General features: G+C 43.0%; 1 protein-coding gene across 2 annotated transcripts; it reads right to left on the reverse strand.

The window, feature by feature from the left end:
* Window positions 1–14,045: 14,045 nt before the first annotated feature.
* DCT (dopachrome tautomerase) lies at window positions 14,046–59,660 on the reverse strand. 2 transcript variants are annotated; one of them, XM_047756040.1, is made up of 8 exons: window positions 58,128–59,660; window positions 48,125–48,424; window positions 44,911–45,011; window positions 44,612–44,778; window positions 41,335–41,514; window positions 38,980–39,115; window positions 27,190–27,391; window positions 14,046–16,718 (listed from the first exon to the last, which is right to left on the reverse strand). In XM_047756040.1, exons 1-8 carry the CDS (start codon window positions 58,420–58,422, stop codon window positions 16,543–16,545), a joined length of 1,557 nt encoding a protein of 518 aa, XP_047611996.1. In that variant the 5' UTR covers window positions 58,423–59,660; the 3' UTR covers window positions 14,046–16,542. The 2 variants fall into 2 exon arrangements, with proteins under 2 accessions (XP_047611996.1, XP_047611997.1); XM_047756041.1 differs by lacking the exon at window positions 48,125–48,424 and having other exon boundaries at window positions 58,128–59,658.
* Between the last annotated feature and the right edge of the window lie 12,429 nt (window positions 59,661–72,089).

Genomic DNA, 72,089 nt, shown 5'->3' on the forward strand with positions numbered 1-72,089 from the left:
TGTTAGATGAGACCCCCAGTCCTGGCTGAAACCTTGATTGCGGTCCTGTGAGCACCTGAGCAGGGGATCCAGCTGTCCTGGGCCTCGACTCGGGACCCACAGAAACTATGGGATAATAAGTGCGTGTTGTTTCAAGCCTCCTAGTTTTATGTGTGTTCATTACGCAGCAACAGACAAGTCATACATGTACCCGCAACTTTAAAGCTTACACTGACTTTACAGATCATTTACTGTGGCTCCCAATTTTATCTTTTCTTCAAACTCTATTTTGCTTTCCCTGCAGAGATTAAAAAATTCTTAAATCAGGAGTTCCCATTGTGGAAACGCATCCAACTAGGAACTATGAGGTTGCTGGTTCAATCCCTGGCCTCGCTCAGTGGGTTAAGGATGCAGCACTGCCATGAGTTGTGGTGGAGGTCGCAGATGTAGCTCGGATCTGGCATTGCTGTGGCTGTGGCGTAGGCTGCCAGTTGTAGCTCTAACTAGACCTTTAGCCTGGAAACCTGTGCCAAAGGTGTGGCCCTAAAAAATAAATAAATAAAAGGCAAAAAAAAAAATTCCTAAATCAGGAGTCCAGGAAGAACTCATCCTTTCATCTTTCTTTAGTGCTTGAAACATAATCATAGTATCTTTGGAGTTTTTGAAATTATATCATTGCATTGGAGGGGAAAGGACAGCTTGTGTTAAGTCTTTTCAGGCACAAAAATAGAGGAGACAACTCACCTCTGGGTCAAAAACTTTCAAGTTTTATAGAGTCATTAGACCTTAAGTAAATGGCTTCTGTTTTCACGCGAGGACTAATGAAGTTCTCATCATTTAAAATGGATTGGGGAAATCTGGTTGGTTCGTTTAAAAATATAAACTGTGTACTAAATAAAACTGTTCTTTGTCCAAAAGTAATACAAGGAGTGGAGTTCCCTGGTGGCGTAGAAGTTAAGGACTCAGCTTCATCACTGCTGTGAGGCTGGTTCTATCCCTGGCCTGGGGAACTGGCTCCTGCCACAGGTGCAGTCAAAACAAAAAGATAATTCAAGGAGTAACCAAAGGCTAAGGAGGGCTGGGAAGTTTTTTGGTTTTTGTTTTTGTCTTGTGAGAGCCACACCTGAGGCATATAGAGGTTCCCAGGCTAGAGGTTAAATCAGAGCTGTAGCCTCTGGCCTACACCACAGCCACGGCCATAGCCATGCAGGATACAAGCCGCATCTGTGACCCACACCACAGCTGATGGCAATGCCGGATCCTTTAACCCATTTAGCGAGGCCAGGGATTGAGCCTGCGTCCTCAGAGATGCTAGTCGGACTCACTTCTGCTGAGCCACGCCGACGGGAGCTGTGAGTATTTTTGATTCCATGCTGTTTTCTCTGTATTTCCAGGCCAATGCCAGTGTATTAGCATTCTGTTTGGAAACCAATCTTATCTTTCTGAATTCCCGAAACAAAACAAACAAACAAAAAGCTTTACTCCATCTTGGAGTTTTTTAGTTACAATTGCCAAATCATAGATGAAGATACTGGCCAGGGTTGTCGCCGTTCCCTCGGTAACGATAGAAGGACCCGCGTGGTCAACTGTGTATCACAAAGTTACTTGAAGGTTCAGCAGCAAAGCTAACTGTAAAAGCTGATGGATTCCTAGAGTTCATTCAGCTGCTGAGAAACTCCGAGACAGAGGCTGGTGGCCCACTCTGTAATTAAATTCTGTCCAGAAAAAGATATTATCGATTCCTCTCTCCTTTGCGTCATTTTATCATTTTGATATTTTTTATTACCCAGTTTTACATTTAATTTGCTTTCGTCAGCCAAAGTTTCTGAGCAGAAGTGAGGCAAAAAGCCCACAGGGTGGCTTTGTTTGTTTGTTTGTTTGTTTCCTTTGCTGTGCAAAAGCTTGGACGTTTGATTAGGTCCCACTGGTTTATTTTTGTTTTGATTTCTATTGCCTTGGGAGACTGAGCTCAAAAAACATTTGTAACAGTTGAGTCAGAGAATGTTTTGCCTATGTTCTCTTCTAGGAGTTTTATGGGGTCTTGTGCTGAAGTTTTTAAGCCACTGTGAGTTTATTTTTGTGCACAGTGTGAGAGTGTATTCTATTTTCACGGATTTACATGTAGCGCTCCAATTTTCCCAGGACCATTTGCTGAAGAGACCTTTTCCCATTTTATGTTCTCGCCCCCTTTATAGAAGGTTAATTGGCCATAGGTGTCTGGGTTTATTTCTGGGCTCTCTATTCTGTTCCATTGGTCCGTATGTCTGTTTTGGTACCAGTACCACACTGTCGTGATGACTGTAGCTTTGCAATCTTGTCTGAAGTCTGGGAGAGTGATGCCTCCTGCTTGGTTTCTGTTCCTCGGGTTACCAAGATCACTTTGCCAGCAAATGGAAGACTTGGGGCTGGATCTCAGGGTCCTGTCTCAGGCCCACAGCTGTGGCTCGCTCTTTACCTCTCTCATGGTTTAATCCTCCCCAGCTTCCCGAACTCTAGGGCCAGGTTGCAGAGTTCAAAAGTTTGCAAAGGAGAAGCTGCCAGGCCTGGAGGGGAGATACGCCCGTGTCATTACCCCCTACCACCACCACCTTGGCAAAGAAAGGCGACCATGGGTTCAGAAACAAGACTGGCCAGACGCCAAACCCTACATTCCTGAGGCAACTGGTACCCTGAGAGAGGCCTGCCTGTGGCACCGAAAGAGCTGTGTCCACCGAGTAAGACTGAGAGATGGCTCAGGCCAAGGGAAAGGGACAGCAGGGGACAGTTGTGCACAGATCCTTCAGCAAAAAGAGGTGATCTGTTGGACTGCTGACAGACAGTTTTCAAAATCCACACTGGGGGATCACGAGCAATAACAGCAAGATGAATGAATGAATGAGCAGTGCCTTTTTCCTTCAGAATGAGGTCAGACTGAAGACCCCATAAGCCCTGGCAGTGCTGGGTCATTCAAGAAGGGGAGTCCAAAGTTCATGTCGTGGCTCTCAGTGGAAATGAATCTGACTAGCATCCATGAGGACTCTGGTTCGATCCCAGGCCTCACTCAGTGGGTTAAGGATCTGGCTTTGCCGTGAGCTGTGGTGTAGGTTGCAGACGTGGCTCTCATTTGGCTTTGCTGTGGCTGTGGCATTGGCCAGCGGTTACAGCTCCTATTCGGTCCCTAGCCTGGGAACCTCCATATGCCTCAGGTGCAGCCCTAAAAAAACAAAAACAAAAAACAAAAACAAAACAGAAGGGGAGCCCTCTGGTGGAAATCCCATGTTTCTTACAAGTCAGATGTCATTTAACCAGGAACAAAAGGGATAGGGTTATATCTGGACCCCGAGGGCACAATCTCAGTTGTGCCTATTACTTTTGGAAAAGGACTTTTTTTTTTTTCCTTTTTAGAGCCACACCCACTGCATATGGAAGTCCCTGAAGCTAGGGGTGAAATCAGAGCTGCAGCTGCTGGCCAACACCAATACCAGATCTGAGTAGCATCCTAACCCACTGAATGAGGACAAGTATCAAACCCACATCCTCATGGATACTAGTGGGGTCCTTAACCTGCTGAACCACAGCAGGAACTCTGGAAAAGGACTTTTTAATTAGAGCTAAGAATACAAATTTCCGGAGTTCCCGTCGTGGCGCAGTGGTTAACGAATACGATTAAGAACCATGAGTTTTCGGGTTCGATCCCTGGCCTTGCTGAGTGGGTTAACGATCCGGCGTTGCCGTGAGCTGTGGTGTAGGTTGCAGATGCGGCTCGGATCTGGCGTTGCTGTGGCTCTGGCGTAGGCCGGTGGCTACAGCTCCGGTTCGACCCCTAGCCTGGGAACCTCCATGTGCCGCAGGAGCAGCCCAAGAAATGGCAAAAAGACAAAAAGAATACAAATTTCCATCTATAGTGGAATTAGGAGCCATGATGAGTAATAAAAGGGCCAATTTGTTTCTTTAAATTTTGTTCAGTCAATATACAATCTTGGGGTGAGTGGGGTGGTGCAGCATTTGTCATGCTTAGGGGTTGGTCTCTTAAGGAAATAGCTATTATTTTGATCTATATAGTAGCCTAGTGAGAAAGAAAAGTCCAATCGGGATTGCAAATTAAAATTAGCCCCGCCCAAGTGCCAGTCACCAGACGGCAGCTGATTCTAGTTATAATGATAGCACCCAAAGATGCTGAGGTTGAAAGTCCAGTGACAGACTCCCAGAGAGTGAAAAACAGTCTCGAACTTTTAATTACACCTCACTGTTTCCCCATAATGTCTGATGACACGTTTTTCAGAATTTTTGTTATTCTTTCTGATCTTTTCCTTCACAGTTAAACCTGTCAATGCCCAGTTTACAATCCAATTGACGCTAACTCAACCCTTGCTAGCTCTCTTTTTTTTAATTTTTTTAATTAAAGTCCAGTTGATTTACAATGTTCTGTCAGTTTTGGCTGTACGACAAAGTGGCCCAGTCATACATATATACGCATTCTTTTTCTCATATTATCTTCTATCACAAGAGATTGGATATGGCTTCCTGTGCTATACAATAGGACCTCATTGCTTTTCCATTCTAAATGAACCCTCACTAGCTTTCCATCTTTGTCACCCATGTACTAAATTTGTGAAACTTATTATCAGTGTTAATCTTTTTTTTTTAACTTCATTTTCCTAAACATTTTATTTATTTATTTATTTATGCTACTCCCAAGGCATGTGAAAGTTCCTGGCCAGGGATCAAACCTGAGCCACCGCAGTGACCACATCAGATCCTTAACTGGCTTAGTCGCCAGGGAACTCCCTTTGCTTCTCTCTTTCTTTTTTTTAACTCACTTTTCTAAAATATTAAGGAGTAAGCATGAAATTAAATACGCAACAAAATGCACCAATACTGCAGGGAGAAAAATGTAACAACTCCTGAACTGGGCTGTTGTGTGCTTGGCAGCCCCCTGGATGGAGTAGCTCACAATTGTTACTGGTTTGCTGATAGATGCAAACCCACGGTGCTGTTGGTAAGGCAGTGGAAGAGTTGCAATGCATAATTTTTGGAAAAACGTGTCCTGCCATGGCCAAATATGTGAGAGATGGACAAAATATGCGAAGAGGAAAAAAAAAAAGACCTCTGGAAGGTTAACATGACAAATGCAAACCTTCGAGAACCACGCATGCGCTCAGCAAGAGGGTGGGAGGCACGCGGCTGAGCAGGTGGGGAACCTCTTCCTCCCTCCTGCCTGGTCTGTGAGGCAGGGAATAGAAAGAGCTCGAGCCCCAGCCTGAGGGAGGCTGTGAGCCAGCGCTTTCCCTCCGATCCCTTCTCCCTTCAAAGCCAAACCAAGGGATGAAAACTAAGAAAAGGGCAGGAACGGAGGCATACCTGTGGTCCATCCAACTTGAGTCCACCCCTAACGTTCTTCGTCTCTTAGCAAGAACTGGAAACCAGAAACATTTTCTCTGACTTGGCGAGCAGGAAAAATGAAATTGGTAATGAAGCAGAAACACCATGTCAGTTGCTTAAAGTTCGCTCACATTTAGCATTTCACACCCCATTTACAGTCCAGTTCTCTCGCCACCAAGTGAAAAAGGCAGTGGTGTCCTCTGGGACTTAGCAGGATGGCTGGCTCTCCTTGAGGTGCTCCTTGGACTGGGACCCTCCCTCCTTCCCTGTCTTTCTCTCCAGGGCTGAGGGGTCTTCCTGCCCGAGGAAACCTTCTGCGGCTCCGTGGCACGCCCGCCCCCACCCGAGCACGGAGAAATCACATGGGTCCTTCTGTCATGAATAAAAGAGCAGCCATCCTTCTTCAGAGCCCTGCTTAGGTTTTCAGCTTTGCCTCCTCTGCAGAACCTGCTTTTGAGTTTGGAGCCATAATTTCCTGCCCTCCTCAAGGAGATTGAAATCTGCAGCTTTGTGTTCACACACCAGGCCTCCCAGGAGATTTGACCTACAATGCTGGAGTTTGGAACCGGCCACCTGCCTCTACCTGGATTGAATCCTGAGCCACTGTAGCTGCCCACCCACAGTGCCCCCTGAGCAGGAGCTCTGTGCTCTGGGAAAACTGGCAGAGCAGGTCTTCAGACAGATGTTTTCAGGAGAAGATTTTATGGGCTCAATTCTTGCATCTCCTCGTCTCTAGAAAAGCACGAAAATCCTTCATGGTGATGTCTGCTCCTTGTGGCTGATAGCAAGCTTCTCAGTGCCAGCAGCTACCTTGTGTAAATGTGTACTCGCTTGCATGTACCTTCACCAAAATCACACATGTACTGACCTTCCTCCCTGCCTCTTTGGAGTAGTATTTTAGAGCTGAAATGCTGCCTCCTGGGCTATAGTCCTCATTTTGCCCCCAAAGAAAATTTAGCTCTCGACTTGTAAGTTGTGCATATTTTTTTAAGTCAACAGTATCAACATTTATGGAGCAACGTCTGTGTTCCAGATGATTCATTTGAATTATATCCCCCCCACCCCACCAAAATTCATATGTTGAAATTTCAGCCCCTAGAACCTCAGGAGGTGACCGTATTTAGAGATACGGTCTTTCAAGGGGTAAGCTAAAATGGGGCCAGTAAGGTGGGCCCCCAACCCAATCAGATTGGTGTTTGTATGAGAAATGGAAATTTGGACACACACACAGATACCAGGGGTACATGTACACAAAAGAAAGACAGACCACGTAAAGAAGCAGACAGAGGGTTGTCATCTGCAAGTCAAGGAGAGAGCCCTCAGAGGAAACCAAGCCTGCCAGCGTCTTGGACTTCCAGCCTCCAGAACTCTGGAAAAAAAAATAAATCTCTGTTGTTTGAGCTACTCAGTCAAATACACAGGTAGTCTTCTGAAGATGTTCCATGTATAAACTCAGTTCATTCTTACAACAGTCTATATGTATAAAGAGCAGGAGGAACACTAATTAACATTCTTCTGCAGACAAGGAAACTTAAGCCCAGAGCAATTAAAAAATAAAAATTAAAAAAAAAAATAAGGTGGGGGAGTTCCCTTGTGGCTCACTGGGTTAAGGATCTGGTATTGTCATTGCAGCATCCCAGATAGCTACTGTGGCTTAGGTTGGACCCCTGGCCCAGGAACTGCCACATGCTGCAAGTGAGGGAAAAAATGAGCTGACAAATAAGTGATTGAGCTGGAATTTAAATGCCGCGTACTGAATGATTACACTCTTGTCCCTTTATGCTCTGAGGAACCCTTCCTCATGCATTCATATGTTTCTCCTGGAATCTTAAACAAAAATCTCAAAAGGAGAATTTTGTTTTACCCAGTTGAAGGCATGGATTGTGATGTCTGGGCATAAACCCATAAATGAACATTTCCTCACTTTATTTTTAAATTCTCTCAAGAAGAGTTTAATCAGTCAGGATTTTACATTTGGTAAGAGCAACCCAACTCAAAGTGGTCTAAATTAAGAGAAAGGGGTTTTCTAACTGGCTGCTTCAAACTCTTCCTCGAGGAGGCAGAATAGCTGCCGTGATTCCAGGCCTCACATCTACACACCATATCACTCAGGGACCAGAATCCTCGGTAAAGATGCCTTTCTGATGTTTCACTTTTCAGTTTTGCATTCTTGGCTGAATCGCCGCAGCCAGGGGTGTGGAACAGAGCAACTGGCTTACTACGATTAGGGTTCCCCCCAAATCATAAAGCTGAGGGACTCAGAATACAGTGAAGACACCGCAAAGTCTCGGTAGGTGTTTCCAGGGGCAGGGAAAGAGAGGACTGGGGAATGATTGTATAGTGGGTACCGAGTTTCTGTTAAGGATGATGACAAAGTTCTGGAACTAGATGGAGGTGAGGGTTGCACAACATTGTGAATGATGCTTAACGCCGCGGTATTACACACTTAAAAGTGGTGACATGGCGATTTTTATGTTACCTACATTTTCCCACAAAAACAATTTTTAAAGATAATTTTCTTGGAGTTCCCGTCATAGCGCAGAGGAAACGAATCCAACTAGGAACCATGAGGTTGCAGGTTCCATCCCTGACCTTGCTCAGTGGGTTATGGATCTGGCATTGCCGTGAGCTGTGGTGTAGGTCACAGACCAGGCTCGGATCTGGCGTTGCTGTGGCTGTGGTGCAGGCTGATGGCTATAGCTCCGATTCGACCCCTAGCCTGGGAACCTCCATGTGCCATTGGTGCGGCCCTGAAAAGACAAAAAACAAAATCAAAAACAGAATTAACGTTTCGGTTGCGTTGAACATGGAGATGGAGCTGCGCCCAAGCTCAGGAAACACAGTGCTACTCATGGGAACTGCAAACCCTTATCTTCAACTGCCGGAGATTCACACGGAGAGATAATGAAAGTCAAAGCACTTGCTGGTGGTTTGAATGGGGGAGAAAAATAGGTTTTTAAAAGTGCCATCTTTGGCTGCCCTTTTAGTGTACAGAGGAAGGGAACAAGTTCAAGTGGGGAGAAGCTGATAGATATACACAGAAATGAGCTGCAGAGGCTTTCTCTTCTCTGGTGACTCTGTGTTAAGTACAGACCCAGATCTCAGTGAAATTTCCAGAACGCACAGAGTACTTGCCTTGCGACGGCTACAACAAAGGTGAGCAGTGCCGAGACCAGCTCAGCAGGATGGGGCTGAAGAACGGGTGCTATGGAATGTAAGGGAAAAAAAAGTTAAAACAAGACACAGAGACATTTATCTTAAGTAAAGGTGGGAACCAGGGGACTCAAGGTCTCAGGGACCAAGAGCCCTGCCTCAAGAAACCACACTGCTTTTATTGTGCTCTTGAGGATTTAGTCAAACGAAAAGGGGGTTGTAGGTGCAGGACATAGGGGTTTTTAATTATTATTTTAAAAGTCACTTAGCTGGAAGATGGTTAAACTTTTTACTCTAAACTTTAGGCATTTAAGAATCATTAGCATTTGAGTTCGCTATCTATGCACAGCATTTCAGAGAATCCTCACTGTGCTTCCGCAAACAGCATGCCTGTTTGCAGCAACCCTGTGTGCCTAGGTTTGCACCTTGGTTCTCTTTGCTAATGCATATTCTGTTAACGACCACTCATAAACCACTTGGTCATGAGGTTCTTCTTTCTCTTATTCTTTAGAGGACATATCATGCTTGTGCAAACGGCGTGCCAATCTGCACAGGTCCGGCGCGCCTAGACCCATGTATTATGTCCTCATTCAGCTGACCCTGCGAATATCCCATGCCCTTAGGTCTTTGTTCTTAAGCTTCAGTCATTTACCATCACCGTGACTGTTTCTCAAGCAGGAAGACGGGACAAAGTAAGGAAGGAGAAGATGGAGTTTTCAGCAAAGAGGCTAAGAAAATATTACAAAAACATGTCTCGCAACAAGCAGAGTGCCCTGGGATGAAAGCTCCTGGGTGGCACCCTCTCGCCAGCAAGCAGAAAAGCAGGTAGCGCTCTGCCATCTAGCTGCAAGGTGAGCTCACAGCCATCAGATATGCTGAGTAGCTCTTGCGGAGAAACAATGGCTTTACATCCATCACACCCAGCGTCAACTTCAGAACGATTTTACCCTGCCCCGAAATGTGGGCTGTGACAGACTGTGGCAGAAAAGGAACAGATTTGCATGTCACTAGGTCGGAAGAGCTCTTTGACTGTCAGAGGCCCGATGATGCTGTCAGGCGCCGGCAGACGCACCACATCTCTTCGCTCTGGGAGGCTGACAGCCACCGATTTGGAGTCAGCGCAGGATCAAAGAGTTGGGACTATCTGGAGGAAAAGTGTTAGAAACACAAAGATGCCTGCCTCTTGATAAGAGGACGTTGCCGAGGAGAGAGAGGCAAGAAAGAAAGAAAAACGACCTTGAGTCTATAAAATGTTAACAAGCCTCAGAAGTGTAAAATGCCTGAGAAGAAAAGAAAACGTGCGGCTCACACGTCAGAATTTCAGAGCTGCAAAGGTTGGACGTTGGGTGTCGGCCCCAACGGAAGAAGAGAAAGCAAAGATCGCTGTTTGGATTATGATTGAGACTGCATTTCAGCTTTCAAGGCTCCTGATTCGCTTGCATAAGTAGGTCTGGGGACTTAACCCATCAATACGTGTGTGGCATAGCTGGGCATCACTCCGTGGTGTAAAATGCAAGACTTCTGCAATGCACAAAAGAAATACTGAAAAGAGGAGGAAAAAAAACTGATTAGTAGCAGTAGTCAAGACAAAACTGACTTTTCATTTTTTTTGGCCACATCTAGGCATGTGGAAGTTCCCAGGCTAAGGATCGAACCTGTACATCAGCAGTGACCCAAGCCACTACAGTAATAATACCAGAGCTTTAACCAGCTGCTCTACAAGGAAACTCTGAAAACTTGCTTTTCTAAAGCAAATAAAAATATTGGAAATGAGTCTCTAAGTAGAAACATAAATAATAAATTTGCTGCTTTGGAAATTAAGCTTTCAGCCAAGTGTGTCACATAACATATTTATCAGTAGGGAGGAAATTAATGATTCATCTCTGGGGAAGACTATTTTCTGGCAGAATTCTAAGTGTCTTCTTGAGTCTGATTTCTCAATTTCTACTTTGAAGATTTTTTTTTTCCCCCTTTAACCCTCTCCATAAAAACAGCTACCATCGTCAAGTCTGGAATTCCTATTCAGAGAGAACCACCAGAGAAGGAGAATAACAGAAACAGCTGGAAAATTTGAACCCCGATTTTTCATTTAAAACATCTCAGAAGCAGCAAACGAATGGCTCACCCATTTCCTTCCCCTCTAATTGCTACCTGCATGTACCTGCTAGAAAAAAAACTTCACAAGAACTAGGCAGAGACCATGTTTTCTTTATTATCTAAGTCTCCTTTCAATCACCTCCTGTAAGAGCAGCCACTGTGGGCGCCCAGGTAAATATTTGCTTTGGGCACCATTATGCCCATCATCCCATCTTGAAAAGTGAAGTTTCCGCAGTGAAGGGTGTTTTCTGACAGTTTGTACCCACACCTGAATTCTGATAACATATATGGTTTCAATTCACGATCCAATCCAGTAGTTTTTCTAAAATTTTCATAAAAGTTACCCATTTTGGTATTTTATTTATGTACATATTTATGTATGTATTTGATTTATTTTTGTCTTTTTAGGGCCTCACCCATGGCACATGGAGGTTCCCAGGCTAGGGGTCAAGTCGGAGCTACAGCTGCCGGCCTACACCACAGCCACAGCAATGTGGGGTCCAAGCCGCGTCTGTGACCAACACCACAGCTCATGGCAACGCCAGATCCTTAACCCACTAAGCGAGGCCAGGGATGGTACCCGAGTTCTTATGGATACTAGTGGGGTTCGCCACAAGAGGAACCCCTGTAAATAAACTTTTAATTGAAAAAGAAATCTCCCCAATCTCCAGCTGCAGTATGATCATATAAATATTTAAATTATATCCTCTGTATTTGCCAGGCATGAAAGTGTTTTGCCCAGTGGCCTGAAATGTGCCCCCACATATTTAAGGCTTGCTGGGGAACACTGAACATGTCAAAATACATTAAAAAGGAAATTCTAAGAGCTTTAATTATATGGTTACCTTGCCTGCACGGGAAATCATTTCCTCCTAAATATTGTGCTTTATCTATTCTCATTTCTGAATTCATGACACATCTTCCAGCATTTGATTTTTTCCTCTGACCCCTGGTAGAAAAAAAAAACATCTCCAAAGACTTTACCACATTCTGCAATTTTCTAATAAAGCACAAGAGGGCAGGTTTTGCTTTCTCGTGAGCCTCATTCCCCTCGGCTGTTAATCAGGATGGTCAGTGTGCTGATTAGAAATTCAGAAACGCTGAATAACATACAAAGTGAACAGGTCATCAGCCTGTCTATGGTGGCAGTGACATTTCTTAGTATTTCCATGAAGGAGGAGAAGCTTAAGCCTCTCTATGCGACATTCTTTACAGTCTGAAGAACAGTTATATATGGGAGACACGTTCATACAGCCCCAAAGGAGCAAAGAATGGCCAGAAGTCTGGCTTGAATCAATACCGTGAGTGAATGGTTTCTAGGACAGTGTGGGTGAGAATACACAGAACATTCAGACCCTGAAGAGGAAGCTTGTCTTGGCATTTGTTGTGTTTAGTTTTCAAAAATTTCAGCGTATCCTATTGCTCACAATTTTCTTGTGTATTGTTTTCAAGATTTCGTTAAACAACCTGCTGAAGCATAGTTAAATTCACAGGGGTTATTTTCATCCTGAATTGCTATTATAAGTAAAAGTATCATGTCATCTTTAAGAGTTTCTTTAGGAGTTCCCGGCGTGGCTTAGTGGTTAACAAACCCGACTAGCATCCATGAGGACACGGGTTCGATCCCTGGCCTCACTCAGAGGGTTAAGGATCCAACTTGCTGTGGGCTGTGGTGTAGGGTGCAGACATGGCTCGGATCCTGCATTGCTGGTGGCTCTGGCGTAGGCCAGTGGCTACAGCTCCCATTCAACCCCTGGCCTGGGAACCTCCATATGTCTCCAGTGCAGCCCTAAAAGACAAAAAAAGTTTCTTTAATCTTACCTTACCAATGGCTCCACTGATGTAATAAAGGCACAGATTGGCCTAGCTAAATAATTTGCCTTCTCCTTCCACAGAAACAAGGCCTTAAAACATCAGATGGTAGAAGGCCCTATTATGATACAGTGAAGTCTGAACTTTCCTTGTCCGTATAAATGGTAGAATTAAGGCCTACCAATGGCAAGGGAACAATTTGCCCAAGAAGTAAATACAGCTGAAAGGAGTCCCCTCGTCTTAGGTTGTATGGAGTAAAATTCTATCTAGCATACGTACAAATCAGAATCTGAAAGATAGGTTCCTGTTCATTTCACAGCAGGGACAAAAGCCCCCAGTGTCTTATGTTTTACCCAGTACATGATAAAATAGATGCCAGAGGAGTTCGCTGGTGGCCTAGTGGTTAAGAATCTGGCATTGTCCCAAATGTGGTGAGGATTCAGTCCCTGGCTGGGCACTTCTGCATGCCTCGGATGTGGCCAAAACAAAGAAACAAACAAAAAAACAGAAACAAACAAAACAGCTGCCAGAGGCCCTGAATGAAAAGTTCTACTTTGAGATTAGTTTACTCATTGAAAAAATATTTAGAGAGAATTCAGGATGAGGGGGGCCTTGGAGAAAGAGGAAGAGTTCCACATGGGCTTTGCCACTGCATTGAATACAGCCATTGTCTCTCACTGGGAGGGTTGAATTAGCTTCTTTCATGTGCCTGTATCAACCACCAACATTTTCTAGTGCTGTGATGGAACAGGGCGTTGGAGCTGTAGAGAGCTGTACAAACTGATCTCTAGAAGCTTCAAGTCTAGAAGCGGAAGCAAACACCACACACCATTACCTCATTGGCTCTAATTTCCTTCTGGGCATCGCTGACAAGTCTTTCTGGGAAGAACCCTCCTTCCTGGACAGTGACTTCAAGTAGCTGCCATACTCACCACTCCCCTCCCCCCTCTAAGATCAGCCTCTAGACTGTGGGGACATCGAAGTAACTCTTTACCTGAGGAAAAGGGGTGGTAGCGTCTTTTCCTGCCTGTATAATAGAGAGCTAGGAAATAGCAGGTGCTCAGCAACTCAAAAGAAAGCATCAGTTTGTGTAAGGACTTATTTTCAAAAGTGAAGTAGCTATTGTGTATTTTATATATATATAAATTATATTGATATAATTCCATGTATATTTTGAGTCCCAAAAAGATGGGAGTTGATGTTCACAAATGAAAAAAACAATAGCCCCCAACAGAGGAAGTCATCCGTAAAACATTTGATTTCATTTTCCTCTTTAATAAGTTTTCTACTTCTTGAACTGCCATTATAAGTAAGATACAATGTTATTGTGAGATCAGAATGTAAGTTAATGTGTGATTAAAATTATTCATTAGGATTATTATAATTAACAATGTTAAACCCTAAGACAGACACAAACTCATGTCAAAGAATTTTAGAATTAGAAGAGAATGTAATCCACAAAGGAAAGAAGTTACTGGATTTCACTTCTAAATGTCTGAATGTTTGTTTTATACAAGCACTTCTTTTAAAATCATAATTCATATACAAATTTTCTAAAACTGCGGGTAGAAGCTCATAAAACAATCTATCATCTTCAAGGTGGAATTTTCCTCCCATCATTGAGATATATAGCCATACAATGCTCAGTGATATTTTCTGAGTTTATTTGCATAATGTTCACAGTAAGTAAATACCAACTTTTTTACTCTACAGGTTTATTCCACCTTTAGATCTGCTGAAAGCCATTCATCGTTGATTTATTGCAATGTTAGAAAATGCTAGAAAACTTTATTCTTCTAATATGAACTACAAAATCAGGAAATTATTTCTTTCAGGAAGACATCATAAAACATAATATTTATAAAAAGTTGCACGCACCACAGATAAAGGAGCTAAGTATAAATGTTTAGTCTTTATTTCTGCTGCAGATAGATCTTGCTTTTAAACAAATCTTAAGAGAATATGATGTATGAAAATTCTGATATACCTGAAAGATAAGCCAGAGGTGGTTATGTGCTTTATAGAATTATTCATAATAGTTCATCTATAAAAAGTAATTTCCCTGGTGCTTTTAATGTATAACTGATTTATACACAACTTTTTAGGAACATACCTACCATGCACAGTTATATCTTCATTTTAGCATATTTCTCTTTTGGTTTCAAAACAAGATGTAAAAATATGTTCCCCAACAACCCTGAGCTCAGAGCATAAAACTTCCAGAATGGACTATGTTAATGACGCAATGCTGAAATTTTCCATTGGGATCTATGCATACGGCCGTGGCTAAAAAGGTCTAAGCAGAGCTTCACCCCATCCAGGACTCTAGGCTGTCTTGATTCTCATCTGATGATCCTACTCTCAGATATATTTTATGAGACTCACCCAGACTCAAATTCAGTCCACACTAAGCTTTGTCCATTTCCCTAGCTTCCGCAGTCTTATTCTAGGGGATAACACGGGGGCCTGATAAATCTTGCATCCTGGGGGTAGTACCCCCACCACCCCACATACAAAAGGCAGCTCTCAGGGTTCCAATTCGTTACACACATGCAATCCAGTAGAGAGGGGCTGAAACGAATGCAGGGAAGGGCCACCTTCTTGAACTTTGGCCTCACTCTTATCTGATAATGTAGAGGTACCAGATATGAACAGAGGAAACCGCCTTGAAATCTCAAAAACAGTTAACTTCTCAGAAGTAGGGATCGTGTTGATAAGTCTAAGCATCTTTTGAAGACTGCCTCATTCTTCTCTCTCATGATCTGAAGATTACTTAGCGGCTCACAACCATTTAATTCTGAATTGTTATGTTGTGTATGAATGGCTTTCTTTTAAACAACAAGACTGAATTGATTAGCATTCACGAGTAACTGTTAGCACTGCACAGCCTTAATGAATCCAAAATCGACTCTTAAAAAGAAGCCAGTGCATTACATGTGGATAATTTTTCATCGGAGGCTGCCTGGTAAAGGAATGGGTTCGGGATCAACCAAATGAGGCTTCAGAGCACAAATCAGCTTGTGTTCAGGATTATAGGCTCAACACCCTTCTTCAGGCAGCCTTACCTGGAGAGAGGGACACTATAATTGTTAATAGGTTTAAAGCAAGTATATTAACGAAACAGAAAGCTCTATAATTTAATCCCTCATCTATTCATTTACTGCTATAGAATTGATGTTTATCTAACTATTGAACCTCATGATAGGTCTGTTAAGAACTGCAGACTTTTGATAAAATCTGTAAAGTCTAGTTTACAAAAGAGAACAAAACTGATCATTCATTCCTTCTCCATCTTATATGGAAAATAAGGCCTATTTTCATCTTCCAGGCCATTTTAAAGGCTGGAAAGGAAAAAACTGAGAAAAGAAGCAGCAGCAGCCTCAGGAAGATGATCAGGAAGGCATCTAAAAGCAGAGCTGTTGGAGTTCCCGCCATGGCTCAGCGGTTAATGAATCTGACTAGCATCCATGAGGACGCAGGTTCTATCCCTGGCCTTGTTCAGCAGGTTAAGGTTCTGGCGTAGCTGTGAACTGTGGTGTAGGTCACAGACAAGGCTTAGGTCCTGTGTTGCTGTGGCTGCCGTGTAGGCCAGCAGATACAGCTCCAGCTCCAATTCAACCCGTAGCCTGGGAAACTCCATGCCGCAGGTGCGGCCCCAAAAGAGCTAAAATAAAATAAAAACAGGGCTGTTCATATCGAAAAGAGACCCTGGAGACCCATGTAGCACCTGCCCTCCTTCTTCCCCATGCCTTCACAAATGAAGACTTGTGGGCTAAGACAGACTGAACCATGATCTTGTCCAAGTCTCAAATGACACTGACCTGCAAATTTCACTGAATCTACTCTATTGACTTTTGGGGTGGCCTGGAAACATGAGGAGGCTTAATCAACATGGAGCATTGTTTTCAGATATCATCAGCTCTCCCTTGCTTTGATGGCAGAGATACCCTCCAGCCCTTTAGCTTGTTGGTTAAACATGCAAACTACAGCTAGGCATCCTCTGTACTTGGGAGCGTCACCGCAACAGGAGGAACAATGCAAAGCTTTCCAACTAAAGGAGCAAAGGTGAGGATCTGTCTGCGCATGGTCAGGGTCACAACTACAGCTTGGGAGCCTCTTCTCCAGCTAAAGCGTGAGCATCTAGGCTTCTTCGGTGTATCTCTTGTTGCTTAATTGTGTCTCCATTAAGGGTGTGTATCCTTTTCGAAGTCTTCTATATTGAAGAAAAAGCAGCAGTGCAGAAAGACCAACCAAAACCACCAGCATCCCCACAACCGAGAGGGTTGTGGTCCAATCGGGAGTTCCTTCAACTGAAACTAAAGCAGAAGAGAAAGGTCAATGATTGGGGTTTTTATCGGCTGAAAACTTAGAAAAGGGGAGAATAAATCCATTTGCCTTTCACAGGCCTGTTTGTTGATAAAGCAAAACTACACTGGCTAGAATAAAATTTTTCTTTTCCCTCCTTACCAACTATTCATCATATCCACAGTTGTTTTTCTTGAGAAAGCGGGAAATAGCATTCCATTATTTGACTACAGCGTATTGCATTTTTAAAATTTCTTATGATAAATACTTATACATAATAAACCTCCAAGGAAGTATATAATTTTTTAAATTTCTTATGATAAATACTTATACATAATAAACCTCCAAGGAAGTATATATAACTCACTACTTTTGTGAGTTAGAAACTCATTTGTAAACGTGCATGCTGAAATGGTATCTGGGGAATTGCAAAATACGTATCATTCAGGTCTAGAAATTCTGCTCTTGTCTCTACCTTTTTTATAGGGTGATAAATGAATAAGAGATTAAATTGGTTATTATAACAGGAGCCATTCAATAGCAAGAGCAGATGGAATTTGCACCCATTTAAACAGTTGTGAATAAAAGCTGAATCTTCAAATATATTTCATAAGCTCTTTTCCACAAAAATTCATGGCTTTTATTTTTAGTTTATTTATGCCTATTTGTCATTTCCTTAAAAATAATCTTATCCTTGGCCAGCTGTTCTTAAATTCAGTTTCTCTAAACTGGGTTCTTGTTCTATACGCTATACGTCTCTTAAGGTAATAATGTCCTTCTAGCATTTCCGGCCAATCCCCAGAGGATGCTGACTCATCCCGATAGGGTTTCTCCAAGAGGATTTAAATTTATATTTCCTGCAACAACCCAACAGCATCTATTCACCCTCATCTCCTTAAAACACAGATTTTTATTCTGCCATGTCTTTGTTCAGGAGCCAAAAATGATTGCCTTTTGGTAGTTCAAACTCTGCTGCCTAGCTTTTTTTCAATTACCTATTTTTTTTAAATTGCAGTAAAATACACATTACATATATTGTATCATCCTAAACGATTTTAAGTTACATCCCGTGACATGAAGTACATTCACATTGTTGCTCAATCATCACCATCATCCTTCCACAGAACTTTTTCCTCTTGCAAAACTGAAATAGTAACTCCCCAATCCTCCGACCCCTCCCAACCCCTGGCAACAACCATTCTACTTTCTCTCAATGAATCTGACTTCTCTAGGTGCCTCCTATAACTGGAATCACACAGTTTTGTCCTTTTGAAACTGGTTTATTAAACTTGGCACAATGTCTTCAAGATGCACTCATACTACAGCATGTGAGGGGATTTCCTTGCTTTTTTGGCCATTTTAAATTTTAATAAAATAATACTACATAGAGAGCAAGTCCATTCACTCATTGATAAAATTTTAGAAATATTTTCTATACAGAGTTTAGTAGTTGATTGGGAATGAATCCATTAGAACATTTTTATTGGTACAGGGTTCCTATCTGCACTTCCAGTCTTAATAAATTTGAAAATAATTTAAAATACAGAAAAAGACAAAAAATAAGACAGGATATCCACAGGCCACAATCCAGAATTAACCAGTCCTTCAATATATTTACTTGAAGTCTCTTTTTTTTCTTTAAAAAGAAATGGATGTTTACATATAAAACTGAAGTCTCAGCTAACCAAACCCTCCCTTCCCCTCCCAAGGATTTCCTTCCTTTTTAAGGCTGAATAATATGCCATTGTAGGTATGGACCGTATTTTTTTTATCCGTTCATCTGTCAATGGGCACTCGGGTCTCTTCTACCTTTTGTCTGTTATGAATAAGGCTGCTATGAACGGTTGTGTAGAAACATCTAAGTACTTGCCTTCAATTCTTTGGGGTATATTCCCAAGCAGATATGCTGGAACATATGGTGATTCCATGTTTAATTTTTTGAGGAGCCGCCATATTGTTTTCCACAGAGCACGTGCTAACATTCCCACCAGCATCTTCCCCACATCCTCATCAACACTTGTTATTTTCTCCTTTCTTGGTGGTAGCCATCTTAATGGGTATAAAGTGATATCTCATTGTGGTTTCTGCCTTTTAAAGTCCTTGGTAACCAGGTTCTTCTCACAGATCCAACCTAATTCACCATTATCTACCCAAGCCTTCTGTTACAAACAGGCTTTCTTCTCATAGTCCTCTGTATAGACTGCCTGTGGCTTTCGCAGTCCTGTTGCATGCCCCCCTTCAATCTAAAATGCTCCCTTCAGTTCCTGCCGTGGTGCAGTGGTTAATGAATCCGACTAGGAACCATGAAGTTGTGGGTTCGATCCCTGGCCTTGCTCAGTGGGTTAAGGATCCAGCATTGCCATGAGCTATGGTGTAGGTTGCAGATGTGGCTCGGATCCCGAATTGCTGTGGCTCTGGCATAGGCCGGCAGCTACAGCTCTGACTAGACCCCTAGCCTGGGAACCTTCATATGCCGTGGGAGTGGCCCTAGAAAATACAAAATTAATTAATTAATTAATTAAAAATGCTCCCTTCTTTTCCCCTCACCTAAGACCTACTATCTCTTTAATCTAGTTCAAGAGCCAGCTCCTGGGATTAAGATGGTGGAATAGAAGGACTGGAGCTCAACTTCTCTCCTAAAAACAACAATATTCACAACTAAAGACTGAATACTCTTCACCCAAATGGACTGGAAACCTTAAAAAAGATATCCTACTCCAGAAGAAAAAGAGGAGGACACATCAAGAGGTAGGAGGGGCAATTTTGTGATATAAACAACCCCATACCTCCTGGGTGGGAAGCCCCACAGACTGGAAACTAACTGGTTCACAGAGACTCACGTACAGGAGTGAGAGTTCTGAGCCCCACATCAAACCCTCATGTGCAGGGTCTGGCACTGGGAGAAAGAGCCCCGGGGCATCTGGCATTGAAGGCCAGTGGGGCTTGTGTGCAGGAACTCCACATGGACTTTCACGTGCACTAAGTCCCAGGGCAAAGCAACATCTCCGTAGGAATTGGGTCAAATCTGACTGCAGTTCTTGGAGGACATCCTGGGAAAACAGGGGTGAACACGGCTTGTTGTGAGGGAAGGACATTGAAAGCAAAGCTCTCGGGAATATTCAGCAGCTTGCCTTTCTCTGGAGGTGGCCATTTTGGGAAAATCTGGCCCCACCCATCAGTCAGTGCTGAGAAGCCCCAGGGCAAACAACAATCCAGGTGGGATCACAGCCCCACCCCTCAGTAAACAGGCTACCTAAAGACCCCTCAGGCACACAGCTGCCTCTAATCCCATCCAAAGACTAAGCCCCACCCACCAGAGGGATAAGAATCAGCTCCATCTACCAGTGGGCAGGCATCAGCCCCTCCCATCAGGAAGCCTACAGCAAGCCCCCCATACTGGCTTCAACCACAGGGGGGCAGACATCAGAAGTAAGAGAGGCTACAACTCTAGTATCTGTAAAAAGGTCACCACACCAAAAACCTATAAAAATGAAGACAGAGAACTATAACTCAGATGAGGGATAAAGGAAAAACACCAGAAAAACAGCCAAACAAGGAGGAGATTCTTAGCCTTCAGGAAAAAGACTTTAGACTGTTGATGCTGAAGATGATGCAAGACATTGGAAATGAACTGGAGGCAAAGATGAATAACTTACAGGAAACACTGACCAAAGAGATACAAGATATAAAACTTAAACAAGAAGAGATGCAAAATACAATAACTGAAATAAAAAATTCGCTAGAAGCAGCCAACAGCAGAATACAGGAGGCAGAAGAACGAATAAGCAAGGTGGAGGACAGATTAGTGGAAATTATGGATGCAGAACAGAAAAGAGAAAAAAGACTGAAAAGAAACAAAGAGAGTCTCAGAGAACTCTGAGACAATGTTAAACGCACCAACATCTGTATCATAGGGGTGCCAGAAGGAGGAGAGAGAGAGAAGGAGACAGAAAAAATATAAATATTCCAAGAGATAATAGCCGAAAACTTCCCTAACATGGGGAAGGAATCACTCACTCAAATCCAGGAAGCACAACAAGTACCATATAAAATAAACCCAAGGAGAAATACACTGAGACACATATTAATCAAACTGACCAAAATTAAAGACAAAGAGAAAATCTTGAAAGCAGCTAGGGAAAAGAAACAAATAACATACAAGGGAACCCTGATAAGGCTATTGGCAGATTTTTCAACAGAAACTCTGCAGGCTGGAAGGGAGTGGCACGATATAGTTAAAGCAATGAAAGGAAAAAACCTCCAACCAAGATTACCCATCAAGGCTCTCATTCAGATTTGAAGGAGAAATCAAAACCTTCACAGATAAGCAAAAGCTGAGAGAATTCAGCAACACTAAACCAGCCTTAAAACAAATACTAAAGGACCTTCTTTAGGCAGAAAAGAACAAGAGAAGAAGGAAAGAAAAAAGAGCAGCAAAAACCAATCCAAAGCAATTTATAAAATGGCAATAAGAACATACATATCAATAATTACCTTAAATGTTAATGGACTAAATGCCCCAACCAAAAGACAGAGACTGGCTGAATGGATACAAAAACAAGACCCATATATATGCTGTCTTCAAGAGACCCACTTCACTTCTAGGGACACATACAAATTGAAAGTGAGAGGATGGAAGAAAATATTTCATGCAAACGGGAATCAAAAGAAAGCTGGACTAGCAATACTCATATCAGACAAAATAGACTTTAAAATGAAGAATATTTTAAGGGACCAGAGAAGGACATTACATAATGATCAAAGGATCAATCCAAGAAGATGATATAACAATTTTAAATATCTACGCACCCAACACAGGTTCACCACAACATATAAGGCAACTGCTAACAACCTTAAAAGGAGAAATCGACAATAACACAATCATAGTGGGGACTTTAACACCCCACCTACAGCAATGGACAGGTCAACCAGACAGAAAATCAATAAGGAAACACAGGCCCTGAATGAAGCATTAAACCACATGGACTTAATAGATATTTATAGGAATTTTCATCCAAAAGCAACAGAATACACATTCTTCTCAAGTGCACATGGAACACTCTCTAAGATTGATCACATCCTGGGCTACAAATCCAACCTCGGTAACTTTAAGAAAATTGAAATCATATCAAGCATCTTTTCCAACCACAACACTATACAACTGGAAATCAACAACAAGAAAAAAACTGCAAAAAACACAAACACATGGAGACTCAACAACATGCTACTAAGCAACCAATGGATCACTGAAGAAATCAAAGAGGAAATTAAAAAATACCTAGCAGCAAATGACAACGAAGATACGATACTCCAAAACCTATGGGATGCAGCAAAAGCCATTCTAAGAGGAAAGTTTATAACAATACAAGCCCACCCCAGGAAACAAGAAAAAGCTCAAAGAAACAAGCTAACTTTACATCTAAAGCAGCTCGAGAGAGAAGAACAGACAAGACCTAAAGTTAGTAGAAGGAAAGAAGTCATAAAGATCAGAGCAGAAATCAATGAAATAGAAACAAAGAAAACCATAGAAAAGATCAATGAAACGAAAAGCTGGTTCTTTGGAAAGATCAACAAAATTGATAATCCCCTAGCTAGACTTATCAAGCAAAAAAGAGACAGAACTCAATAAAATTAGAAATGAAAAAGGAGAAGTAACAACAGACATCACAGAAATACAAAGGATCATAAGAGACTACTATATGCAACTATATGCCAATAAAACGGAAAACCTAGAAGAAATGGACAAATTCTTAGAAAAGTAAAATCTTCCAAGACTAAACCAAGATGAAATAGAAAAGATGAATGGACCCATCACAAGAACTGAAATTGAACCTGTGATTAAAAAACTTCCAACAAACAAAAGTCCAGGACCAGATGGCTTCACAGGCGAATTCTATCAAACATTTAGAGAATAGCTAACACCGCTCCTTCTGAAACTATTTCAAAAAATTGCAGAGGAAGGGATACACCCAAACTCATTCTATGAGGCCACCATCACCCTGGTACCAAAACCAGACAAAAACTCCACAAAAAAAGAAAACTATAGGCCAATTTCACTGATGAACATCGATGCAAAAATCCTCAACAAAATACTAGCAAACCACATCCTACAATACATTAAAAGGATGGTACATCATGATCAAGTGGGATTTGTCCCAGGGATGCAAGCTTCTTCAATATCCACAAATCCATCAGTGTGATACACCACATTAACAAACTGAAGAATAAAAACCATATGATCCTCTCAATAGACATGGAAAAAGCCTTTAACAAAATCCAACACCCATTTCTGATTAAAAAATCCTTCAGAAAGTGGGCATAACGGGAGCCTACTTCAACATGATAAAGGCCATACCAGACAAACCCACAGTGAACATCATTCTCAGTGGTGAAAAACTGAAAGAATTCCCACTTGAGATCACGAACAAGCCAAGGATGTCCACTCTCGCCACTACTCTTCAACATAGTTCTGGAAGTCCTAGCCACAGCTATCAGAGAAGTAAAAGAAATAAAAGGAATCCAAATTGGAAAGGAAGAAGTAAAACTATCACTATTTGCAGATGACATGATACTATACCTAGAGAATCCTAAAGACTACCAGAAAACACTTAGAGCTCATCCACAAATTTGGCAAAGCCGCAGGATACAAAATTGATACACAGAAATAGATGGCATTTCTATAAACTAACAATGAAAGAGCAGAAAAAGAAATTAGGGAAGCAATCTCGTTTACCATCACATCCAAAAGAATAAAATACCTAGGAGTAAACCTACCTAAAGAGACAAAAGACCTGTACTCTGAAAACTATAAGCCACTGATGAAAGAAATCAAAGATGACACAAACAGATGGAAAGATATACCATGATCGTGGATTGGAAGAGTTAATATTATCAAAATGGATATACTACCTGAGGCAATCTACAGATTCAATGCAATCCCTATCAAATTACCAAGGACATTTTTCACGGAACTTGAACAAAATATTTTAAAGTTTGTTTGGAAGCACAAAAGACCCAGAATAGCCAAAGACATCCTGAAAAAGAAAAATGGAGGTGGAAGGATCAGGCTCCCGGACTTCAGACTATACTGCAAAGCAACAATCATCAAAACTGCATGGTACTGGCACAAAGACAGAAATACAGATCAGTGGAACAGGATAGAAAGCCCAGAATTAAACCCACGCACCTACAGCCAACTCATCTATGACAAAGGAGGCAAGGATATATACAATGGAGAAAGGACAGCTTGTTCAATAAGTGGTGCTGGGAAAACTGGACAGCCACATGGAAAAGAATGAAATGAGAACACTCCCTAACACCATACACAAAAATAAACTCTAAATGGATTAAAGACCTAGATATGAGACCAGACACTATCAAACCCTTAGAGGAAAACATAGGCCAAACACTCTCCAACATAAACGACAACAACATCTTCTCAGATCCACCTCTCAGAGTATCGACAGTAAAAAGAAATATAAACAAATGGGACCTAATCAAATTCCAAAGTTTCTGCACAGCAAAGGAAACCCTAAACACCACAAAAAGACAACCCACAGAATGGGAGAAAATCTTTGCAAGTAAATCGACGGGCAAGGGATTAATCTCCAAAATTTATAAACACCTTCTGCAGCTCCATACCAAAAAAACAAACAACCCCATCAAAAAATGGGCAGAAGATCTAAACAGACAGTTCTCCAAAGAAGACATACAGATGGCCAAAAAACACATGAAAAGATGGTCAACATCACTCATTCTTAGAGAGATGCAAATCAAAACCACTCTGAGGTACCACCTTACACCAGCCAGAATGGCCATCATCCAAAAGTCTACAAACAATAAGTGCTGCAGAGGGTGTGGAGAAAATGGAACCCTCGCACACTGTTGGTGGGATTGTAAATTGGTGCAACCACTGTGGAAAGCAGTATAGAGATTTCTGAGAAAACTAAACATAGAACTACCATTTGATCCAGCAATCCCACTCCTGGGCATCTATCCAGAGAAAACCACGACTCGCAAAGACACATGTACTCCGATGTTCACTGCAGCACTATTTACAATAGCCACGACATGGAAACAACCTAAATGTCCATTGACAGAGGAGTGGATCCAGAAGATGTGGTACATATACACAGTGGAATATTACTCCGCCATGAAAAAGAACGAAATACCAGCATTTTTTGCAACATGGATGGACCTAGAAACTATCCTGCTAAGTGAAGTCAGCCATACAATGAGACACCAACATCCAATGCTTTCACTGACATGTGGAATCTGAAAAAAGGGCAGACGGAACTTCTCTGCAGAACAGATGCTGACTCACAGACATTGAAAAACTTATGGTCTCTGGAGGAGATAGTTTGGGGTTGGGGGATGTGCTTGGGCTGTGGGATGGAAATCCTGTGAAATCAGATTATGATCATTATACAACTACCGATACGATAAATTCATTTGAGTAATTTAAAATAAATAAATAAATTTGAAAAAAAAAAAAAAGCCAGCTCCTTTCCCAAATCCCTCTCTCCCTTTTCCAGCCTTTGGTTATAGCTATGTCTCCCCAGACACAATTGTAAATTTCCTTGTCAAACCAATAAATGGATGTGAATTTGTATCTTCTAATGAGATAATGCATTCTGGGCATATTAAGACTCTCAGTCTATACCTTTTAGTTGGCTAATCCCAGAGGACCCAGAGGTGAAGGCAAAATACATATTCTAAGTTTTCTGATTATTATTATGTTCGACCCCAGAGAAAAGAGAAATGTTTCAAAGAGATATTTTCAGCTTTCCAAAGAAGGAAAACTTTGAGGGGAACAAGCTGCAGTAGCTGTAGCAGTAGAAGGAAAAACACAAGACAGATTCCAGGGTTTGAAAGGTTTTGAAAGTCAGAGAGAAAAAGACAGAGATAGATGTGTGACCTCAGAAATCATCTTGATTACCCTGCAGGCTGAGACATAGGGAAGACAAAACAGACCCTAATGGGGATAAGCCATCGGCAGGTAGGCTGTGTGTTCTTCGGCTTCTTGACAAATTTAGAGATTTTTTTATTCTTTTACCTTTCCTTTCTCAGTCTGTCCTAAGTTTTTTTTTTTTTTTTTTGCCTTTTGTTGGGCCACTCCTGCAGCATTTGGAGGTTCCCAGGCTAGGGGTCTAATTGGAGCTGTAGCCACCAGCCTATACCACAGCCACAGCAACGCAGGATCCGAGCCACATCTGTGACCTACACCACAGTTCACAGCAACGCTGGATCCTTAGCGCACTAAATAAGGCCATGGATTGAACCTGCAACCTCATGGTTCCTAGTCGGATTCGTTAACCACTGCGCCACAAAGGGAACTCCTGTCCTAAGATTCTTTAAATGGCACATGAGCTATACTGGGCCATATAAATGCACCATAAAAACTATACCGGCCCATAAAACATCTCTGCCCATGTATATACTTTTCGAAATATCCTCCCATATTTTGAACCAAGTGGAAAAAGCTAATAAAAAGTCTACAATTTGAAAACATAACTTTAAAAAAAACATTAAAAAACACGAAGCCCCAGGCAGCCCAGTCTATTGGCAGGCCATTGTCTTCTTCACAAACGCACCCAGCTGGGCAGGTACGAGCTAACTGGAAAAAAAATTTGTCTGCTTACATACTAATGCAGCAGTGTAAAACAGATAATAGCAGCCTGTCTTAAAAATTTTTTTGTTTGGTTTTTAGGGCTGCACCTGTGGCATATGGATGCTCCTGGGCTAGGAGTCAAATCGGAGCTGCAGCTGCCAGCCTACACCACAGCCACGGCAAAGCCAGCTCTGAGCCACATCTGTGACCTACACCACAGCTCACCACAATGCTGGATCTGCAACCCACAGAGTGAGACTAGGGATCAAGCCCATATCCTCAAGGATACAGAGGGGTTCTAAACCCACTGAGCCGCAAATGGGAACGCCTTCAAAATTTTTATAGTGTATTCATCATGGATTTTTTTTTTTCTTTAATTTGGGTTTTGGAAAATATTGCATTATCACTTCCCTCAGTGACGGAATTTTTGGTCCTCCCCTTGAACTCTGTGCCTGAGGCAAGTGCTGCATTTGCCTCATGCTACACCCAGGAGTGTCCTCAAGAGATCACACCCAAGGCCTGTCAGTCCCTGTCCACATGTGGCTAATGCACTGTGGCTTCATTGGTCAGTTTTCCATTAACTCAAATAGAATTATCAAATTGGGTGTAGGTGTAGAAACTTCCTCTGTGAAATAAGTTCTCTGAACAACTTCCAGCTTTCTAAAACTGTCATCCACCTGGTCCCTCTTCTGATGTTTAAGTGGTAGTTTAAAGGCTCGTTTTGTTAAAGATATGTTCTATAAAATTGCCAATCAACTGAACTAGCCTGGAGTACTTCAATACACGGTCTTGGTTTACACGAACAAGAAAAAAAGAAAGCAAGCTCCTTTAGAAGATGAATGAATCACCCGTTTCGAAGTCGCATTACTTACCCGGCAGGTCAATGGCATAGCTGTAGCCAAGTTGGTCTGCGGTTAGAAAGAGTTCCTCGTTCGTCACCGGAGGGAAGAAAGGAACCATGTTATACATTCGATTGTGACCGATGGGTGCCAGCTCCTGAGGCCAGGCATCCACAGGGGGACTGAATCTTTTCATCCACTCGTCGAAAATGGCATCAGTAAAGGAATGAAGGACCTGCAAGACAGTTGAATACGGGACGTGGCGTCAGCGTTGCTCAGTTGCTTCCAATCAGACCAATCTGATTGGAACTCTCTCTAAAATGAAACGGGGTTGGGTCTTCTTGACAGCAGGAACTTCTGTATACCCAATCTTAGGGACATACCCACCAGGGTTTTTAGCGATGTTTCCAAGGCTGTATGGCATACCTACTCCAAACAGGATTATAAACCCCCTTGTTAAAAGTGAGCAAATGAAAGCTAACATTGCTTTAGGAATATTTGAGGCCTCCAACAAATGCATGTTAGGTTCAGGATAAAAGGCAAGGATGGGAGTTCCTGTTGTGGCTCAGTGGAAACAAACCTGACTAGTATTCATGAAGAGGCGGGTTCGATCCCTGGCCTCGATCAGTGGGTTAAGGATCCACCATTGCCGTGAGCTGTGGTGTAGGTCGCAGATGTGGCTCGGGTCCCATGTGGCTGTGGCTGTGGTGTAGGACCGCAGCTGTAGCTCGGGTTGGATCCCTAGCCTGGGAACTTCCATATGTCGCATGTGTGGCCCTAAAAAGCAAAACAAACAAACAAAGGCAAGTATGATGAAATACACAGTCCGGTCATTATTCAGATGCTTTGGTTTTAGCAAGAGAGAAAGGAAACTCTGTGTTTACCAATATTAATACAAATGGACAGTAAAGAAAGAAAGAAAATATTCAAAGTGGTTTTCCTAACTTTCTCACCAGGAACCCCCTTCTATGTGCTCATTTTATAATTCTTTCATTTGAATTCTGTTACACCAGCAAAAGTCAGTCTAAAATGCTATAATGTGCATAGATTCAGTTTTATTTTCTCAAGGAAGCTGTTAATGATCATTTCAAATCCGGCAATTTAAAATATCAACAGCAAAATTTCACATTTATAATCCTGATTTTGCAATCGGATATAAATGTGAGAGTTCAGCCCAGGCCAACTGAGGTCCTCTTTCATTCCTAGAGTGCAGATCAGGGAGCTTCGGGGCCCTGTCTGCTTTTCATTCCTTGCTGTGTCCCCAGTGCCTGTCATCCCAGGCCTTGTCACCTGGGGGAAGGGAGATGCTTATTTCAATAAATATTCCTTACATGAATTCGTTTATTCATTCACCAAGTATATCACTGGTCAACTTACACTAGAACTTGTTATTTGATGTCTGTTTTCCTAACAAGACTCCTAAGTTCAAAGGTGAGATCTTTTTGCCTTTGCAGTCTCAGGTTTAGCGTACAACGCGGACAGAGCTGATGTTTAATACGTTCCTGTTGGCTGGTGACAGTGCCATAAAAACAACTTTTAGTCATTTTATTTTTTGTACAATTCATCCAAACAGGGCCCTTTCTAACAGGGGCCGTTTCTTCTGTCTGCAATTTCACTCCTTCCGCTTTCTGGCATCAGTGACAAGACAAGCTCAATGGCTCCTGCCCTCAGGACGAAGTTCTTAGTGCTCTGCCCTTCTTAACCTCTTTAACTGCATTGTCCTTCTGGCTTGTACTACTGTTGTTTATTCAGTAGGTAATATTTTCAAATCTTACGCACGGTTCCTTAGAGTTAGTTGACTCATTCAGCAACAGTGAGAGCTTTCTACACTCAGGATAGTACAAAGAATCAAGTGATTTACTGAAAGGATTTTTGTTTTTTTTTTCCCCTGAATGGATTTTTAAAGTTCACGGCAGAGACAATCACGTTAAAAACCAAAACATCCAATTGGAAGGCCTGGGCTTTCATGGAGAGAAAAGATGTTCTGAGTTCTGAAATCTTGGCTTTGAGTAACAAAAACTGAAGCCCCGAAGGAATAAAGGCAGAGCGTTTATAGCATGAGCAAAAACTTTGGAAGAACACATGGTAAGGCGAGTGATCAATGTTTCCCACGGGTGAGTTCAGGAAAAGTTCATGTTTGAGAAGGGGCATCAGCCCGGGGAAAAGGAGCCAAGTGTTAGTTGTTGATGTAGGTCCCTGAAGACGGGATCACGTGCCCTGAACCCTGGGAACACCAGATAAGGTGAGACAGTCCCTAGAAAGGATGGTTGGGCTTCATCCTCCAGGTGTGACCTCGGAGCCTGCCAGCTTCAAACAGAAGTTTGGCCTCAAGCCTGGAGTCCAAGCTATAGAGGTGGCATGTCCACGGTAGCAAGTGCTGTTGGCTCCTTACCCAAGAGCCTTTCTCCTCTCCTTCCTCAGTCACTTCCTTTGTGTTGGGGGTGATGCAACATGCCAAGTTAGCCGTGAGAACTAGAAGTTGCTAGATAAGACTTCAAAGAAATCTTGTTAAGGGTGTAGTCTCAGCTTGAACGTGTCCCCTGCCTCCTTTCCATGTCTCCTTGCTGCTTTCTGGAATGTGGATGTGATGGCTGAGGCTGCAGCAGCCATCTTACAGCCAGTGAGCAAAGATAAGGAAAGAAACCACTCACTAAGGATGGTAAAGCAGAAAGGCAGGTGTCCATGATGACTCTGGAGGTGCTGTAACAGCCCTGGACTGCCTGCCACCAGAGTGCTTCTACACAGAAAAACAAACCTCTGTTTTGGTTTAGACTTCTATAATGTGGCTTTCTATTTTAAGCAGCTGAACCAAATGTTAAGCGACACACAGAAAAAGGAATGGATCAGAATGTATTTTCCAAGGAAGGCCACCCCACACCTCTTGAACTTGCAGATACTGCATTCAAGTCAGAGAGCAAATTGTGCTTTAAGAAAAAAGATAAGAGATTCTCAGAGAAAGAGAATCTGCAGAGAAAGATGCAGATTCCGTATTGTAAGAGGCGAATAACTGGGTGAAAGCAGGAGAATCTACCCAGAGCAAAGTGTAAATAACGAAGGAGGGGACACAACTCTAAAGCAATTCATAATTAGGAGAGAAAAAAGAACAGGGGGAGAATAATAAGGTGAGATTATAGGGCTCACAAGCGCTGTTAAACATTATACAATAAATAAATAAACATACAATAAATAAGGAACCATATACAGAGCACGCAATTTATAGAATGCATTAAAAAAAAAAAAAAAAGCCAGTACGTGCCAAGAAGATACAAAGAAGGCAACGGACAAAATGCTGTGAGCAACAATGTACACACAGGCTAGAAAGAGAAGGCGTGCAACCTGAGACTAGGTATTTTTGCTAAAGTTGTAAACACTGTTCCTACATGAAACACCCTGAATTGCTGTTGAGAAACGAATGGTATGTTTGTCTGACCCAAGCTGAAAATAAGCTAAGTTACTACCTCTGCAAAGGCCAAAGGTAAGTTGAGGATAAGAAATAAAAAGAAAAGCAAAGTCCAAGTATGCTGTGGTTGCCTTATATCTGCTGTTGAGATGCATAGTTACATTTTGGCATTAACAATTGAGTGCTTTAGAAATGAGGTTACAAGTTTTCATACACAAATTTACTCTGACAAAGATAGGTAAGGGAAGGAAAAAAACCACTAAATTTCAACTTGGAAGGCAATATTGAAAAAAAATGTGATTACATGGGACTTCGATGTAAAATTTTTTAAATGTAAGCCATGCAGAAGAAAGCAATTGATCAACAAATATTGTGCTTAGGACATAAAGAAACTTAATAAAGTACCGGAAAAGCCCACATATCTTTCTCAAGATCATAGGAGGATAAAGTTACCATCAAACTTAACCTTAACTTAGAAGGCTGCAAATTCAGATTCCTGCCACACTGGTGACATGAGAAGAGTACCTGTGTCTGGAGGAAGATGCTATGGAAACCTGAGGCCGAGTGCAAGACATGTGTATGTTACCAAAGAGCAGCTCACTGTGCTTTTCATCACATGGGTTCAGGTGTTACTATCCAGGAGCCGTTATTCATAATTGGAGAGGATTGTACTGCAGTAACATAATGATGCTCTGCTCCTCTGAGACTCTGTATGTGAGCATTTAAAAGTCACAAGACAGGAGTTCCTGTTGTGGCTCAGCAGGTTATGAAACTGACTAGTATCCAGGAGGATGCATGTTTGATCCCTGGCCACCCTCAGTGGGTTAAGGATCCGGTGTTGCCATGAGTTGTGGTGTAGGTCGCAGACAAGGCTTGGATCCTGTGGTGTAGGCCAGCAGCTGCAGCTCCTATTCGACCCCTAGCCTGGGGACTTCCATATGCTACAGGTGTGTAGCCCTAAAAAGCAAAAATAAAATAAAAATAAAAATAAATAAAAGTCACAAGACAAACACCGTTCCATATAAGGAGCTCAAAGAAAAACTTAAGGTAGAAGGCATAAGTAAAAAGTGGGTTAGAATGTCTAAATGAGAGAATTCCTAATGGTAATTCCTAAAAAAAAAAAAAAGTTAATCATGCTTGTTATTGTACGGTAATATTTCTTTATTCTTGTCTTATTCTATCAAGGTTTTGAAGCAATGCAGAGTCAAGATACTGGAGTTCCCACTGTGGCACTGTGGGTTAAGGATCTGGCCTTGCTGCAGCTGCAATGTAGGTCACAGCTGCAGCTTGGATTCAGTCCCTGGCCCAGGAACTTCCATATGTCATGGGTGAAGCTGAAATTAATTATTTAATTAATTAATTATAAAATTTTTCTTAAGGATTTGGTTTTACATCTCCTTAAATAAGCCATGTGTAACAGGCATGTAATAGTTAAACAACACCCACTCTCTACTGAGCTGGCTAGGCTCTCTCACTGGGATTTGAGTCCTCCGCAGACAGCACATTTAGTGAGCGATGAGACACAACAGAGAAAATGGACATCTGAACAGTAAGAGAGTCTCCTGGGCAATGCTCAGCTTGAATGCTGTATGTTTCTCATTTTACTATAATTTCTCGCTACCCCCTCCTACCCACTCTCACTGCATCCTGAGCAGACAGAATAGAAGGTCTTTTCAGGCACGGTGAAGGAGTTACATAGGGAAAGCACACTTTCTGCATAGCTCGGTACAACAGCATTATATACAAAATATACATATGTATACACAGATCTATACAATATGCATTGTATACAGGGTACGATAGCATGAATGTAAAAAGAAATGGCAAGTGCATTAGGAATTCAATTGCTATATCCTTGAGGAAGAAAGCATGTACTCTAAGGATTAAATTTTGAACAGATGCAAACAGAGGACTACGGGAGAGTTCTTTTATTAGTATGTCATCTTTAAAAGATGTGACTGGCTCAGCATACCTCAAGGTAGACAAGACAGGTTGAAAAGAGAGAACAAGGATGATGTTGGAAGAGATTTTAGATAAGAACTGAGATACTCCCAGGCCATTCAAGGCTAAGCAAGCACCAAAGCTCTAGAAGAGTGGAATTCAAATCAATGCTAGAACCATATTAGATTTGTATATAAATTATGGCTTGCCATCATACTACTTAATTCATCAAAAATGAGTGTATATAGTTCATCTCTTAGTAGAGGTTTAGTTCTTCTCAGTAGAGTATGTGTTTCTCCTTATAAAGTCTACAGTTGAAAAGAACCTTCTAGCAACATTTACTCACTTAGGAGGTGCAAGCAGAAAAATCAAACCATTCCCACAAACTAGTACATATCAAATAAGCTACAAGGACATACTGTACAACACAGGGAATAGAGCCAATATTTTAAAATAACTGTAGATGGAGTAGAACCTTTAAAAATTGTGAGCACTACATTGTGCATCAAATCAACTATACTTCAAATTTTTTTTTTTTTTCTTGGTAGGGCTGCACCCACGGCATATGGAGGTTCCCAGGCTAGGGGTCCAAGCGGAGCTGTAGCTGCCACAGCCATAGCAACAGAGGATCCTTTCACCCACTGAGCAAGGCAAGGGATTGAACCCATGTCCTCATGGATGCCAGTCGGGTTTGTTAACCACTGAGCCACGACGGGAACTCCAACTATACTTCAATTTTAAAAAGAGTAAATACAAGTATATGGCAATAGGAGTGCCAGCTGTGGTGCAAAAGGATTGGCAGCATCTCTGCAGCACCAGGATGCAGGTTCAAATTCCTGGCCTGGCACATTGGGTTAAAGGATCTGGCATTGCTGCAGCTGTGGCATAAGTCAAAACCACAGCTTGTATCTGATCCCTGCCTGGGAACTCCATATGCCATGGGGTGGCCAAAAAAAAAAAAAAAGAGTGTATCATAATAGAATATGTGATATACACTTCAGTAAAGAGTATTTCTTATAAATAATTGAATATTATTAGAAATTTTCAATTATTAAAAATAAATAAATAAAGCCACCCAAAGCCCTCCCCCAGAAACTTTGACAGCTGAGGCCCTGCCCAAGCAAGTGGCCAGCCACTCTCTCTCTGGCATCTCAGCTCCTGTCAAGTTCACCAAGATGTTATGCTACTTAGGAATTCGTGGCTATCTATCTATCTCAGTTTTTTAAAAATACATATATTAAATAAGTGTGGCATTTTAAAAACACGAACACATACTCATGATAAAAACCAATGCCCTACCTTTTCAAAAGTCAAGCAAAATTATTCAGACCTGCCTCTTCACCAATTAGAGATAATTCCTATCGACACGATCCAACAGCAAAAATTTTCTCAGCTATAATGAAAGCAACTGTGAAAGGATCACATTGATAATTGTATAAACCGACAAAAAGCAAAATTATAGCTGTAAGACTCAACATGGGCAAATTTTTTAGTAGAAAATTTTTCTTACAATCTCTGCTCAGCCACTTACCAGTTCATATGACCTTAAACTCACTTCTTAGCATCTCTGAACTTTATTTTTCCCACATTTACAATCTGTAACAATGTAACAACATAAAAATGTGTGCATTATATTTGTAATTGTATAAATATACAAGAATATGAAAGGAAATAAGCAGAAATATTGAAATGGAATTACAGACATTCCAAAATTTTTTGCCAATATTTCTGCAATTACAGATCTTTAAAAAATCATTAAACCATTAACAAATTTAAATTTGACGTAAAACATTGTTATTTTAATTACTCAAGGAATTAGTCTAATTATTATTTTTTAAGAAACATAAATAGAATAGGTCCATTTTTACTCTTGGGGGGAGAAAAGCAATGTCCTGCATACTCCTTTTTTAAAATTTAAACTAAACTTATACTAACTCAGAAGTATTTTATATTTGCTATTGTGACCTACAATTTTAGTAATTTTATTTCAGCCTAGAACAGTAGAGTCAGAAGAGGTCCTACAGGATTAACTTAATATAGTCCATTAGGTCTTTGTTTTTTTGGCTTTTTTTTTTTTTTTTTTTTTGGTCTTCTTGCCATTTCTTGGGCTGCTCCCGCGGCATATGGAGGTTCCCAGGCCAGGGGTCGAATCGGAGCTGTAGCTACCGGCCTACACCAGAGCCACAGCAACACAGGATCTGAGCTGTGTCTGTGACCCACATCACAGCTCACGGCAACGCCGGATCCTTAACCCACTGAGCAAAGCCAGGGATCGAACCCGCAACCTCATGGTTCCTGGTCGGATTCGTTAACCACTGAGCCACGACGTGAACTCCTAGGTCTTTGTTTTTAAAAACTAATTTTCCCTTTTCTTGCTTTATAGCCTTATATTTCTTCCCTATCCAAAGGATTGTCATTTTCAAGAAATACAAATAAATAACAAGAATTTACTGCATAGCACAGGGAACTATATTCAACATCTTATAGTAATCTAATAACCTATAACAACTTACAATAGAAAACAATCTGAAAAGGAATACACACACATACACAATACTCTGTTAGTTTTAGGTATAAGTCAAAGTGATTCAGTTATATAGCTATAATATACATAATACTATAAATCAACTATTGTTCACTTAAAAAAATAAAGAAATACAAATGGTAATATGGCTCTCGTATGTCTTAACTCCAATTAGAATTTCAATGTATAAGGTGAAGAACAGACACATAGCTACTTAGTATCAACCAGGCAACCCATGACTCTCCCAGACACTGAGGAATTGAAGGAATTAGAACTTGCCAGAGGTATCTTTCTAAAAGGATAACATATGTACACTACTACATATAAAACAGATAACCAACCAGGACCTACTGTATAGCACGGGGAACTACACTCAATATTTTGTAATAACCTATAAAGAAAAAGAATCTGAAAAAGAATAAATGTGTGTGTGTGTACACATATATATCTGAATCACTTTGCTATACACCTGAAACTAACACAGCACTGTAACTATACTTCAACTGCACTTCAATTTAAAAAAAAAAAAAAAGATACTCAAGTTTAAAAAAAAAAAAAAAGGAGTTAAAACAAAGGATAACCTCGAAATACACTATTAAGAATAGTACTTTTAGCAACTGAGAAGAAAGTTACCGGTTTCCAACGTAGTTTCTTTCCTGGACGTTAATTCAACTATCTAACCCTACAGTCTGCGGTTTCCCTCCTTTATTTTCCAGGTTATACCTAAATTTAATATGGAATACAGAATCGCTTAGCATTCTTGTGATCTAATCTTATTTTCTGTGATCAATGTGTCCATTTCCTTCAATTACTTTAGGAATTATGAGCATTTCCGAGATTGGTTGAGTTTGGCCTGCATGTGAATGTTACACCTTCTTTTACTCATTATTATGTCCACATACAACTTTGTACCTCTCTTGCTTAAAGAGGTTTCCTGAAAATAAATGTAATAAAAGTTGTATGCAATATTTGCATAAACTGCCTCGTGGATGTGACATTTCAGAAGTTATAACGGTGTTAAGTGCTTTAACTTGGCTTTCCACATGGGTTAAGCTGAATTGGCTTCAACATGAAACTCTTTGTAAATAGCCTCAAGTAATTGTGAGTTCTGGAACTGGTGCCAAAACATTACTCCTTCCGTGCCTTCAAAAAGAGAGGCTGTGGCTTTTTGTCTATTTATATGTACATAAGTTATACCAAAGAAGATAAAATTTTAAATACTAAAGGTATTAAAAGTAATGAAGACAAGGATGATTAAACATCTAGTGTCTTTGAACTACAGGTAAGTCATGGAATTCCGCATCCATAAAGTCATCACGAGGGCTTCCGGCCAGAACAGGAAGAGATATAACACTGAAGAGCTAGCTGGACTGCAGAGAAGACACTGCTCCCCTAGAGCTGGGGTTGGCAACCTAAAGCCTGCTGGGTAAACAGGGCTCACCGCCTGCTCTTGTAAATAAAGTTTTATTGGAACACCACACTTGTAGACAGAGAAGGTGGGGGGCGGCCCCTGGAGGAAAAGAACCTGATAAGGCTTTTTGACATAAGAGAGGCCATTCTGTGAGCTAAGCCTGGTCACAGTGTTTGCCCTTGAGTAGGCCTCAGTAATATCGATCTCCAGGGAATGAAAGAAAAAGAATTGTTATCAGGCAAGAGTCGTAACATCAGCAAAAACAAGTTAGTTGGCAAGACGCTCGGTTCTGCCCGAAGCACCTTCTTGAGCTGTTCTGAAGAATCTAACCACCCGGCCACCCCCACCCCACCCGACCCCATCCCTGTGCACAACTCCCAGATCAGTGGAACCTAAGGGTTGATGATATTGACTTTTCCTGACCCTGGTGACTTTAACTAAAGCTCGAACTCTGTCAACCTTTGCCCCAATTCTATGCTGAATTCTCCTCTGCCCAAGCCCCTTCATGAATATTCATAAACTCTTAGCTTTATTAAAACTTCCCCAATTTTGCCACTGGGGGAGAGACAGCTTTGGGAAGGATCCCTAGTGTTTTCCTCACTTGCTGCAGGTAATGAATCCTTCCTTCTCCCAGTTGATCTTTGGCTTGGTTGTGTTTTTTGGCTCAACATCCACCAAGAGATGAACCCAGTTTGGGGGTAAGGTACTCACTTGATCGTGTACCGTCCAGGGCTGCTTTCATGCTACAGTGGCAGGGTTGTGTATCTCCAGCAGAGATCATCTGACCATTGACAGAAAAATGCTGTCAAGCCCTGCACACTGAGTAGGTTTCCTCAAAATAAGGAGATAAGATTTGGGAATTCTCTCATGGCTCAAAGGGTTAAGGATCCAGCAGTGTCACTGCTGTGGCTGAGGTTACAGCTCTGGTGCATGTTCGATCCCTGGCCTGGGAACCTCTGCATGCCACAGGAGAGGGAGATAAGATTTACCAATCCGGAGTTCCCGTCGTGGCGCAGTGGTTAACGAATCCGACTAGGAACCATGAGGTTGAAGGTTCGATCCCTGGCCCTGGCCTTGCTCAGTGGGTTAACGATCCGGCGTTGCTGTGAGCTGTGGTGTAGGTTGCAGACGCGGCTCGGATCCCGCGTTGCTGTGGCTCTGGCGTAGGCCGGTGGCTACAGGTCCGATTCGACCCCTAGCCTGGGAACCTCCATATGCCGCGGGAGTGGCCCAAGAAATAGCAAAAAATAAATAAATAAATAAATAAATAAATAAAAAGATTTACCAATCCTTGGGATTTAGGAGTGAAAATCACATTATTTGCATCACTACTGTTCCTTTGGTAGGAGTGAAAGGCTTGGGCTTAATTCTCAATTTATCAAAGGATTCTGCCAGCCCACTCAAACTATTATTTTGGAGTCCTGGACAAGGAGTACTGTGACAGTTATAAATATTGGTTGTGTGTACAAAAAATACAGTTTAAAACGTGTATTTTAATATAAATATATTTAGAGGCGTATGATACAGATAAATAGATGTATAGATAGACAGCAGAGAAGGCAGATATCAAAACACTTGGCATAAGCAAGCATCTTGCTTTTTTGACAGCTGAAATGATAGCTTGAAGAGGGACAGGAGATATCAAATTAGAACCAGTGAGCAAAGCAGGCATCCTACAGAAGAGCAAAGACGGTGATGGAGGAGTCACAGATAAGCTTCCATCTTTTTAGAAGTTAAGGCCAGAGTCCATGTTTCTGACCTTCTGATGGCAGAAGCAGCTCATTTTTATTAAGAATCCTTTGTCAGGTGAAGGGGGTCAGGACCAAATAGCAAATAGAGCTTGGGACCTCAGGTAGCTGGGCATGTGGCAACGGTCATGGTGCCTGCCCAGCTGACCACATACTTTCTTTTTTTTTTTTTTGTCTTTATGCTATTTCTTGGGCCGCCCCTGCGGCATATGGAGGTTCCCAGGCTAGGGGTCGAATCGGAGCTGTAGCCGCCAGCCTACGCCAGAGCCACAGCAACGCAGGATCCGAGCCGCGTCTGCAACCTACACCACAGCTCATGGCAACGCCGGATCGTTAACCCACTGAGCAAGGCCAGGGATCGAACCTTCAACCTCATGGTTCCTAGTCGGATTTGTTAACCACTGCGCCACGACGGGAACTCCCCTGACCGCATACTTTCAACGCCACTCACTCCACCAAAATCATTCATCATTAGGCTAATGTATGATATAAGTTATGCTAAATTATGATGTTGTTTATAACATTATTATGCTAACTCATGAATCCACTTCTGGACAGTAGATTCCTATCTTGGGTCATTCCAGAGCTAACCCTCTCTAAAGCACAGGTTTCTGATAAGGGGACTTCAAAGGCCATCTAACCACCCCTATGGGGCAAGATTGAAATTAATTTATATATGCATACCTCCCAGTGTTCATACAGAGAATAAAACACACACCAAACCCCACTTATTGAAAAGCAAATAAATCCAACACATTATCTAGAAAAGTTTTCATTTTTTCTGAGTCTTTGAACATACCACGAAAACAGGATCATTGGCAGCAGAATGCGGCAAAGCGCTTGTCCCGTTTAGGAAGGAATGAACCAAATTATGAAGGCTCATCACTTGAGAGTCGAGGGTCCCGTCTGCTTTATCAAACCCTTCCAAGGCATTCCTGAAAGAAATCAGTATGTCAGCATCAAGAGTCATGAATTGGGAGTTCCCATTGTGGCTCAGAGGTAATGACCCTGATTAATATCCATGAGGATGCGGGTTCAATCCCTGGCCTCACTCAGTGGATTAACGATCCAACCTTGCCGTGAACTTTGATGTAAGTCACAGACACAGCTTGGATCTGGCATTGCTGTGGCTGTGGCTGTGGCATTGGCTGGCAGCTGCAGCTCCGACTCAACCTCTAGCCTGGGAACTTCCATATGCCAAAGGTGCAGCCCTAAAAAAGAAAAGAAAAAAAAAAAGAGTCATGAATTGATAAGGGTCTCTTTCTATTATTTCCAGCCTAGATAATAGTCTTTTGAGACTGTGTAGGGAAATGGAAACTTTCAATCTTTGAAAGGGGAGGGAACCCTTAATCAATGCTACTTCTGCACATGCTCAGTTGGAGAACATCTCTTCTGTGTATTGTGACAATTATTTATTGTCCTATCTGTCCTCCATTCCAGACTCTGAGCTCCTTGAGGACACAGACCCTGTTTTCTTCAGATTTATACTGCCAGGGCTCAGTACCATACACAGCACGTGGTCTGAGATCAAGAAATACTTTTTCAATGAACATGTAACCTTATATTCCTGTTTCTCAACTAAATGGATCTGCTACTGTAACATAGTCAGTGTTTTAAACACATCCCCCAACTCTCCTTATCCTCCCTTTTTTCCCCCTCCCCATTTTCAGGAAATTCTAATTGTCCAACCTAACTCAGTGATCCTCAAATTTACGCATACATCAGGACTACAGGGGGGGAAAAAACACACATTTCATGCCCACTTTCAGAGCTTCTGATTCAGTGAGTGCAGTTCTACCCAACACCCAGGTGATGCCAACTATGACGGTCTGGGTACCACGCTCGGAGAAGCACTTGCTTAACTCAAACCTATACGGAATGCAATCTGTGTCAACTGCATTTTTATCACAATGAAAACTAACACAGGCTTCTTTTCAAGGTGAATGTCACCCTTCACCTCACCTTTGACATGACTCTGCAGCCTGCCCTGGCACAGACTCTGCCACACTTAAGCCAACCTCTGCATTAAGTTCAGCCCACCCTGCCCCCAGCCCCACATAACCCATCAGGTGTATAATTTACACACGGTTGAGAAAAAGAATTCAGTTTGGAAGAAGATCATAAGTCTACCCGCCATTCCATTTTGGAGCTTTCAAAGACATTTGTGGAAAATCTTACTTATATCCATGCATAGTTCTCATGATTCTTACTGTCTTTTTGGAGGGAGAAAATTTTTAGGTGGCCTTAATTTCCAGTATTGTAATGCCATTCCTGGGCTGTAATCTGAGTTGAGTTTGGTCTGCAACACTCCTCTGAGATCTCAGCCTCCAGCACTAAGGTCTATGGCTGCTGACAAATTTTTTTTTAAGAGAGAAAAGACAAAGAGAGAGCCTGAGAAATACTTTTTAAACACTTTACTTAATGTGGTACCTTGGGGAGTTCTCTTGTGGCTCAGTGGGTTCAGGATCTGGTGTTATCACTGCAGCTTGGATTGCTGATGTGGCATGGGTTCGATCCCTGGCCCGAGGACTTGTGTATACTGTGAGCACAGCCAAAAAAAAAAAGAAAGAAAGAAAGAAAGAAAAGAATGAAATGAGGTAACTTGGTTCTGAAGATTGTACCTATCTGTATGTGTACAGAAATTAGAAATACAAGAAGTGGTTTTGAATAGCTGGGTTAGAAGATCTTAAAACAGTGCTATTTTGTTTGTTTTGTCTTTTCAGGGCAGCACCCACCACAGATGGAAGTTCCCAGGCTAGGGGTCCAATCGGAGCTACAGCTGCTGGCCTACGCCAGAGCCACAGCAACGCAGGATCTGAGCTGTGTCTGCGACCTACACCACAGCTCACGGCAACACCAGATCCTTAACCCACTGAGCGAGGCCAGGGACTGAACCCACGTCCTCATGGATACTGAGTGGGGATGTGTTACTGCTGAGCCACGGTGGGAACTCCCCAAAACTATTCATGATAGTAGGTGGATGGTGCCTTTCCTGCCACTAATGCCTTTTATTGTCTCTTACCAAGGGCTTCTCTATTACTGAGCTTTGATGCCTCCCAACACCCGGATTTCCTTGCAGCTCATCACGACCACTGGCACAAAAATCTAACCATCCTGTAACATGCTGCTCTGTCACAGAGCTCAGAACACCAACCTGAAGCTGAAGGTAGAGTTCTGGAAGAAAGGAGGATTGTCAAACTGCTTGAGAGACAGACAATCTTCTATGTCTTTCAAACTTGGCAGTTTCTCGCTGTTTCTTCCCACCTGATTCCTTCGCAACAAACCTTCGTAGGTTCCGTTACACAGGGTGACCCGGCGGTTGTAGTCATCCAAGCTGAGATGCGTAAGGAGATTAGACATAAGTCTTAATTCATGGATGATCTCATGACCTTGGGCCCGGCGAACCAACCCAAGGTCACAGTCACGGTAGCATTTTATCAGAGTTCCTTTACAAGGGTCAAAAATGTGTGGTACAAGTAGGGCTTCCTTCCAAAAGCAATTACGGATGAAGGAGTTTTGAAACCATAGATGCATAAAAGGCGAATCTACAGGTAAAGAATGAAGGAAAATCCCCATTCCGTTGGAAAGACAGTAGGAGTTTACAAGGCGAGATGGTGCCGCCTACTATGTGCATTTGAATCTCGCAGAGAGAGACTTCTGCCAGTGTGGGCAGAAGTGTCTGTGTAAAGCTAGGCCAGCTCTTAAGCAAAGTGAAGGCAGATGGAGGCGGTCAGAATAAAAACAGATGAAACTATACGGAAAAGAGGTCTCAGGAGAAACGCTGTATTAGAAAATGTTCTGGAGTTCCCGCCGTGGCACAGCGGAAACAAATCTGACTAGGAACCATGAGGTTGCACGTTCGATCCCTGGCCTTGCTCAGTGGGTTAAGGATCCAGCGTTGCCATGAGCTGTAGTGTGGGTCGAAGACACGGCTCAGATCCCGTGTAGCTACGGCTGTGGAGTAGGCTGGTAGCTGTAGCTCTGATTCAACCCCCAGCCTGGGAACCTCCATGTGCCTCCAAAAAAAAAAAAAAAAAGATTATATCCTACACGTCTAGACTCCCACCATCAGAGCAGTATTTCATTTGGTAGAGATAAAATTTTAAAGACATTTCTGTGTGGATTTTAATGGACAAAGGGATGCCCCGAGTACGTAAGAACAGAATCAGCACACATACGAGGATGAAAGAGGCCAGTGGCTAAAAGGTAGGCAAGAATGGCCTTAAAGCAGCACTTCCCAGGTGCGTTCCAGTGACATGGTCCGTGAAATAAGGGTGTCAAGGTCAGATAAGTTTAAGCCCCTCTTGAAAACTAAGAATATGGTTACTGAAGAAAGGCTCTGAGACAGTCTAAGAATTTAAACCCCTTTTTAACTCAGCATTCTCTATATTGATTTGGCCAGAGAAATCTCTTTTCACACACCACCAATCAATAGCCCTAGGCACCATGAGAAAGGGTGCCTTCTGGAATTAGACTCAGTCACGCACAAAGCACTCACTACATCACTGCGTGTCATGGAGCCCCATCTGGAGGTCTGCAGGAAAAGCTTAGGGTGGAGACGATGGGGTCCCTGCAAGCTAGACCTAAAGCCCTGCAAACACGTACATCCCAGCCCCGGGTGTGGACCATGACGCTCTGTGCACGGACCATCCGAAGACATAGGACAAGGGCTTCCTAAAAACAGGGAGATCGCAGTTCCCGTCATGGAGCAGTGGTTGACAAATCCAACTAGGAACCATGAGGTTGCGGGTTTGATCCCTGGCCTCACTCAGTGGGTTAAGGATCTGGTGTTGCCGTGAGCTGTGGAAGGTTGCAGATGTGGCTCGGATCTGGCGTTGCTGTGGCTGTGGTGTAGGCCGGCGGCTACAGCTCCTATTAGACCCCTAGCCTGGGAACCTGCATATGCTGCGGGAGCAGCCCAAGAAATGGCAAAAAAAAAAAAAAAAAAAAAACCAAGAAGATCTTGGAGGAAACAAATGAATACAGGAGGACAGAAGTGCTTCTTGGGGAATCTTCCTGAGATGTGTGCCAGCAAAGAGAAACACATTCAAGGAATCAGGGAGGACAGAATTCTGCACGGGCTACAGGCTGCTTATGTGTTCTTTAATACTTTTTTTTGGGGTGGGGTCTTTTTAGGGCTGCACCTGTAGCATATGGAGGTTCCCAGGCTAGGGGGTTGAACGGGAGCTGCAGCCGCCCGCCTACACCACAGCCACAGCAACACAGGATCTGAGCCTCATCTGTGAGCTACACCACAGCTCACGGAGACGCCAGATCCTTAACCCACTGAGCGAGGCCAGGGATCGAACTCGAGTCCTCATGGATATTAGGTTGGTTAACTGCTAAGCCATGACAGGGAACTCCCAATACTTTTTTGTTTGTTTGTTTAACAACAAACATGTATTGGTGTCACTTCTGGTAGAAACACGTTCCTACACCAAATGCACAGGACCCAGCGTTTAGTGCTTGAGAGACCAGTCTCCCACCCCGTTCCCTGTCCCCTCATCTCCCAGCGCCCTACGGTCCAGCCACACCAGTCTGCCTCTGGAGACTCTTCCAGCCTCACACTCGATGCTCTCTCCGCCTGGGACACATCATCCTCCCCTAGCTCTGCTTCTGAGGTCTGCGCCTCCTCGAGGCCTCAAAATAATCCTCTCTGCTTCTTTAAGACTCTCCCTGCTTCTCTTCTCGGCTTTGCACCTACACCCCTTGCGATACTTCTCACGTTACACGGTAATTTGTTTACCAGCGGCCTGCCTTTGTAAATAAAAAACGATCTTTCAAAGGGAAGCTATATTTTATTTATCCTTGTATTCCCAGCACTACTAAACTGCTAGAATATGATCAGTGCTTAAGACACGTTGGCTGAATACAGGAACAACTCATTTGAAGACAGTGGATAGCAAGGTGAAGGCTAGGCATACTCAATTCACAAGTGTGATTACCATACTTCTATTTTATTTTTTTTATTTTTTTTTGTCTTTTTGCCTTTTCTAGGGCCGCTTTGCCTTTTCTAGGGCCGCATATGGAGGTTCCCAGGCTAGGGGTCGAATCGGACCTGTAGCCACCAGCCTACATCAGAGCCACCGCAACACGGGATCCGAGCCACGTCTGCAACCTACACCACAGCTCACGGCAACGCCGGATCCTTAACCCACTGAGCAAGGCCAGGGATCGAACCCGCAACCTCATGGTTCCCAGTCAGATTTGTTAACCACTGAGCCACAACAGGAACTCCTAGTATTATTATTATTATTATTATTATTTTATTAAAGGGATCGGGGTCTTTTAAAATCCTACCTCCCCCAGGAAAATAATTTTCAGAAAGAGGACCAAGATGCATTAGAAAGAGAAACATAGAGTGATGCTCCATCCCTCCGAGAGCAGAAAGTGCAATCTCTGCATTTCCACTGCAGGAGGACGCGCATTACCTGTCACAGACGATTTCCCAGCTGGAGAATCTGGAGTTCCGACTGATCAGGGTCGGGTCGTCTGGTCTTGCCGCCCCAAGCAGCTGGTCTGTACACACGTCACACGCGTTCTTCCCGGTGGCAAAGTTCCAGTAGGGCACAGCAAAGGACTCATTGCCAGTAAGCCGCTGAAAGCCAAGCATGTGCCCAGGCATTTAATTCATGCCCTCAGATACAACATGAAACATATAAGGCAAAGACGGAGATGAGTCTTGACCTCATACAGAGCAAACGTAAAAGAAACCAAGGTTTTGACCCACCTGGAGAGCTCTTTCCAGCCACAGCAAATGGTAGCGGTGCCAGGTAACGAAGGCAGGTCCTTGGTGTGAGAAATCTATGGCCTTATAGGGGCGCCCTGGTCCTAAATCAATTGAGAAACATATGAGAGGTCACAGAATAGATGTTTTGAGATGTTAAACCTTTCCTGGGATGGGCTGCAGAGCCAATAAGTCCACGACGTTTTCCAACTAAATGTCAAACCGTTGTTTTCCACCTAAAAGACATAATCGTCTTCATTACAGGTAGTGTTCCCTGGGCTTTACAGTCGGCTCTTGATGTTTACCTCTTTTATATACAGCGGTGTGTATCTGTTAATCCCAAATTCCTAATTTATTCCTCCCCCTCCTCCTTTCCTCTTTGGTAATCACAAGGGAAAACAATGATTTTTGTCATTGATTTCTCTGAGAGCAACAAAAATGGCAAAAACCATCTCAGAGGCAGCTAGCACTGAGAGGATTAAAGTCTTCTTCCACTCTTGAAAGTTTGCCAGCAGAGATCCCAGAGAAATTCAGGCCATCTTAAGAGCCCCTGTTACGAATTTAATTTTGAAGCAACATTTCATTAAGATAAAATAGGGGTATCCAAACGAATAGATCATTAAAACTTAAGTGGAATAAGTTTTCTTTTTGCCTTTTCTATGGCCGCACCTGTGGCATATGGAAGTCCCCAGGCTAGGGGTCTAATCGGAGCTGTAGTCACTGGCCTGCGCCAAAGCCACAGCAACGCAGGATCGGAGCCGAGTCTGTGACCTACACCACAGCTCACAGCAACGCCGGATCCTTAACCCACTGAGCAAGGGCAGGGATCGAACCCGCAACCTCATGGTTCCTAGTCGGATTTGTTAACCGCTGCGCCACGACGGGAACTCCCTGGAATATATTTTTAAAGACATTTTTTCTAAACCCTTTCCTTACAAATGCACACATTTATAGGGAGGAATTCATTAATAACAGAGCAACTTCAACTGCACTTAGTCTGAATTTAGCATTGATGTAACCCAAAAGGAACGTCCACGGATTTTGCTCAGCCATCAATCAGTTATAACTACTCACTGACAGGCATGGTCGCCGAGACCAGAAGAGAGAAACACACATTCAAAGCAATTTGGCTGGCCTCTGGAACTGCCAATTTTAGTGGGAAGCTTTGGGCAATTTAAGGACCTTCTTAGTACCAGTCCATCCTTCTTCTCCCTCCCATACCAGCTTTTGATGGTTATGTAGAAACTAGCTAACTTTAGTTCTTTTTCAAAGTACCTATAATAACTTCAGAGAGATGAACAGACATGACTATAAATTTAATTCCCAGATGCAACCAGAAACCATAGTTTTCTTTTCCTCCTGAGACACTACCTGCTCATAAAGCAAAAATCCCTCAGAGTGATGACAGGAAAACTATAAAGGTTTACAAGCCAGAAGAGCCTCCGTCTCCACCGATAAAGAAAGACAGATGCTTACCTGTGAGGCAAGTTTTTAAAGGACTCACACTGAGGGAAAAACCCACTGTCACTGCTGTGGGCTCCACAGTCCTTGGTAAGGGTTTTAATGCAGAACAGAGTTTAAAGTACTCAAAACCAAATGATGAGGGGGAATCAAGTGAGGGGAGATGAGTGATAAACACAAGGACGGATGATTCCAAAGGAGAACCTTATTATTCAAAGTGAGCTCTGGGGAGTTCCCGCTGTGGCTCAGTGGTAATGAACTGGACTAGCATCCATGAGGATGTGGGCTCCATCCCTGGCCTCACTCAGTGGCTTAAGGATCCGGCATTGCTGTGAGCTGTGGTGTAGGCTGCAGATGTGGCTCGGATCTGGCAATGCTGTGAGCTGTGGTGTGGGCTGCAGATGTGGCTCGGATCTGGTGTTGCTGTGGCTGTGGTGTGGGCCGGCGGCTGCAGCTCCAACTCGACCCCTAGTCTGGGAACATCCATATTTGGTGGGTGTGACTCTAAAAAGCAAAAGCAAACAAACAAACAAAAAACCAAAGTGAGCTCTGTGTCTTTATTCACACTGACCTCAAGGAGAAGCCCCAAAGTGGGGATAACAGCAAATAGAGCAAGAGTCCAGAAGAGCCTTGAGAGGAAATGGACTGGACTTAGGGCCTCGGGGCTAACTGGTTTCTATAGCTCTCCCCAACTGAGAATATTGGAGGTTACAGTTGGACACACTAGATCAATGATATTCCTAAAAGACAACTCCCAACCCCAAGTCCTATGTGGGCCCCAGTTTTTAGGATCTGGAAGAACAAGGTGCCATTTTCTCAAGCATCCAACCTAACTGTGATTCAAAGGGCGAAGCTACGCTCCATTGCTGTGGCTCAGCTCGTGCTTTTCCTTGACAAGTCAACTCCAAAACCCCTGGGAATCGCAGGGGGACCAGGAGTGATGACCTGAAAGCCTCAAAACGAATGCACATGAGTTTAGACAAACACACTCCCAATGCAAACACTCTAATTCCTCACAAAGAAGCTTCCCGTGCTTTTGGCACGTGTTCGTGTAATTCCCCTGACCTGAAGAAGAGGTCAGAGAGGGCTCCCATGGGCAGATTTAGAACTGTTTTCTTCTGGAATCAAAAGGAATTTGCCTCCACTTCACCAGCTCTGGCCTTTGAGGATTAACAGCTTCATAGAGAAGAGTTTAGACCTTGAACCAAAAACACAAATGACAGGAGAGAACGTTTTCAAATATCCACAGCCAATGGCCAGGGAGCAATCACTCCATTCTAACACCAGGTACCCCAAGCAGCACTTGATAATTAGATGACTTTCAGAAACGTAATCCTTTCTTGATTCCTCGAGGTTTTCTCTTGTCATCTAACTTGCCTGAAAGAACTTCCCACCCCAATCCCAAATCCACACTGAGGAGTTCCCGTCGTGGTGCAGCAGAAACGAATCTGACTAGGAATCATGAGGTTGTGGGTTCGATCCCTGGCCTTGCTCAGTGGGTTAAGGATCTGGCGTTGCCATGAGCTGTGGTGTAGGTTGCAAATGCAGCTCAGATCTGGCGTGGCTGTGGCTGTGGCTGTGGTGTAGACTGGCAGCTGTGGCTCCTATTAGACCCATAGCCTGGGAACCTCCATATGCCACGATGAGTGAGGCCCTATAAAGCAAACAAAAAACAATTACAACAAAAAAAAACAAAAAACAAATCCATAGTAAAATACCTTAAGGTAAGGGAAAAAAAAAAAAACCAACAACTCACCTAATAATGTATCTCTAACTGAATAATAATGGAGCCACACAAAGAAATCATAAATGCTACAGTTGGCGATCTGTGGCTGGGTGCCGTTGGGCCCGAGCAGGCCCAGCCAGTGTTGCGTGGTGATCACGTAGTCAGGGTGTGGGGTGTTCTTCGCAAGGTCCAAGGCGCCCAAGAACTGCTCCCTCTCCTGAGCGGTCAAAGAATGGATATTCTGCCGGACAACCAGTGGTTTCTTCTGATCACAGTTGGGGCCGGTCCAGCCAAACCTGCAGTCTCCACAGTTATAGCCGGCAAAGTTTCCTAGAGTATTTTAAAAATGCAAGGAAAGATGGAAGAAGAAACTTCTGAATTCAAACTCTGGGCTAAACAGAAGATGAAGCTGTTGACAAGAGGACAAGGAGGAGTTCCCATCCTGGCGCAGAGGAAACGAATCCGACCAGGAACCATGAGGTTGCGGGTTTGATCCCTGGCCTCACTCAGTGGGTTAAGGATCTGGTGTTGCCGTGAGCTGAGGTGTAGGTCACAGATGTGGCTCGGATCGCCCATTGCTGTGGCTGTGGTGTAGGCTGGCAGCTGCAGCTCCGTTTAGACCCCTAGCCGGGAACCTCTATAAGCTATAGGTACAGCCCTAAAAAGACAAAAAAAAAAAAAAAAAGAGGACAAGGAAAGCCAACTGCCTTTCCTCACTCTCCTCCTGAAATGTTTGTCTCTCCAAGTGGACTGAACACCAGAGGGTTTCCAGAAATATTTCCAGCAAAGAGGAAGGACAGGAAACAAACTCCATGCTGTTAGGAGCCGAGCTGAATCCCCATGGTATCTCCGTAGGTGATTCTTTTTGGAGATGGGGTGGGGGTGGGGTCTTTAAAGAAATAAGTTAAAATGGGGTCTTTAGGGGGGGCCCCCATCCAACGAGACTGGGGTCCGTAGAGGAAGAAATGTGGACACAAGTTGCATAGGAAAGACACGGAGAAGAGAGCAGCTACTAGCCAGCAAGAGAGGCCTCAGAGGCACCCCACCCTGCCCACACCTTGATCTGGGACTTCGGGGCTGGGGAACTGTCAGAGAATGAGTTTCTGTTTGTCACCCTTCGTTACGGAAGCCCTAGCAGACGAAGACAGAGCTGCCTTCCCTGCTCGCCTTCCGCCTTCCTCTCCTGGGGTCCCCGGGAGCTGAGCGGCTGGGGGCCGCTCGCTCCTGCGACACATACAGAAAGGCTGACACAAAACAGGTCACTGATTTAGGGAACGAAGAGAACATACACCAAGTGAGAGGTGGAGCCAAAATAAATAAGCTGATTTTCAGGAATTTAGGTGAAATCCAGCATTTTAAAAGCTGGTTTATTTCACAAAAGGGGACAGACTTAAGACAAAATCTATAGAGAATGGCAGGTCATAAGGTGGGTCAGCCGCCTTGGTGTCACGATGTGCAAATCACTGCAGTGCTGGCTCCCAGTCTGTGCGCAAACAGCTCTGCTTCGCCAACCCAGCGGCAGCGGACTGCGTGCTACACCTACCAAGACCTAGGCAGCTTTCTGATTAGCATCTAAAGTGGAAGTTCTGTTAGCTTGACTTCCCTTCGTAGCCTTGATTACTGCTTTTGGTATGACCAGCACCTCATTCCTTAGAGAGTAAACATTTAAATAGTTTTGGTGTGTGGAATTCCTGTTGCAGCTCAGCAGGAATGAAACTGACTAGTACCCATGAGGACGCAGGTTCCATCCCTGGCCTCACTCAGTGGGTTCAGGATCCAGCGCTGCCATGAGCTGTGGTGAAGGTCACAGATGCGGCTTAGATTGGACGTTGCTGTGGCTGTGGCAAAGGCTGGCACCTGTAGCTCCACTTCGACTCCTAGCCTGGGAACTTCCATATGCTGTGGGTGTGGCATATATGTATATGTGGCATATATATATGAAATGTTGAGTCAAAGGGAATAATAATATTAATCTCCTGGGGCTGAGATGGGTTACATAAAGCATTGAAAGTGAGTGAGAAGCTCCCTTCCTCCTCCCCCACCCCCAGGACTTTTTCATTTGCTCTTGTTTCTGTCTAGAACATTTTCCTCCCTTGAGCTTCACAATGGGCTCTTTACAAGGTCAGCCCTGATCCCGCACATCAGGGTCAGATGATCCCTTGCTGTGCTCCCAAGAGACCCCATGTTTCCTCTTCACCGCATTAATCACCCCAACTGTAGACGGCTGCTGGTCTCAGCTACAGGGCAACGGGAAGGCAGTTATCCTGTGCGTAGGTCTGTGCTTGGCCCTGAATATTTCTTGAATGAATGGAAGAAGTATAAAGCCAAATCACCAGGATGGATACTTGAAATAACTTACTATTTTACTTGTCAATTATACCTCAATGAAGCTGAAATTTAACTTTTCTTTTTTTTTTTAATTATTTATTATTTTTTTTCCCACTGTACAGCAAGGGGGGTCAGGTTATCCTTACATGTATACATTACAATTACATTTTTCCCCCAGCCTTTCTTCTGTTGCAACATGAGTATCTAGACAAAGTTCTCAATGCTATTCAGCAGGATCTCCTTGTATGAAATTTAACTTTTCTAATAAAAAAAAAGAAAAGATATGAAAAGTGGGTACATGATTCAGTAAATCTAAATTTTCTTCTTCCTTTCCCTCCCTGTTCTTATGGATTAGAAAGAAAAGCAGATCCTGTAAATAACTTTAATAAACTATAAGGACCAAAATAGAGGTAAGTAAAAAATATTATGCCCATAGTAAAGAGAGAGCTATTTGAATCTCTAAAGGAAAAGAAAATTTTCCAATAACATGAAAATGAAATAATTAACATTTGTCCTATGTAAAGAAAATGCACAGATTTTTCTATTAACCCAATGCGTTTTCTGATGGTCAAAGAAAATGTCCTTAAAAATGTCGTTAAGTAGGAGTTCCTATTGTGGCTGGGCGGGTTAAGAACTTAACATAATGTCTGTGATGTTGCAGGTTTGATCCCTGGCTTCACTCAGTGGGTTAAGGATCTGGCATTGCCACAAGTTGTGGCACAGGTCACAGATGTGGCTCAGATCCCGCGTTGCCGTGGCTGTGGTGTAGGCCTACAGACGCAGCTCTGATTCAACCCCTGGCCTGGGAACTTCATATGCCATAGGTGCGGCCGTAAAAAGAAAAAAAAAAATGTCTTAAGTAGGAAGAATTTTTTCAATTGGGTTCTATGCTCTTTGTAACATACAGAATGTTCTACCTACACTTTCTTACATAACTATTTCTATTTTCCTGTTTCAACACCAAATGAGAATGTAACTGAAAAAAAAAATACTTAAAAGGAAAAATTCTACGAGTCCTAAGACTGAAAATCAGTTTTTTAATAGTTTGCAGTGAACATTAAAATCCGACTAGGAACCATGAGGTTTCAGGTTCGATCCCTGGCCTTGCTCAGTGGGTTAAGGATCCGGCATTGCCATGAGCTGTGGTGTAGGTTGCAGACGTGGCTCGGATCCCATGTTGCTGTGGCTCTGGTATAGGCGGGCGGCTACAGCTCCAACTGAACCCCTAGCCTGGGAACCTCCATAGATATAAACTATTGCATTTGGAGTGGATGAGCAAGGAGATCCTGCTGTACAGCACAGGGAACTCTATCTAATCACTTGTGATGGAACATGATGGAGGATAATGTGAAAAAAAGAATTATATATATATATATATGTATAACTGGGTCACCGTGCTGTACAGCAGAAATTGACAGAACATTAAAAATCAACTGTAATAAAAAATTTAATAAAAAATAAATAAACAAAATAAAATAAAATTGTCTCATATCTATTTTTAAAACATCTTCAATTTAAAAACATGTCACCTACTTTGGCAGTTTCCATAGGAATAGAGTGTTTGTTGAGAAATGCACGTGAAGAATACTAAATACCCAAACTTCCAGCTATTTACCCTGGCCAGATGATTAGAGATGCATGTATAATCACAGCTCTACCACAGGAGAGTAATTCCTTCCCTCAAAATGCCAAGAAGTAACACAGGTAAATTCCAAGATCATAAATTCAATATACTTCTAGATTGAAAACCATAAAACTTGGAGTTCCCATCTTGGCGCAGCGGAAACGAATCCAACTGGAGACCATGAGGTTGCGGGTTCAATCCCTGGCCTCGCTCAGTGGGTTAAGGATCCGGCGTTGCCTGTGAGCTGTGGTATAGGCTGCAGTCGAGGTTTGGATCCCACATTGCTGTAGCTCTGGTATAGGCCGGCGGCTACAGCTCCGATTAGACCCCTAGCCTGGGAACCTCCATATGCTGCAGGTGCGGCCCTAAAAAGTCAAAAGACAAAGAAAAAACAAACCCATAAAACTTGTCTTTGAATTTGGGGGTCTCATTATTAAAACTGAGTAGTTCATAACTTGGGCCATGAGGTTTAAGATCCTTGCTGTTTTCTCTACCATGATTCTTTTCGCTTGCTTGAAACAAAATTACCAATCACTAATTATCACCGTCCTCCTCTATTCCTACTATTTATTAATACCTACTATCTAAAGGGAGGTCAAGGCGTTCCCACTGTGGCTCAGCAGTTAGCAAACCCAAGGAGCATCTATAAGGATGCAGGTTTAAGAATCCAGCTCAGTGGGCTAAGGATCCAGCATTGCCATGAGCCGTGGTGTAGGTCACAGACACAGCTTGGATCCCGAGTTGCTGTGGCTGTGGTGTAGGCTGATGGTTATAGCTCCGATTTGACCCCGAGCCTGGGAACCTCCATATGCCTCAGGTTCAGCCCTAAAAGACAAAAAGACCCAAAAAACAAAAAATAAATAAAGGGAGGTCAAAACTAAGCAAGCCCCTACTCTGTGCACCCACAGCTTTGGGTACCTGTAGACAATTGCCACATCTGGTAATTCTGGACTTGACCTCTCAGAGCCTGTCCTGTTGGAATAAGAGCTCTACTTCATAGGGTTCTTACAGAAAATAATCACATTAGTACAAAGCAGGGTGGGTACCTCATAAGTCTTACATACTTACTAGTTTTATGAGATACCACTTAGCAAGTTGCCTGGTGTGAGTATTTGTTTTCCTACCTGTCCTACTCATCCACTCCGCTGTGGACACATCAAAAACCACATCAGGGTTTTTCCCCTTTGTACCCGAAGGGCTAACATAATTGGCGCTAAATACACACTGGTTGGGGGGCTGATGAAGGAATCATGAATAACTGAATAAGAGGCATGAGGGCCAGGGGATACAAATATAAATAAGGCACGGTGCCTTCACCTAGTGGGATGAGGAACTTGGGCTTGAATAACTGTGGGAAAAGTGAAAACAAGAAGGAACCAAGCACATGGATGACAAAAGACAAAATGATTAACTCTGACTCAGAAGGCCAGAGATGCCTCACAAGTATGTTGAACAAAGATGTCTCTTTTCACAAAGCCAGAGTTGCCCCCGAAAAGCAATACAGAAATGCTACTAAGAAAGCATTTGAATGGATCTGAGCTGAGCTCACCTATGACCCACCAATGTATCTGATAAAAAAAAAAAAAAAAAAAAATCCCTTTTCCAGCATGTCTCAGAGAAAATACACCCCCAGCTCGTCAGGTCTCTCATTTCTGAGCTTCTAAACCTGGTTTAAAAGAATTTGTTAACATGTTGAAGACAACTGAAAAGTGCAATAACGTTAAAGCCTAGCACACTAAATATTCAGTTATTAAAGAAATATTTATTTCTTTAATTTTTATTTCCTAGTAGCTCCTTACATCAACTTAATATGAGTCAATTTTTTGCATGAATCCACCAATAGTAGCAAATATAGAAACACACACACACACGTGTTTGTGTATAAAGGGGATTCTTTTAGAAAGGATTGCATTACCTCACTGCGAAGTGGAGAGAGAAAAAAAATAAAGGATCCTTAGATACTAGCCTATCTAAGTATGTCCTTGAGCAAAAATTAAATTTAAAAAGGCAAAGTCTTGTACCTACTTAGGACTGGGATGAAGATGGAAAGAGAGTGAGAAGAACCAAACTATGCACGCATGTTCCTACATGAACTGCATCGGCTCAACCTCAAAAGGCTATTAGAATAAATAAGCTTAAAGACCACCGATTAGTGAATTTACAAGGAGCTCTAAATAGCCTATTCCTTTTAATTAGAGATTCTATTATATTAATAACAATACTTTATCCTCGCATAAGGCCTTTCATCTACAGAGCTCAAAAGAATTTTACAAGTGTGGTTTCATCATTATCCTATTTTAGAGATTGGAAAATGGAGGCATGGAGTCACTTTGAACAAACAAGAAGTTCTCAGACAATTGTTCAAAGACAATTTCATGCACATGTTTTTCAGAGATCCAAAGACGTAGCTGCAACTGGTCTACTCTCAGGAATGCCCACGGGCAGGTAAGAGTCGGAGGGTGAATGGCTAATGCCAAAGTCTCCTGAAATTTACCTCTTCTTCACAATTAAGTTCAGTAATTTTTGGTTTCAATATATCCCCACAGAGGATAGGGAAGTTCTCTCCAGAAAATCTGAGCACATAAATTAGGGGCTTTTTCCCCCTCAGAGTTTGCTTGTGCTTTTCTTTCTTTTTTTTTTCTTTTCTCTTCTTTTTTTTCCTTTCATAACCTCACAACCCAGAGGTAACTACCATTAATATATTTCTTTTTATTGAGCTAAAATCTGTTACCAACTTCAAGATTGTGGAGACTATGGGTTTTTTTGGGGTTTTTTTTTTTGGTTTTGGTTTGGTTTTAATTGTGCTAAGAACACTTAATTTGAGATCTATCCTCTTAACACCTGTTCAAGTGTATGATACATTACTGTCAACTCTAGACACAATGTTGTACAAAACTCTAGAACTTCTCCATCTTCTTTACCTGAAAGGCTACGTTCACTGATTAGTAACTATTTCCCCCGCCTCCCAGCTCCCGATAACCACCATGGCGTCTTTGATTCCATGAATTTGACTATTTTAGATACCTTATATAAGTGGATTTATCCAGTAGTTGTATTTCTCTGACTTATTTCCTTAGCATACCATTCTCCGGGTTCATCCTTGTTGTTGCATACTGCAGGACTTCCTTTTTTTTAAGGCTGAGTAGTATTCAGTTGCAAACACATACCACTTGGCTAGGAGGTGGAGAAACTGGAACCCTTGTGCATTATTGATGGGAATGCTAAATGGTGCAGCTGCTGTGGAAAACAGTATGGAGGTACCTCAAAAAAATTAAAAATAAAACTATGATATAAGCCAGCAATAGCACTTCTGAGTATTTATCCAAAGGAGTTGAAATCAGGATCTTGAAAAGATATTGGTGTCCCCGTGTTCAGTGCAATTTTATTCCCAATAGCCAAGACACGGAAACAACCTGAATGTCCATCAACGGGTGAATGGTGTGTTTTTCTTTCCACTGAATTAACAAAGCTCAAGGTCAATCAACACTCTGGTTGCCAGACGCTAATCTACATTTCTTCCTTAAAAAATTTTGCATGACCCCAGATTTCCAGGGGTTCTGTTTGCAAAATTATTTTGAAGCTACCAGAGCAGAGGGGTTTGGGATGCTCGAGATCAGGTTTACACTCCGAAGAATGCCTCCTAAATTATGAACAAATTGTTTTAAGAAGGCAAAAATCTCACTCTTTAGAGAGAATAAACTGAAAGGCATGTGCCTTGCTTTGGGGCATATGACATACCACAATGATTACTGTGTGTGCTAAATAACTGTCCAGCTCAATTGCTAACGACTCAGCCTGGTGCCCTGAGGCTCAAAGAACAAGGTCATCTAGCCAGCATAAGTGGAGCCATCCAAAGTTGGAATGGAAAGGATTATGGTCCTAAATGAATCTTGACAGATCAAATCCTGGAGAAGAGAGGCAAGTCACAGCCCAGTAGTGATTCTCAGGGGCAGTTCTAGCCTTGACAATGGCTGGAGATGGAGACTAAATGCCATGAGGAAGCCCCACTTCCTTTGATTGATCCATGGACATACGATGCCCTACTGGACCTATAGGACAGCTTCTGTTTCTAGCCCAGGGTCTTCTTGGACATGACAGCAGGCGATCCCCATTTATGTTTCGAAAGTAGGTCACTGTGACTGTAACTGCCACCTCTAGAGGAATATTTATAGGCATTCCCTCAAGACAAGGAGATTGTAATTATTTCTTCTATTCTGCCATTCTTTTTTAGGGGGGGCACACCCAAGGCATATGGAGATTCCCAGGCTAGGGGCTGAATCAGACCTACACCACAGCCACAGCAATGCAAGAATCTGAGCTGTGTCTGCAACCTACACCACAGCTCACGGCAACACTGGATCCTTAACCCACGGAGTGGGGCCATGGGTCAAACCCACATAGTGGGGCCAGGGTTTGAACCCACATCCTCATGGATACTAGTTGGAATCATTTCCACTGCACCATAATGGGCACTCCATATTCTTGATTCTTTCCATCTTCATTAAAAAAAAAAAAAGAAAAACCTTGCTGGTGAGGTCAAAAAGATGAGTAGAGGGTGTTAAAGAGAGTCCACAGTTATATCTCATTTCCTAATGTCTTCTGCCCCCAGGATTCCATAAAATGGAGATTTCCAACCTTCTTAAGTTACAGCTTTCTGATTATCACTGATAGACCTCAAAATAAGTGTTCTAGAAGAATTTCTGAGTCATGGACAAAGAAGTCATTGTGTAGCATGGATTCTAATCCCACAAGTAATATGAAATGTGCTGCATCCCATTAGACTGGAAAAACCAGGAGAATTTATGACTTAATGTCTATAGAAGCAAATGCTCAATTAGCTTAGACAAAAAAAAAAAAAAAAGGAATGGTACATATTCAACATGCTATTAAAAATTTTTTGCCACAATGCCCCAAAATAAAACTACCAGTTCCTCTGAATCACAGAATTAACAATATGTCTGCAAAACGATTATAAAGCCAAAATCTTTTTAAGTTAAAAAAATCTGATATCATTCCTACATCAACATCACAGCCCTTTGCACATTCCTTTTTTATACCCTTACACAGCTCAATTATCTGTATTTTTCCATGTTCCAGCATCTTGTAAGAACATCAATAAAAACGTAATTTAAAAAGGAAAACCTCTCTTGCAGCTGGACACTGCAGAACAGTTTCCAAAGGCTTTGCTAAAGTTGCTGCTTCTGTTTTTTTGTATTTCACATGCCCTGCCAGCCTCTGAGTGTTTATCGCTGCTGTGCATGTTTGCTCAACTGGAGAGAAGCATCACTGAGGAGGATTTGAGGAGGCTCAGAAGGGCCGGAGGAATAAGGAGTGGACTGTGCTTTCAAAGAAACAGGTAATAAGAAAGGCTGAGGTCTAAAAGGGGAACACTGAGCAAATTTTAAAACACTCACATCAAACCCAGACAAGAGTGGGGGAAAAAAAAAAAAAAAAAAGCCATCGTTATCTAAGAACAACCCTCTCATTTTCAGCTGGCTGAGGAGAAAGCTCTGCCCTGCCACAGCTCTCCAACATTGGCCAAGGTACAACTCAGTCATAACCTTCCCGAGCAAGATGTAGCCTGCTTGAGGCCTGTTCAAATCATTACAAACGACGCCCACGACAGAACGCCTACCCTGGACGTCTGTCTTCTAGATGAAGCCTCGCCCTCCACCCTCGTCAACAAGTGCAAACCCATTTCAGAAGGAGAGGGCACCGATTCCACCTTGCAAGGGCTTGCTCTGGGTTCCAAAGCTGGCTCTGGGGCTCTTAGTTTACCTCCCCCGCGCCCCCCACCCCCACCCAACAAACAAGCCCCTGGCGTGCTGGCAGGCAGGCAGGCTTTCATATAACCAAGCTTGGCGTGCGTAATATTTCAGTTTCTTAACTAGCAGTGCTAGAGCGTGTGAAGACTTACTATACCAAGGCATCAGCCTTAATTCACTGCCTACGATGGGCCAACTTGGTTTGCCTCGCAAAGCCTGGTCTCAGCAACTCGAGTCCCATCTCTTCGTTGGAAGAGGCTCCCATGCCGGCCAGCACCTGCTCTGGGCGCATGCGCACGTCCGCCCGCTCGCTCACCTGTGCACCTGCAGGTCCGGTCAAAGAACTTCCGTGGCCACCGCTCGCGGTCATCCTGGTTCCTCAGGACATAAGGGCCGCTCCAGGGCCTCGTGTCAGCCTGCACCTCTGCGCACCGGCCCCGGCCCTCCAGAGAGCCGCAGACGTTGGAGGGCTCGGCGCCCAGCGGCGGGCAGCACTCCTTGGCCTGCAAGCTGCCCACCGTCATGCAGACCCGGGGGAACTGCGCCTGTGCCCCCGGCCCGAGTGCACTGCCCAGGCAGCCGAGCAGAAGCCCCCACCGAAGAGGGACCATGGCTTTAGAATCGGGAGACCTCTCTCGCCTTTCCACTCCTGTCTTCTGTCTTGCTTCCGCACTTCGGCATGCAGCGTGGTTTTGGATGTGGGGCTTGGGGGATTTGGGGGATTTGGGGTTTTTCTGGTGTATTTGTGTGTCGCGTTCCAGTTCTCTCCTCTTGAAAAAAAGACCCACCGAAATCGCAGCACCCACGATGCACGTGGGTACGTGCACATGCACAGGCTATGTGATGTGATTCACACAACTAAAAACCAATGTAATTCCATTAGTAGCGCCTCTAACGTACAGATTTAATGAAGGTAGCGCGTCTCACCCTCTTGCCCCGTTAAATCAGGCTCTGACTAATGGAGTTAATTTGGGGAGCGCTCCAGTCATCCTACCCATTATACTGCTATTTCTAACCCCTCCTTCCCTCCTCAGCCCCTGACTTTAATTGCCCTGAGCTCAGTTCAAAAGCCAAACGCCGAGCTGCCTTTATTGAGTCGGGCTTGCCAAATCACGGGGTCTTGTGGGCTCTGTGTAAGGGCTGGGAGAAGCCGTCATTAGGGGGATTAGTATTAGACAAATCCTCATCGGTAGCACATGACCCAAAGTGCACAATGAAGTAGATAAAGTTTCTGGCTTTGTTTCAAGAGGCTAAAACCATCTTCATTATCTGGGCTCATGTGCTCCGGCGGAGCTTGTGACCTCAGACTTCCTGGGGAGTCAATAGATGCAAGGAGCCTGCTGTCAAAGGCCCTTCACAGACTGGCCAGCCCTGCTCGCTGCAGTTCACTCCTGACCGCTCTCTGACGTGCTCCAAAGACTGCTGCAGGCCGTCCCACAACTTCAGAGACAAAGGAACATTGACTGAAGCCTGACGTTCAAGGGATTGCTTTGTTCCGCAATTAGGGACACTCTTCCCTCCAAATAATAACGTACTCTTCTTCTTTTCAGCCCCTCTCCTATTCAGCAGGTTTTTGTTTCTCATGACACAAAGTACCCCACCAGCAGAAATTCAAAACTGTCATTGTCAAGAGGCGGTAGGACCATTTGGAGGGAGGGCCTACAAGGGACGTCTTTGGATGGATGTTCAAATTAAGCATTGTCCGGCCTCAGTCTAGAGGGCGATGCATCTTCGGGGGGCAGCAGGGGGAGCATCCAGATGGGCAGTGGTGGCCATGTGCATCCATTCCCAGCATCCATACTCCCCCGCAGTGGAAACAGGACTGTCTTAGTGCTGTAAGGGTCTGTATGGACAGCTGATGCTTTCTATTTGGGCATAAAGATACAGAATGTTATGTTCCAAAGCACATTCCCATGTTAACAAAAATTTAGTGTAGCAGTTCCCACCCCATGTGCTGCTGCATCACCTCCATCATATGAAGTTGCTGTGACTAATTAAATGGCAGTTTTCAACTCTGACTGGACACCGTTGGCCAGCCTGGAGCCCAAGCCCCTAGATGCAGAATCTGTGAGGGTATGGCCCAGACATCAGCTTCTGTTCTAAGTTCTCTAAGCCATTCTAACCTGCAGTCCGAGGTGAGAATCACAGGGTCAGAATAGAGCACGGCTCCAATGGAAATGTCAGAATCAAGTCCACTGGAATATCCCATGCGAACTCGTTTCCCCAGGCTGCCTTCACACATTACTGCTAACTGGGTCGCTTGACATAGCAGGAACTGTTCTGTCACAGTTCTTAAGGCCACAAGTCCCAAGTCAATGAGTCGGCAGGGCTGCGCCCCCTCTGCGGGCTCCAGGGGAGGGTCTTCTCTCTTCCTGTCTCTGACGGCTGTTGCCGCTGCTCAGCTTCCTTGACTTGAGGCCATATCATTCCAATCTCTGCCACACTACATGGCCTCCTCCTCTCTGTGCTGTCATATGGCTGCCCTAGATGGCAGCCTCATCAGGTCAGTATAGAATTAAGAAATTCTGGGAGTTCCCGTTGTGGCTCAGTGGGTTAAGAATCTGACTAGTATCCATAAGGATGTGGGTTCAAACGCTGGCCCTGCTCAGTGGTTAAGGATCCAGCACTGCTGTGGCTGTGGTGTAGGCTGCAGATGAGGCTTGGATCTGGCATTGCTGTGGCTGTGGTGTAGGCCAGCAGCTACAGCTCCAATTTGACCCCTAGCCTGGAAATTGCCACGCAGTCCCAAAAAGACCAAAAAAAAAAAAAAAGTTAAGAAATTTTCATCCTGACACAGGAGACCGATTCAAGTAATAATTTTGGGTCCCTCCTCCCTCTTACATTGACTGAATTATCTTGGTATCAAGCCATCAGCCTACCTTAAGGCGTGTCATGGTGAACTACCATGAAACTTGTTAAGGCCTTTTCATCTAATACACCTCACAATGTCGCGAGGATCCAGGGGAAAGATTTCTCCCAGAGTTCAGGATCCAGAAAAGCTGTACTTCCCGTAACAACTGGCTGACCCTGAACCTGAAGACCAGAGGAATCTCAGAATAGTGTTTCTTTCTTGCCTTGGCCATTTATGATGCCTAGAACCAAATTCTCAGCCCCGTGTCAAATAACTGATTCAACCAGTTCAAGGCTTGACATGTGCCTTCCCATATGTTCCTGGATTCTGGGACTTGTCCTTTATCCTTTTGAGAATGTATGCTTTTCTCCAGCCCATCTCAAATCCCTTGAGAAAGGAAGCAGAGATCTATACATGCACACATATATTTCTGCATAAGTCCAAAGGTAATAAACTCCCAGCCAAGCTGTTTGTAAGTAAGCCAGGGCTTAGAGAAGAATTCAAAAAGAATTCCAGAGAACTTGGTATAAGTAATTACAGATTTAAGGACATAAGCCTAGAAGATCTCAGATCATGAGTATGGCTGTAATTAGACACTCCCTGATGTACAAAAGAGAAAGTCTTTGCTAGAAACTGAACAGCAGAATCCAGCAGGAAATACCCCTTTTGGTACTGAGATCATCTGTTGTCAATGGAAGCCAGAAACTCAAGGAATAGTCTAAGGAATGTTCTGAAAGCCAATAAAGAGAGCTGGCTGTGTGTCACAGAGTGAAATGATATGAGAGTAGAAAAGTACCTTATCAGAAAGCAGTATGTTTCACTCTATGCTTTTACCGTCGAAGCAAGGATCCAAATGAAAACAGATGTTCTGCATACTCTGATTCTGCATCTCAGCACCTAGTACCATCTTACACGTGAGGACTCAATGTGTGATTCTTTCGAGCGTTTGTGAGTGGACAATGTGGGGTAGGCATGCAAAACTCTGGAGGTAGGATGCCAGCTGTGCCTTCCCTACATTCAAAGGAGGAAGAAATGGCTCACAGCCTGGTAAGCTATCAAATGGGGGTGGTAAACATTTTAGAGCTGCTGCTAGGATTAATACAGAGAAATCAGTCATCTGCATCTTCCTTCTGCTTGTCAGTGAGTTGCCTGCTCTTTTCTCCATGCCTCTCAATGTAAAAATCCTCCCTGTTTTCAGCCCGGCTGGACTCCTCTGTCTGATGCTTTTTGATCTATTCTCTGCTGCCACATCATGGGGAAAAGAGATTATTTTTTTCCCTCAGTGTCCAAATTGTTTCCTAAATGCTGGGCATCTGTCCTGATAAGGGCTTTGCTTTCTAGATCTAAGAGCTCTGCTTTTCTTGGTGAGGTGAATTGTTCTTCAGAGGAATCAAGGGTTAGGAACAGGCTGTGTGGTTTCTGGTATTTCAACTGGATGTATTTTTTTTCCCTCCTGCATGCATTTTTTGATCGTCTATTCTCAAGCCTGTGTTTATACATCAAACAGGCTTTTTAACTTCAGATTTTGCATCACTCATCTTTATATTCACCTCTTCGTGCTTTCTAATCCTTATTTTATCATTTTGGTTTTTATCCTTCACCCTGATACTGGGTATTCTGTTTGGATTTTATTACATGTACCCCTATAATGTAATGACTGACTCTCAGCTAAGTAATATAGCTACTTCTCCTTCAAAATATGGTACTGTGGACAGGACTCACTCCCCCCTCTGCCCACTTCTGACCAAACCCAGAAAATACCACCTATGCATTTGTAAGAGGCTGTATGGCCCCCAAAAGTAAATTTTCTAGACAATTTTAGTACTAACGGATCCACCAGAGTTTATAAATATGCGACTAAGACAGTTTGGGATTGGAGTTCCCTTGTGGTGCAGCAGCTTAAGGAACCAGCATTGTCACCGCAGTGGTTCAGGTTACTGCTGTGGCACGGGTTCGATTCTGGCCCTGGAACTTCCACATGTTGAGAGTGTGCAAAAAAAAAAAAAAAAAAGACTGTCAGGGGTCTGTAAGGATCACCAAAATACAATGTTAAGAGAAAAAACGTAAGATACATAACTGTGAATTTCCTCTGCTAACAGTGAGTGAGAATGTGTGTGTATGTGTGCCTGTGTGTAAATATATAGATTATACACAAGAAACTGGTAGAGTGGCCATCCATGGAAAGGGGCCTAAAGAGCCGGGGAACCAGAGAGAAAAGGAGATTTAGTTTCATTTTGTATTTTTGTACATTTTGCGTATTGAACTGTGCAAATATAGTACTTCCTTGTCATCATAAATTTAAATATTTAAGTTAAATATATACGTGTGTGTGTGTATTTTTTACCACTTACAGGAAGTTCCTTTATATAATGTCATCTTCACAATTACTCATCATTCTAAATTTTTGTGCCAAAGCCATACACACACACACACACACACACACACACATATATATATTCGGCACATATTTATATGTGCTTTGGTATACATATAAATACATATATACACATACACATATATATATGGCTTTGGCACAACAGAGACTGATTTCCTTGAACTGGTCCTGCTGCATTCACGTTCAGTGACTGTGGGCAATGTGGTAATAACCTCCACTGCCTCAGTTTCCTAAGCTATAAATCACATTCACACTTACACACACCTATTCCAAGAATCTAATTATAAGTACGTCATAACATTTTTCCTCCCAGAAACTGAATCATTACTTCTAAATTGAGCATATGGAAAATAATCTCACCCATTATGCAACAGTATTACCCGGAAAGGAAGGGAACTATTCTTTCTTGGATGCAGCTGAATGAATTAAATGATGATATGCTTCGTTTACAGGTACCCTAGTCTCTTAGACTTAGAACTTAGGAGGAATTCCCATCATTAATTATGACAAGTGGACGTGTGGACAGTGCTTAAATAAGTCACAGAGCCTGTGGGTAAACCAGATTTGAAACAACTCATTAATCTGAAGAGCTGACAAAAATGAATTTTACCGTTAAAAGAAAAATAAAAAATAAATCTTCAAAAAACACTTGACCTGAATCTGATGCTTTATACCTAGCCCATTATTTTATAACTTCTATCAAAAAGCATCCAACAGTGGCACCCGACACTGACTTTGGAAATGACTCTTTCTCATTTAATCTCATCTAAACTAACTCAGTTCCTTTCAATAGGACAAGAGCACACGTGTGCGTGCGAGTGGTGCCTGTGCACACGCACACTCACACACAAGCCCTCAATCACACAAACACAGAGAGCCCCCCAAAATAATTCTAAACTTCAAATTAATTTTATAAGCTATAAAAAAGAAATCCATTTTTATACAAATCATGGCAGACAGCTACCTACTAAACATAAATTTTGCAGTTATGAATTCTTCATTCTAAAATGTGTTCTAGTATAAGAAGAACAGAGGGAGTTCCCGTCATGGCTCAGTGGTTAACGAATCCGACTAGGAACCATGAGGCTGCGGGTTCGGTCCCTGCCTTTGCTCAGTGGGTTAACGATCTGGCGTTGCCGTGAGCTGTGGTGTAGGTTGCAGACGAGGCTTGGATCCCGTGTTGCTGTGGCTCTGGCGTAGGCCAGTGGCTACAGCTCCGATTCGACCACTAGCCTGGGAACCTCCATATGCCCCAGGAGTGGCCCAAGAAATAGCAAAAAAAAAAAAAAAAAGAACAGACTGAAAAGTAGGACAAACAAGATAAATTCTTGGAGGTTTGGGGTTACTTCAATTGTAAGAGACGCTGATAATAACATAATATTTTTATAGTCACAAACATCAATGGAAATTTATGAACGCCAACTTCTACACCACAGAAAGGAGGAGGATGATTTGAAGCCCCTGGTCAGAACTCAGCAGAAGATGGAGAAATGATGGAGAGGTGAGCAGACTTCTCGGTGGAAACACGTTTGTCCTCACCAGAGACCCAAGGAAATACAAAACTCTAAGCGAACAAGCAAACCCATGGTGCACTCAGGAACTGGGAACCACAGAGCATGAGGCATTAAAGAGTAAAACACACTTTTAAAAATTGCATTAAAAAAAAAAAAACAAAACCTCCCTCTATGTCTTCCATTGTCACTGAAGAAATCTGAGCTCACGGAATTTGTGAGTTGCCAAGATCACACAGATGGTTATATTTGTTTGCTATGACTCTCATATGGAACTGTTAAAAGATAAACTAAAGCATAATTAAATTTTTAAGAGTTTCTTTGAGCAAACATTGATTTGCATTGAATAGCCCCCAACCAGAAGTGGTTAGCAGTGCTCCAGCAATAGAAGCTAGAGGTGAGGTTTTTATAGAGAAGCAGTGGAAGCAAAGCAAGGAACTCATTTGATTGGCTAGAGCTTAAGGGGTTGCATTTGGGGGAATAACCTAGTTATTGCTTGTTCTCAACCTTGAGGCTTTTATAGGAATTCACTCTGGCTTGGGTTTTGATTTGCTTACACAGATCACCAGAGCATTAGAGCCACCTCAGACCAACTGCATCCTGGTTTGGCTACTTTAACATGTGTTGGGAGTTCCCACAGCGGCTCAGCAGTAATGAACCCGACTAGTATCCATGAGAATACAGGTTCGATCCCTGGCCTCCCGCGGTGGGTTAAGGATCCAGCATTGCCATGAGCTGTGGTATAGATCACAGATGGGCTTGGATCCCACGTTGCTGTGGCTTGGCTTAGGGTGGCACCTGCTGCTCCAATCTGACCCTAGCCTGGAAACTTCTATATGCTGCAGGTGTGGTCCTAAAAAAAGAGAGTGTTAAAATCCCGCAAACCGAGGGGTAGAAAGATACCGTCTCCCAGTTCTGGAGACTCGAGGTCTGAGGTCAAGGTGTCGGCAGGGCCATGCTCCCTCTGAAAGCAAAACCGGAGGACGCTCTGCAGAGTGTCTCCCAGCTTCTGGTAGCTCCCTGGCTTGTGGCAGCCTAACTCCTGCCTTCACGTGGCCTTCTGCCTGTGCCCGTGCCTCTGTGTCCCATATGTCCCTAGGGACATTGGTGTAGGGGTCCATGCTACTGCAGCATGACCTCATCGTACATCTAATTGGATCGGCAACAGTCCTATGTCCAAAGAAGGTACCTTCTGAGGTACCCGGGTTAGGACTTCAACACATAAATTTGGTGGGGAGACACAAAGGGAACCCAGTCCAGCTCATCACAGATGCTAAATGCTGAAGGTGGACATCAAAAGTCATAGGCTCAATCTCTTCTCACAACCAGGTCACCCTCCACAGACCCTCAGGCTTTTGGCTTTAGAAGGGACGTGAGTGCGAGTCACATGGGGAAAGGAGAATCACTGCAGAGATGGGGGTGAGGGGGACGCCATCATAAGTCTTAGCTGCCTTCTAGTGATGCAAAGAATTCTGCTCAAGCGCATCAGAAAGTCTGAATTGGGTGGAGGCAGCCTACCCCTGTAAAGGTTAGCATCTGTCAGGCGGTACCAGGAGCTCTGATCATTCTATGTTAGCGCTATACATGGTGTCTTTGAGCCATAGTAGCACATAAACTACAGATCTGATAGGAGTTTAAAAATTATTCAGACCTATTGCTTGAGAAAACCCAATGTCCAACCAGAGTCAAAGATAACTTGCCTAAGACCACAGAGTTAGTTGCTGGCAGAGCCTCAGTCTCCTGATTCCCAGTACAGTGCTCTTTCCTGACATGTGGCAACCAGGATGAGCAAAATATGAGGTATGTCCTTCCTGATATTTTTTCCCTTCCATCTGTGACTCAAGTATTTCCTATTTAAAAGTCACTCGAGAGTTACTGTTGTGGCTCAGCGGTAACGAACCCGATTAGTATCCATGAGAATTTAGGTTTGATCCCTGGTCTCCCTTGGTGGGTTAAGGATCCAGTGTGGCTGTGGCTGTGGCACCGGCCAGCAGCTGCAGCTCCAATTTGACCCCTATCCTGGGAACGTCCATTTGCTGTGGGTGCGGCCCTAAAAAAGCAAATAAAAATAAATTTAAATAAATAAATAAAAGTCACTCTTCATTCTCTTCTTTCTGCCAACTCAACGGTTAGGGATGGGCAGATATAAAGGGCTCAATAATATTTATTAAATGAATTCATGAAAAAGAAGAGGGAGGCACCATGCCTCTAAGGACAAATTCTTCAGCTGAGCACCCACGTGGTCTCTTGACTTACCTGCCCCTCCTCCATCTCTATGGAAAGATCCAAAGAGTTCTTTTACTTCCTTCTAAACCTAAAGATGGGTGGGGTTCCTCCTGGGAAAACTTTTTGTCTCTTCAGCTCCCAGATTCTTCCCTTGAATGTAAGTCTTTAGCATCTCTGAATACAGCTGCCTGTCATCTTGTGGAAGAATTAGAAGCCTCCTTGCACACGGCACCATGGCTGGTTGCGGATGAAGGCTACATTTCCTTTCCGGATGTCCCAGTCAAGGTCCCTTTGAGACTAAGCCCTGCTCAACGTTCTCCTTTGGGAATAATCCATCTATCAGACTTCTGCCCACCGCCACAAGCAGCCTTAAAGATGGTTAACTTTTCTGTTCACAGAGTTCCCATAACCTGATGGCTAGAAGCTATTCCTTCACATTTATATACTAACTTCATTCCAGAAACAATCTTAATTTAAGGGGATTGCCATGTAACCCTTTAAGGAAATAACTTAATTTTTGTTTTTTAGGGCCACACCCACGGCATATGGAGGTTCCCAGGCTAGGGGTGGAATTGGAGCTACAGCTGCCAGCCTAGGCCATGGCCACAGCAATGCAGGATGTGAGCTGTGTCTGCGACCTACACCACAGCTCACAGCAACACTGGATCCTTAACCCACTGAGCAAGGCGCAGGGATTGAACCCAAATTTGAGGTTTAATGTAAAACATTTTCATGTCCATTGACAGTTGAATGGATTAAAAAGATGTGTTATATATACACAATGGAATACTACTCGGCCATAAAAAAGAACAAAATAATGCCATTTGCAGCAACATGGATGGAACTAGAGACTCTCATACTAAGTGAAGACAGAAAGAGAAAGACAAATACCATATGCTTATCACTTATATATGAAATCTAATATATGGCACGAATGAACCTTTTCACAGAAAAGGAACTCTTGGACTTGGAGAACAGACTTGTGGTTGCCAAGCAGGAGGGTGAGGGAGTGGGATAGACTGGGAATTTGGGGTTAATAGATGCAAACTATTGCCTTTGGAATGGATAAGCAATGAGATCCTACTGTGTAGCACTGGGAACTGTGTCTGGTCACTTACGATGGAGCATGATAATGTGAAAAAAAGGAATGTATATGTGACTGCATCACCTTGCTATACAGTAGAAATCTGACAGAACACTGTAAACCAGCTATAATGAAAAAAAAAGTTACATATATTTTTTAAAAAGTCAAAAACAATCTTAACAAAAAAATCATTAAATTTAAAAAAATAAAGTAAAGGAGTTCCCATCATGGTGCAGCAGAAATGAATCTGACTAGGAACCATGAAGTTGCAGGTTCAATCCCTGGCCTCACTCAGCGGGTTAAGGATCCTGCGTTGCTATGGCTGTGGTGTAGACCAGCAGCTATAGCTCTGATTGGAACCCCTAGGCTGGGAACCCCCATGTACTGTGGGTGCAGCCCTGAAAAGCAAAAAAAATATATATATATATATATAATCATTTCAACTCTAAAGAAAATTAAAATAAATTTTTTTTCACACTTTCTGATAACAATATACACATCCATTTCAGAAAACTATAAAAACACAGAAAAGTATGGAGAAGAAAATCTAAATCACTCAGAATCTCACCATGGAAAAATAAATCTGATTACTCTTTTGCTGTTTATCATTCCAGATAAATGTAATTATTCATTCCTTTAGTAGTCTTTTTAATGAAATTGGAATTACACAGTTTTTATAACCTATTTTTATCCTCCATTTAATTATATGTCGAAAATGCTTTTCCATAATTTGTGGTTGCCAAAACTGAGTGCAAAGGAAGGAACGCAGAAAGCTTTCCTCCATCAAAACTATATAATATTGGGAGTTCCCATTGTGACTCAGCGGTAACGAACCTGACTAGTATCCATGAGGACGTGTGTTCAATCCCTGGCCCTGCTCAGTGGGTTAAGGATCTGGCATTGCTGTGGCTGTGGTGTAGGCCGGCAGCTGCAGCTCTGATTTGACCCCTAGTCTGGGAACTTCCACGTGCTGCAGGAGCAGCCCTAAAAAGACACACACACAAAAAAAAAACCTGACATCAGTCTTATCAAAACAGCAGTCAGAGAACAGCGACATCCCGGGCGGCCACTGTGCTGGGAAGGCTCATGGTATCAGCCTGTGACAGCACGTCATGTGTGGACTAGAGAGTGGAGACTCTTTTGTGACATGACGCTGAGGGAGGAACAGTTGGGGTATTTCCACAACTAGTACAGTAAATAAGGAAATATTTGATGAGGGGACATTTGACACTAGGGCTAAGCTCTGGCTACATCTTCTTCATTTCCATCCTTAGGAGACATGCCAGCTTCTTAGAATTTAGACGTCTACAGAATCCAGGGAAATATCTGCCACTACTTGTGCCAGCGGCTACAGCTCCAATTCGACCGACTCCTAGCCTGGGAACCTCCATATGCCTCGGGTGTGGCCCTAACCCCCTCACCCCCCGAAAAAAGAAGAAGCTGGATAGTAGGCTCTTCACAGGAAGGAACAGTATCCAGCCTTTTCATCCCCATCAAAAACTTTCACTTATTTTCAATGACATGTTGCTGTTACTCAGCACACATCTCTGATCTTCTGAACTCTCTAAAGTGCCATCCAGATGAATGAACTTGGAGCTGAAGAGGTGTATTCTACACGAGTTGTTTTTGGAACAAATTCTGGCATGTCAACATTTCCACTCATCTTAGAGATCTTACAATGGCAGGTACAGACTTTGTTGAGCGAGTATGGGCTGGTGGTACAGTGCAGAATTTGGATATGCTAAGGCATAGAAATGGGAGATGGGAAGGAGAGAAGATATGTACATGTTATATTTGGACTTGAGACACTGGGCATCCCTGTTTACCTGCTAAAGCGCTGCATGAAACCGGGTTGGCGTTCAGTGATGAAAACAGAACCAAAGACCTACCGCTCCCTACGGTTGTATGATACAACCCTGTAGCTTATTTACTGTGTACATAGCAGCTGGTATCTCTTAAACCCTGCAGCTCTCTTGCCCCTTCCCCCTCTCTCTCCCTGTTGGTAACACTAGTTTGTTCTCTACATCACTGGGTGTGTTTCTGTTTTGTTTTATTCATTCATTTGTTTAATTTTTTAGATTTCACATATAAGTAACACACAGTATTCATCCTTCTCTGACTTATTTTTTTCATTTTTTACTAATGTATACTTAATTTACAATGTTGTGTCCATTTCTGCTGTACAGCAAGGTGACCCAGTCATACATACATATACACTCTTTTTCTTATGTTATCTTCCATCACGTTCTATCATAAGAGATTGGATATAGCTCCCTATGCTCTACAGTAGGACCTCAATGCTTATCCATTTGTTTGACTTATTTCACTAAATATAATACTCTAAGTCCATCCATGTTGTTGCAAATGGCAAGATTTCATTCTTTTTAGCGGATAAGTAATATTCCATTGTGTGTGTGTGTGTGTGTGTGTGTGTGTGTGTGTGCGCGCGCGCGTGCGTGCGCATATCATACCTTCTTTCTTCATTCATCTGTTGATAGACACTTAGGTTGCTTCAATGTCTTGGCTAATGATGCTGCCATAAACATTGGAGCATATATGTCTTTTCTACTTAGTGTTTTCATTTTCTCTGGATACAAATCCAGGACTGGAATTGCTGGATCATATGGGTAGTTCTGGTTTCAGTTTTTTGAGGAATCTCCATACCGTTTTTCATAGTGGCTGCACCAATTTTCATTCCCATCAACAGTGTACACAAAAGTTCCCTTTTCTCCAAATCCTCGTCAACAATTCTTATTTATGGTCTTTTTGAGGTAGGCATTCTGACAGGTGTGAGGTGATATCTCACTGTGGTTTTCATTCGTATCTCTTCGATGCTTTTCAAGTGCCTATTGGCCATCCGTATATCCTCTTTGGAAAATGTCTATTCAAATCTTCTGCCCGTTTTTAAATTGTTTTTGTTTCTGATATTGAGTTGTTTGAGCTGTTTATTTATTTTGGATATTAACCCCTTACCGGTCATATCATTTGCAAATATTTTCTCCCATTGTTTTCATTTTGTCAATGGTTTTCTTTGCTGTGCAAAAGCAATAGAGTATTTTTAATAAAGGTGTTAGGTGCTATTTTTTTTTTTTTTAGCTATAATACTACTGGACACTTAATAGACTATAGTACAGTGAAAACAACTTTTACAGGCACTAGGAAACAAAGCATTCGCATGACTTGCTTTATTGCAGTATTCACTTTAATGCAATGATCTGGAGCCAAACCTGCTGTATTTCCGAGGCACACCCATATTTTGCCTTTCCACGTCCAGCTGACTGATCCCTTGAGCTTTACCCACATGAAACACAATGGGTTCTTCCGCAAAAGACTAAGGACTTAGCTTTTGATGCACATCTTATGGGATCTGTCTAAACTCTCAGGAAAATACGCTAGTCATTTGTGGACCACAGCCCAGTCTTATGAAGCATCTAGCTCTCAAAGTCTTTGACAAACAATGCATTTCTCTTTGCCAAGACACACCGGTCTCCCCCATACGTTCGGCATTCTGCTACCATGGATGCACTGTTTCCTCAGAGCAGGCTGAGGAGGCATGTTTACTCTTTGATTTTATGGTCCTGAGATTATCCAGCATTTTTCCTACAGTGAAATAACCAACCTTCAGGAAAACATTTAACTGAGGCTCACCTTCTGTGCTGACGCATCCTTCAATTTGGGGAGACTGTGCGAGTGGCATCCTGGCAGCAGCTTGCGGCCAATGTCCCTTCCTTCAGACAACATCCAGTGCTTTCTACACCCACTCCTGCCCTGCGAAGCCTTGTTTGCTGTACAAAAAGGTGAGCCGCAGATGCACATCTGCCCATCGTGTGGGCAGAAAAGGTCATAGTGAGAGATGGACCTGCCTACTCCCTGCGGGAAACTCAGAACCGCAGGCTCCACTGCTCAGCCGGACGTCAGGACTTCAGAGCAAAATGGACCAAAGGCTCTGACAAGAGCAGCCTCTCGGGCTGAAGAGGACAACCAGGACAGACGCGCCAATCTGTGCCCCTCCCCTGAGACCCACAGGAACACGCTAAGTATGGAACAAGTTAATTAATGCTCTTTAGCCTAGTTTCTGGAAATGATGGTTAAAGCTTTGTGTCCACTTGGCCAAGCACCCAGATATTTGGTCAAAAGTTATGCTGGGTATTTCTGTGCGGGAGTTATTTTTGTTTGTTTTGTTTTTGTTTTGTTTGCTTGTTTTTTGGATG

This window comes from Phacochoerus africanus, chromosome 13 (genome assembly GCF_016906955.1).
Source record: "Phacochoerus africanus isolate WHEZ1 chromosome 13, ROS_Pafr_v1, whole genome shotgun sequence".
NCBI classification, from domain to species: domain Eukaryota; kingdom Metazoa; phylum Chordata; class Mammalia; order Artiodactyla; family Suidae; genus Phacochoerus; species Phacochoerus africanus.

What these genes read in the sequence shown, in the direction of transcription:
- DCT (XM_047756040.1), bottom strand. Translation starts at nt 58,422, where the DNA reads ATGGTCCCTCTTCGGTGGGGGCTTCTGCTCGGCTGCCTGGGCAGTGCA. An exon ending in CCGGACCTGCAGGTGCACAG is followed by an intron (nt 48,425 to 58,127) that starts GTGAGCGAGCGG and finishes AAAATACTCTAG; the next exon opens with GAAACTTTGCCGGCTATAAC. An exon ending in CTATGCCATTGACCTGCCGG is followed by an intron (nt 16,719 to 27,189) that starts GTAAGTAATGCG and finishes CTTCTGCTTTAG; the next exon opens with TTTCAGTTGAAGGAACTCCC.